The sequence below is a fragment of the Sphaerodactylus townsendi genome, linkage group LG06, assembly GCF_021028975.2.
Source record: "Sphaerodactylus townsendi isolate TG3544 linkage group LG06, MPM_Stown_v2.3, whole genome shotgun sequence".
In the NCBI taxonomy this organism is placed as follows: domain Eukaryota; kingdom Metazoa; phylum Chordata; class Lepidosauria; order Squamata; family Sphaerodactylidae; genus Sphaerodactylus; species Sphaerodactylus townsendi.
In genome coordinates, this window is record NC_059430.1 from 112,697,128 (window position 1) to 112,756,985 (window position 59,858).

At 46.3% G+C, this 59,858-nt stretch overlaps 1 protein-coding gene across 1 annotated transcript; it reads left to right on the forward strand.

Annotated features, from left to right (window-relative positions):
* Positions 1-445: 445 nt before the first annotated feature.
* Positions 446-38,951, forward strand: SERINC2 (serine incorporator 2). The gene is made up of 10 exons (XM_048502301.1): positions 446-703; positions 10,738-10,899; positions 11,552-11,739; positions 14,182-14,261; positions 18,719-18,856; positions 20,543-20,712; positions 25,124-25,214; positions 27,117-27,261; positions 30,963-31,175; positions 38,300-38,951. The coding sequence occupies exons 1-10, from the start codon at positions 665-667 to the stop codon at positions 38,436-38,438; spliced, it is 1,365 nt and encodes a 454-aa protein (XP_048358258.1). The 5' UTR covers positions 446-664; the 3' UTR covers positions 38,439-38,951.
* Positions 38,952-59,858: the final 20,907 nt, after the last annotated feature.

Here is a 59,858-nt window from a genome sequence, read left to right on the forward strand (position 1 = left end):
GCTTTGTTTCTGAGATCGGGTTAGCCTGGGCTATCCAAATCAGGGCACAATACCCCATACTAACAAGGCAACCCCTAAGCTTGCTTATTTACAAAATGTGCACTGTCTTTCACCCCATCAGAAACTCATGACCGATGACTAAAAGGAACAGGTGCTCTCCCAGTCGCAGCAGAAGCTACGCTCCCGCATTGCAACACGATTTCCTGCAAAAAGAAACAGAGAGTGGGGAAAATTGCGCCAGAGATGCGCCTCTCCTGTCGCCATGTGAGCCAAGTCCCCATGATGTCACCAAACCCATCAAGGTGGCGCCCACCCCCTGTTGCACCGCCTATTGCACCGCCCAGCCCATCCGACGCGGGTGGCCTTGGAGGAGGAGCCTCGCACTTCCCCACCCCTTTTGCACCTGCGCGCTTCGCCGCAGCCTCCACTCCTCCCGACCGACCAGGTGCGCCGCGCCCAGTCCGGGCTGGGTGGGCGGGGCTAGGCTTTCCCGAACAGTGGCGGACAGAACCGAAGCGGGGAAGGGGGAGAAGGCGGAAAGTGCCGAGCAAGCCCGAGCGACCTCGGCACGTCGCCAGTCCCGGGAGTGGAGGAAACGAGGCAACTTTTCCAGTGATCTTTTCTGCGGAGTTGGAAAGGCAGCGCCGGAGGTCTCGACGACAACATGGGAGCGTGCCTGGGAGTGTGCTCGTTGCTGAGCTGCGTGAGTAGCCGCTCGTGAAGTGCCGGAGGGGTGGGAGTGGGTGACCAGTCTTTTCTGGGTTTCTGGGGTTGGGGTTGGGGTCTCTCCTCTTTCCCCGTCCGTTTTTGTCATTGTTTCGGGAAACTGAACAGTGACGTTGAATAAAGTGTTTATGATCTGATGCTGGAATTTGTATTTGGTACGAAAAATCTCAAGAGAATATAGCAATTGCATATGATTGCTGCTTGCTTGTTATTTCCTTTTTTAGTTCACTCTACCTTGTATCTTCATCCCCCCCTTCCCATAAAATATCTTGATTATTTTATGACGTCATACAACATTATGGAATAGAGAGCGTAGAGGACTTTATCTTGGTAAAATATCTTGGTTTTTAAATGATGTCACAGAGCAGTACCACTCTCCGTCTCTGCTCTTCCAACCCAGTTTGGATGTTCTTTTTCGTTCTGGGTTTTCTTTTTAGTTCTGGGAAAGACCAGCACCTTGCATTTAAAAAAAACAAACCCGAACAAAATTGGTGCTTTTTACAAAGTTTCTTTGGAAAGCGCTTATTCAAAAGATCTAGCCAGTCTGTAACTGAGGGATTGGGACCCACATCTGCATTGCTTTTTGTGGGAGGTAGGATGACCACGCGCAGTTTCTACAGGTTATTTAAAATGTTTTTAATCTGACATTTTCCTAAGGAGAGTAAGATGCAGAAGAAGAAATACTGCTTCTGTATATTGTTATAAATTTGGGCTAAAGTTGGTATTGGGGAAGAAAGCTATTACAGGCTAGCGAACGTGTGTGTGTGTGTGTGTTATCCTCTACAAAGTAGGAAAGTCACTGGAAGAATGTGATCCTTTCTCTTAAAAAATGGAAAGAAGAATTGGTTGCATATGGTTGTAGGTACTTCTCTGAGTAATGTGACCATTCCTTATGTCCGCCCATTTCCTGAAAGGTAAAACTGGGGATGGGAGAGTTCAACCCAGGGGCCGACTGTTTGTTATGTAATATAATATGTAAGTAGGGTTGGCCGTATGTGCTGGGCCTCAGTATGTTGACCATGTTGAACTGGTTCAGGTAAAGGTCTGGAAATGTTTGGAGAACTTTGACTTTGTCTCTGAAAGCAACCAGTTGCAGGGAATCAGATTGGGTAGAAGCCAGAATGACCTAAAAATGTAATCGTGTGAGACTGATCTTTGTTGTTGAGAGTCATTTTACTTTGGAGCGTTCTGCTCTCTAGGCAAATGTTTGCATACAAGCTGCAAGTTACTCTTCGAGGAGTTGTGGCTTCAGATATAAAATGGTGCACGTGACCTATACCTAGCGGGGTCACAAAGGTTCCTTGAAGGGGGCCAAAGGATCCTGGGTTAACCTCAGGTGGATAAAATTTCTACAGGTCACTGTTCCCTTTTGCAATTTGTTTTCTTTCTGCCCACAATATTTCTGAAGTTAAAGGTACAACATTTCCCCATCTTCCTCTTGACAACTAAAACTGCAGGCTACAGTTAGAGAAGAAGGAAGTGAAAGTGAACCAACGTGTGTCTGATGTATGCCTTTCCTAGGGGGGGTCTCACTCCTCTGAACAAATGCTAGTAAATCTGGATAATGACTGACTTCTGAATGTTGCTTTTTCTTGGACAGCCATGCCTGTGAGGTCTTCTAGCCAAGTATCTAGGGGTGGTGATTTTCCAGTTCCAGGAAGATCTCATGTGAAGAAAATATTATTTCTCTTTAATACCCATCATTGTTATTTTTGGGTGTGTGTGTGTTCCAAATGTTATAGCTTTCCAGCAAAATGTTGTTGTTTAACTTCACATCTTGGTAGCCCTGAAAAGTGCTAGTGGACTGGAATTTAGAACATTTGGTCTGTTGATTAGATGGATTTGCAGAATGAAAAAAAAAATCCACCTGTCAGTGATTCTGATTCTGAATTGGGGGGTGGGGGTGGGGATCTAGTCCAGATTTGATTTTCCGATCCCAGGAAACAGTCAGTGCCTTTGCGTGTGGGCATCTGGTTGGCCATTCGTGGTTTGATTCTGCAGGGCAACTTTTAAATGTCCCTGTTTTCATTCTTACTTACAGTTGGGGAAAAAGTTCCATTGACCTGAATGGAAGTGGTGCTTAACTCATGCTGGCTTCATTCAGAAGTCTCCGTGGAAGCGTGTCATGGGTTGCGGCCGTGTAGTGGAATCCTAGGCGTATCTGCTAATAAATAATATCCTATTGAGTGCTCTTGAGAACCTTACAGAACAGCCTGATGTGTGTTTAACTGAAAACAAGTCCCACCGAGGTGCATTCCCTGATCAGTAAATATGTCCACAATCTAAGCCTTAGTCGTATGACCTAGGAAAAAGGAGTCATCTTGAAATGCAGAGGAACTTGTATAGCCTCTGTAACAATCCACTGCATTGCAACACTGGGAACTAGGCAACATAGAAGGGTGTGTGCCATATTTTCCTAGACCAGGCAACATGCATTTCAGCAAGGAGGCCCATTAGCTAATGGAAATTACTCTTCCAAACAAGACAATGCCAATAACACTATCATGTGGTATGTGTTTTTTTATTCAATAAACTGAAGAGGCAAATTATAATTTTGGAGAAGTGTAGTAGACCAGAAGCAGAGCTTTAATGTAATTATAGACACTTAATATTTGACCCTAAGCAATAAATCATGAATTGAAGACTTTGCAACTAGAAAAGCACAGTAATCAATATGTGACATGAAATTATGATGGGGAATATCTTATTTTCCCCTTTCACCCTTCCTCTATGGGCATTCTCCTCTTAAAGTTATAGAGATTGTGTTATAATTTTGGGAGGTTAAACCCCCCCCCCCGTATTTATTTAAGGTTTTAGATTTTTTTTCCTGCAAGTCTTGAGGTCCCCTAAGTTTGTAGGTGCTCTAAGTCTTCCATGCCTTTGTCTGGCCCCATAGGGTAAAATTAACACCCTAGGCCTAGGCCTTGATTCTGAACCAGATATAATGATAAAACCTGGTGGGTTTCTGGCAGTCAAAGTAAACAATAGTCAGGTAGGGGTCTTACTCGATAGAAGGTAGCTTCCTGTGCATGTGTGGGGGTTGTGGAAAGTGCTATCAAGTTGCAACTGACTTGCAGTGGCCCTGTAGGGTTTTCAAGGTAAGAGACATTCAGAGGTGGTTTGTCATTGCCTGCCTCTGCATAGCAACCCTGGACTCCATTGGTGGTTTCCCATTTAGGTACTAACCAGGACCACCCTGCGTAGCTTCTCATATCTGATCAGATTGGGCTAGCCTGGGCTATCCAAATGATGTGTGCCAGCCTTCCTGGATTGTTGACAGAAGGCCATTTTGCACATGCAGCAGGATCAAGTAGTAGTGCTTTAGTGCCAGTGTGGTGTAATGGTTACGAGCAGGTGGATTTTAATCTGGAGAACCGGGTTTGTTTCCCCACTTGTCCACCTGAGTGGCAGAGGCTTATCTGGTCAACTAGATATGTTTCTGCATTCCTACATTTCTGCTGGGTGACCTTGGGCTAGTCACTGTTCTCTTGGAACGCTCTCATCCCTACTTACCTCACAAGGTGTCTGTTGTGGGGAGAAGAAGGGAAAGGAGTTTGTAAGCCACCTTGAGTCTCCTTACAGGAGATAAAAGTGGAGTATAAATCCAAACCACTCCTCCTCCTCTTCTTCTTCAACCATTTTGGGCAGCAGGGAGCCGTATATGCGTAAGTTTCACTTCTGCTCCTTGGGATGTTGTCTCTTTATACACAAGAAAGATGTTAAGAGTGTAGGTGGGCATAACACTGCAATTCTGTAGACTGAAGCCTGGCCAAAGCCTTCTGTTCCATCTGGTGCAGGCAGACGTTAAATCTGAGATAATGGATAGAGACTGCTTTGATGCACTACAGGAAAGTGCTTTGAAAAATGAATGTTTACTTTTTCTCTTGGGAATCAGCACTGGTGTGATGCTCCAAGGCCTCTTGAAATTAACTATTTTATTTTTGGGCAAGAACTACGTATGTTTGTGTGCAACATTTCAGTCCTTCTTCACTTTTGTAGATTTAAGCGGGTCATTTTGCTCGCTCGTTACAATTCCTTTTGATGTCTGCATTTGGTGGGGGCAAATCTCTTCAGCATATGTTTTGATAAGTAGTTGTCTGTGATCATGAAATGCAGTAGCTTTTCAAAGAATGAAAACTTAAAATCTGAGGGCCTCCTTCCCTGGTTTCCTGTGTGTGTTAAGTGCCATCAAGACACACCCATCTTGTGGCGACGCTATGAATTAGTGACCTCCAAAATGTTGTTGTTGTTGTTGTTGTTGTTGTTGTTGTTGTTATTATTCATTGGGTTTATAGACCACCCTCCCCCGGAGGGCTCAGGGCAGTGAACAACATATAGAAAGAGCACAGTCAGATTAAAATACAATATAAATATAGTTAAATATGGCTCTAATAAAAATAAACCCAACCCCATTAAAATGCAGCATTAAATTAATTAACTAACTCAAGATGGTGCCTACTATCAATTCCCACAGAAAGCCCCCAAAAGGGAGGGGTGGTAGGATCCTCAAGATGTCAAAAGAACAAGAAGGGAGGGAGGGGCCCCCTATCAACGGCTAGTCTCCTCAAAAGCCCGGTGGAACAGCTCAGTCTTACAGGCCCTGTGGAACTCAACGAGATCCCGCAGGGCCCGAACAGCTGGAGACAGAGCGTTCCACCAGGCTGGGGCCAGAGCTGTAAAAGTTCTGGCCCGGGTGGAGGCCAGCCGTATCATGGAGGGGCCAGGGATCACCAGTAAATTGGCCTCTGCCGAGCGCAGAGACCGATTTGGGACATATGGGGTAAGACGGTCCCGCAGGTACGGAGGTCCCAGGCCGCGCAAGGCCTTAAAGGTTAACACCAACACCTTGAAAATGATTCGGTATTCAGTTGGTAACCAGTGCAAGCGGCGAAGCACAGGTGTAATATGTTCTCTCATGGCACCCCCTGTTCTATCATTATGTTCTATCATTAACTGCCTGATTCAGGTTTTGCCAAATGAGGACTGTGTCTTCCTTTATAGAGTCAATCCATCTCCTGTTGGGTCTTCCTCTTTTCCTGAGACATTCAACTTTTCCTAGCATTAGGACTTTGGTTTTCTTGTCTTTTTGGTTTTCTTGTAATGTTCCTGATGCCAAGCTGAATGAAAATCCATGAATGGTCACTTCATGTGCTCTTTGGTCATTCTCTAGATCAGTGGTTCTCAACCTTCCTAATGCTCCGACCCTTTAATACAGTTCCTCATGTTGTGGTGACCCCCAACCCTAACATTTATCCATTTTACAGATGGAGAACACTGATGCAGAGAGTCTTAGGCGACCCCCGTGAAAGGGTCGTTCAACCCCCAAAGGGGTCCCGACCCCCAGGTTGAGAACCACTGCTCTAGATTCTTTAGCATGAAAGCTGGGCATGGAATTTTGGTATGGGGTGGAATTTTAGCAATTGAGCAAACTAGAGAGGATGACAAAACAGATACACAGTATAGAGTGATTTGAGTAGCTGAGTATCTTGTCTTTTCCACGTATCTGTAAAACTGTCCTTCAATACCTTCGATTTCACATGAATCAACTTCCTTCCTATCAGTGTATTGTCAAAGGCTTTCACGACCGGATTCAACTGGTTGTTGTGGGTTTTCCAGGCTGTGTGGTTGTGGTCTGGTAGATCTTGTTCCTAACATTTTGCCTGCATCTGTGGCTGGACTCTTCAGAGGTGTATCACAGAGGGAAGTCTGTTACACACTGTGTCCAGTGTATTCCTTCCTATCAGCTTTCTTCTCTGTTCACCTTAGTAATGGGGAATTAGCTGGATCTTTGTCACCAGTGACACATCCTTACACTTAAGAATAGCTTCTAGCTCCATCATGGCTGCCCTTCCCAGTATCAGTCTCCTTCTGATTTCTTCATTATGGTCTCCCTTTTGGTTCATGATGGAGCCAAGCAATACAAAATCTTGAACAATTTCGATTTCCTCGTCAGTCTTAAAACTGAGTAATTCTCCTGTAGTCATTACTTTTGTCTTCTTGATGTTCAGCTGTAGTCCTGCTTTGACACTTTGTGCTTTAATCTTCACCAGTATTCACTATTTTCTGCCAGTAATGTGGTGCTACCTTCGTATCTCAGATTGTTAATGTTCCTTCTACCAATTTTCACTCCTCTTTCATCTAAATCTAATCCAGTTTTAGGGTATGTTCTGCACATAGATTGAAGATGTAGGAAGATTAAAATACATCCTTGTCTGACATGTTTTCCAATGGGAAACCGTTCTGTCCTAACTATAGCCTCTTGTCCAGAGTCCAGACTGCTCATCAGAACAATCAGATGCTATGGCTGTGGTGGCGAACCTTTGGCACGCCAGATGTTATGGACTACAATTCCCATCAGCCCCTGCCAGCATTGTCAATTGGCCATGCTGGCAGGGGGGGAGTAACAATCCATAACTTCTGGAGTAAGGTCCTCCCTGCTAATGCTATCAGCAAACCATTTCTTTTAATGACCTGGATGCTTCCTGCCTGGGTGGATTGTTACCAGGACCTTTTCTATGGGAGGCTTTCCATTTGAGAAAACTTGCTCACCAGAGACACCCTTTTGGCACCTTTTTTCCCTTTTCTAGGACTGATTCCCCATGGGCCAAAAACAGCGGTGTGAAAACGACGTGAAAATAGTATAGACCCTTTTACACCGTTTTAAACCCTTTTACACCATTTTCACACCGTTTTCACACTGCTGTTTTTGGCCCATGCGGAATCAGCCTATGTTTTTGGAAAACATTGGGGGAGGGGGATTGTTAGAGTTCAGTTGCCCTTATGGCCTGCTGCTTGTGCTATTTTTGGTTGCTGCAGATACTGTGTGTCATTACTCTAATGTGTCATTACTCAGATACTCTGATTGGTCAGTTTGTTACCGCTGTTTGCCAGGTAACAATAAGTGATTTCAGCTCAGCAACCTAATGTGAAGCGGAAGCCCGATGTTCTTCAAAGCAAAGAAGTTTTTATTGCAGATGGTGAGTCACAGCGCTTCGGTCAGGAGAATTGAGCCTCTAGCGCGAGTGCCAGAACTTTTATTTACCAACTTCAAAAGGGTCAGAAGGGGCAGGGGTCTAGGCGGGGTCTAGGCGGGGAGGGGGCAAGTCCCTTACCCAAACACCAATCAAAACAAACAACACACAAACAAGATACATTTACAACTTCTGAAAGAGTTTACAAGACCTCGCTGTCAGGCATCTTCCTTGAATCTCACAGTGGTGCCTGAAGAGCCGATAACGAAGTCATTCACAAAATCCAGGTGGGCTTGCTACGCACCTTGCTAATCCCTCTCTATCAGATGGCTGTTATTTAAGGCTCCCATACCCGCGTTGTTGCAACAAAGGAAAGTTCAAACTGTCCAATGGTAGTCCCTGCACTGGCGTTCCTGCCTAGGAAGGGACATGGGGTGCATGCTTGTCCCGAGCATCGATTGGTCGCGTGTGGGGAAGCCAAAACATCCTCCTACACAGCGAGGGATTGAGCAAGCCCTAGAAAGCAGGCACTGAAGCAGCCGACTGCTTCCAGTGCCTGTCGTAGCCCACCCGGCTCTGTCGGTGGCCTGGAGTGTCCAGGAGATCCCACTGGGCTCCCAGGAGGCAGGACTGGGAGCTCCGCCTCCTCCCTCTAACCCAGCATGCCTTATTAGCCTTTAATTAAGTGTGGCATTACTCAGAAGCCTTCACCGGCAGGCACAGGGAAAAGGCAAGCTGAGCAGGGAGCCAGAAGCAGCAGCAGAACTGAAGATGATGCTGATGTTTGTTTAGTAAACCTTCAGATGGGGGGGGGTGACTTGTGAGATTTGCATGCTTAAAGTTAATTCCCACTTGCACTGGCTTGGAGCTGTTTCTCAGGCTAGCAGCCTACCTCCTGGGAGTTGGTGTGAGGGACACAATTAGGAAAGTGGTGGGGAGGGAGCCATGCCTGTTTGCTGGGGTAGGAGGTGATTTGTGAGAGATGATGCTGGCCGTTTGCTTGGTAAACACTGAGATGGGGAGGGTGACTTGTGAGAGATTTTACATGCTTAAAAGTTAATTCCCACTTGCACTGGCTTGGGCTGTTTCTCAGGCTAGCAGCAGCCACCTCACAGGGTTGGTGTGAGGACACAATTAGGAAAGTGGTGGGGAGAGAGCCATGTATGTTTTGCTGGAGGTGGTGGAGGTGATTTGTGAGAGATGATGCTGATGTTTGCTTGGTAAACCTTCAGATGAGGGGTGACTTGTGAGATTTACATGCTTAAAAGTTAATTCCCACTTGCACTGGCTTAGGCTGTTGTCAGGCTAGCAGCCTACCTCCCAGGAGTTGGTGTGAGGACACAATTAGGAAAGTGGTGGGGAGGAGCCATGCCCTGTTTGCTGAAATTAGGAGGTGATTTGTGAGAGATGATGGCGTTTTGCTTAGTAAACCTTCAGATGGGGTGACTTGTAGAGATTTGCATGCTTAGTTAATTCCCACTTGCACTGGCTTGGAGCTCTTTCTGGGGCTAACAATACCTCATAGAGTTGGTGTGGCGAGGACACAATTAGGAAGAGTTGGTGGGAGAAGCCATGTATGTTTTGCTGGTGGGGGGAGGTGTTTGGTGAGCTGGTGCAAAAAATCATTAATTTTAGTGGATTGTGAAGGGGAGGGTGATGCGTCCATACCAAGTGTGGTGGGGGCACCAAACTCAGATTTTGTCCCCGGGCTCCAGTTCCCTGGGTGCCCTGAGTCCCTGTATGTCTCCCAACGGCTGGAGGACCTTTGGGTGCACAGCCTGGGTCGATTTATGGAAATCCAAAGAGATCATTGTCCTTATCACAGAGTTGGCTGGGCGTTGGTCTAAGCCAGGGGTAGGGAACCTGCGGCTCTCCAGATGTTCAGGAACTACAGTTCCCATCAGCCTCTGTCAGCATGGCCAATTGGCCATGCTGGTAGGGGCTGATGGGAATTGTAGTTCCTGGTATCTGAGCTGGGGTGTCTAAACACATTCAGAGCCAAGCTTAGCCATCCCTTAATATCAACCTTTCTGGCCACTGCTTTGGCCATCAGACACAAATTTCAAAAATAACATTTCTAAACTTTTCTAAGCATTTCTAGACTTAAACATTAGGGAACCCTTAAAGGAATAAACACATACACTTATACTTATAAGCAAAACTCACTTAAACCTAACAAGAATGAAGCCTTAGCTGGAGAACTTATTTGAACTAAAATCCTAAGCAGTAAGAAAATCCTAAATTCAACTCTAAAAGGGGCTCTTATTACATCCTAGAAAGGCAGAAACAGAAGGGAAAACATATATCATTGGCACAAACATACATATGCATTCTTTGTGAACCTTATGGAGGTTTCGGAACCACACAAGTCTCCGCATCCGGGCATGGAGCCAGTGTAGCCAGGCAACCTGACTTCAGGAGAATATTTTGTTTATTTTCCAGGCGGTAACAAGTTCGTATTCAAATTGTTATACAAATATTGTTGTTTTTTATTACCTGTTATAACTTGTATATCACCTTGAACATCTCTGCTCTGAAGCAGGATATAAACCTCTTAAACTGTTTAATATAAAACTCAATTGCTGGAATCTTGTATGGTTTGTACTTTGGAATAATTTTGGCTTGGATAGGTCTAAATTTGTTCTTGTTACCAAGATTGAATGAAAATCCATGAATGATCACTTAATGTGCTCTTTGGTCATTCTCTAGATTTTTTTAGCATGAAAGCTAGGCACTGAATTTGGGTGTGGGGTGAAATGTTAGCAATTGAGCAAACTAGAGAGGAGGACAGAACAGTTACTCAGCTACTCAAATCACTCTATATTGTGCCACAGAGAGACATGCATCTTACCATGACATTCCTCTGAAGATGCCAGCCACAGATGCAGGTGAAACGTTAGGAGCTGAAACCACCAGATCATGGCCACACATAGCCCAGAAAACGCACAGCACCCAACTGAGCAAAACATTTGCTGGCTATTCATGTTGTATGCTCCTATGAGCTTCCAATGCATGTTCACCTTTGTTCTTTCCACGCCAGGTGTCTTGTCTCTGTGGCTCGGCCCCTTGTCTCTTGTGCGGCTGCTGCCCTTCTACAAGGAACTCAACGATAACCCGCCTGTGTTTCACCTTGTTCCTGTTCCTGGGCACCTTGGTCTCGATTATCATGATTATTCCAGGAGTAGAGGCTGAACTCCACAAGGTAACCTATGTTTTACTCATTTTCCCACATCTCTTAGAAACTAGAAATTCCAGAAGAAATATCTCTTAGAAACAAGACATTTCAGAAGAAACAGGGTGAAATAGGCTGTAGCTATTTATAGAAAACCTGCCTCATTCAGCATCAATTTTGGTAATGTAGGTTTTGGAGAAGGACGTGCTCTGATGAAGCTTTGAGTATCCGCTGTCTTTTTCAATTGACTCTTCAGTCACTATACGTACAATTCTGGCCTTCCAGAAATCCTTAACCCAGTGAGCATTCCATTGGTGTGCTAATGTTGCGCGTATTTCTAGAACATCCCTGTAGTGGCTGAGTAGAGGCATCTTCAGGGAAGGCCTTGACCTTTTATGTCCTGTTTGTTGGTCCTCCAGAGCAGCTGGATGGGCTGTAGGTAAGACAGTTTTGGATAGCAACTGGTCTGATCCAGTGTGGCTGTTTTTATGCCTCTAAACAAAACACTGGGAGCTTGCAAGGTTGCATGGGGAAATTCTTCTACCCTGCCAACACCCAGTATAAGTCACACCATTGTTATTTTCTACGGTCAGGTGACTTGTTTATCAGTAGTCTTTAGCACCTAAGTAGGAAACAAACAATATCTAAGGGGCTGTCTTGATGTGGTCTGTCTTTTTACCAGCTTCCTGGCTTCTGTGAAGGGGGTGCATCGATTATTGGCACCGAAGGGAAAGTCAACTGCAAATCCTTCCTAGGCCATAAATCTGTGTACCGCATGTGCTTTGCGACGGCAGCTTTCTTCTTCCTGTTTGCCTTGATGATGATGTGTGTGCGGAGCAGCAAAGATCCACGAGCCTCGATACAGAATGGGTGAGGCTGCTGGTACTGGGCACATCCTATCACAGGTACTCTGTATGAACCCAAAAAGGGTTCATGTCCCTTTATAAGGAAGGGGCAGGGCATAAAGGAAGACTCAGGTGTCTTTAAAATGTATAGGGTGGGGGCAGAGCCAGTCAGGACCGTCAAGAACCCGCATGGTCCTACCAGAATGGTCTCTGGTGGTCCCTCAGAGCCAAATCCAACTGAAGCATCATCCAAAAATACATTTTGACTTGCCCAACTCTATGCACCCACCATGGGCCACCGTAGAATTTTGTCCCTGTACCTTCTTCAGTGCTTACAGTCATAGGCTCATTCCGCACATGCAGAATAATGCACTTTCAAACTGCTTTCAGTGCTCTTTGAAGCTGGCAGAATAGCAAAACCCACTTGCAAACAGTTGTGAAAGTGGTTTGAAAACGCATTATTTTGCGTGTGCGGAAGGGGCCATAGTGTCTTCTGGATCCTCCTCCTTGCATTCTTTTCTACAGACCAATTATGTGAATATGAGTACTGAAAGTCAGCTTGGACTGATCCTGATGCAGGTACCCCAGTGACTGCTTTCATCCTAGGCAGCATTAGCAGAGCTGTGCTCCATAAATGGCAACTTTTCTCTGAAGAAGAAAAGTTTAGATTTATACCCAACCTTTCTCTCCTGTAAGGAGACTCAAGGTGGCTTACAAGCTCCTTTCCTTTCCTCTCCCCACAGCAAACACCTGGTGAGGTAGCTGGGGCTGAGTGAGTTCCCAAGAACTGTGACTAGCCCAGGTTCACCCAGCAGGAATGTAGGAGTGTGGAAACACATCTGGTTCACCAGATAAGCCTCTGCCACTCAGATGGAGGAGTGGGGAATCAAATCTGGAACTCCAGATTAGAATCCACCTGCTCTTAACCACTACACCCCGCTGGCTCTCTGCTTGTGCTTTTGAGAGTCACCGGTCATCAGAACATCAGGGCCCTGCTGGATCAGACCAACAATCCATCCAGTTTGACCCCTTGGCCTGTCATGAGTCATGGCAAAGGCTCGAACTGTTCCTGTTGGCCAAACCTGGGTAGCGTTTGAGTTTCAGGAGCTTACTGAAGAACTGTCGTGTAACTTTCTGCTCTGTCCTGGCTGTAGAGCCAGACCGTTAATGTATTACTTCAGCTGCAAAACCTGAAGGCTGATCTTTGCAACCTGCCAGCGGCGAGTGTTCGATGTCCTCATTCCTTTCCGGAAATAGATGCAAATGAGGCATGGATAAATCAGCTCTCAAAATAAAATATGTTCTAACTTTTGGCGGCTACAGTTCTTCCTATCTGGCTGAGCTTTCCTGTTCTCTGAGCGCGCTGGAGAAAAACCGGGGGGCTCTTGACATTCTTGGGTGTTAGAAATGCAAAGATGCTTGGGGCTGCCGTGGGTAGGACTCGACTGTGCTGCCAGATGCTGTTTGAAGGATTCGTTTTGATCTTGACGGAAGGGAGCAGCGGTTCCCTGTTCCTATGTATTTCATCTTAAGGTGAAATTATGTTTAGCATTTGTATCACACACAGAGTGGAGGGAGAGAGAGAATATCTGTACTCTGTTCTTCCTACAAGGAGCTCAGAGCAGACGCGGAACAGTCGCGGGGACATGTGAGGTCACATGTTCTTGGGCGCATGCCAGCTGGTCACGTGGGGGGCGGAGAATCACCCCCACCCCCGCCCCCACCCCACCGGGCTGCTTCTTCAGCCAGCAGAGGCAGTGGGAGGGGGGCACTCGGAGCAGGTTTTGCTCCGGGTGGCATTTGTGCCCCTAGGCCTCTGGCTCAGAGCATCACATAAAATTTCCTCCCTTCATTTTTCTTTATGACAACCATGTGAGGTAGATTAGACTAAGAGTGTGATAGACTGACCTAAGGTCACTCTGTGAGCTTTAGAGTAGGGGTTTGGTCCCGAACCTTTCTTATCCTAGTCTGTTACTCTAACTACTACACCAGTCTGCTTCTCACTGACTAACCTTTACATCAGTCCTGTAAGATGGGTAAGTAGTACAGTCTCCATTTTGTTGTTGAGAGGCTGAGAAGAAGAAGAAGAAGAAGAAGAAGAGTTTGGATTTATATCCCCCCTTTCTCTCCTGCAGGAGACTCAAAGGGGCTTACAATCTCCTTGCCCTTCCCCCCTCACAACAAACACCCTGTGAGGCAGGTGGGAGCTGAGGCTCTGAGAAGCTGTGACTAGCCCAAGGTCACCCAGCTGGCGTGTGTGGGAGTGTACAGGCTAATCTGAATTCCCCAGATAAGCCTCCACAGCTCAGGCGGCAGAGCTGGGAATCAAACCCGGTTCCTCCAGATTAGATACAGGAGCTCTTAACCTCTTACGCCACTGCTGAGAGAAGCTTTCAAAGGCCCCCTTATGTGTTCAGAGGCAAACTCTGAGCTGGAGAATGACCTTTCTTCTTTCTGTCAACTCCAGGTTCTGGTTCTTCAAGTTCCTGATACTGATTGGAATAACGGTGGGGGCCTTCTACATCCCTGATGGATCGTTCACCTCTGGTAAACGAAGCAAAATTAAAACGTGCATTTGAGCATTGTTGTCTGCAGCACCACGGTGATGCTAAGCCATTGTGTTTACTCTTTTGTGTAAGAGAGGATTAGATTCTTTCTACCACGGAGGAGGGTGAATTATTGCCAGACGTGGAAGCCTTTCATTCTGGCAATTAATAGCTCTTATCCAAGATCCTCTTTTGGTTTCCAGGCGTGCAACGTGCCTGCTTGCAAACTCTTCCCCAGTCGTTTAATACCGGTGGTTGCAGGAAGGAATTTTGTTCTGGTCTTTGCCCAGTGCCTTCTCATGGGTGGTAGCAAAAGACCTATACAAAAATAGACAGCACGTAACAAAGACTACAAAATATAGGAAAAAACCAACATGCTGAGGCTGAGTATGACATTCACAGATGTTTGCTAAGATTGCTATAGCCGAGGCTTATTGTTTTTATTACAGTTACCAAAGCATAATGTTGTTAGCCAGTTCAGCAAAAATTCTCAGCTAACTTATAAGACAGAAATAGCAGCACTGCTATGCAGCTACCTAAAAGTAACAGTCTCCAGTGTTCATCATCACCATCAGCATTTACTGGCACTGGGCATAATAAACTACAAGGAACCAAGAATCGCGTCACACGCTGATGATCTTAAGACCCATTTCTTTGGTTGAAGAAAAATTGATACGTTATTTTCCTGGACGTTACTTGGATTTAATATCTGTTGATTTAATTATACTACTAGTTTGTTTTTGTACTGTTATATACTGAATGAATTATATTATACAAAATGTATATATTTCTCTCCGTCTGAGTGTGTGACGCGATTCTTGGTTCCTTGCTACTTACGTTACACACATAATAAACTACAGAAAATTGCACTTTGAATCACGTATCCTCATAGCAGGAGAGAGAAACTTGACTACCTCCACTGTTGTGTGAGATTGCTGGTCACCATTCGCGTAGTGCCAACGGGGTGGGGGTTTACCACCTAGCCACGCACCGTTAGAGCCGCGATGGGGGGTGGAAAATCACCCCCCTTTCCCCTCCCATGCCCCCCTTACGTTAGTAAACAGCCCCTTAGTTCTTCTCTCCTGCAACCTGGTGGGAACTACACTTCCCAGGAGACCTCTGCAGGAGTCGGGGCTCGCAAGATCTCTGGGAAGTGTAGTTCCTACCAGGCTGCAGGGGAAGAACCCAATGAGAGGAGGAAGGAACTAAAAGTAAAGTGGAGTGGGGAGAAGCAATGTGTTTGCCCCCCCACACCACTGCTGATCACCTAAAACCGTGGTGGCGAACCTTTGGCACTCCAGATGTTATGGACTACAATTCCCATCAGCCCCTGCCAGCATGGCCAATTGGCCATGCTGGAAGGACTAATTGGAGATGTAGTCCATAACATCTGGAGTCTCCTGCAAACCTAAAACATATTGTACTGTTTCCTTGTAGTAAACAAGGTATCCCCTTTTGGCAGTGGTCCAATATGTGTTCCCTGCTGTGGTTCGTATAACTCACAGTGGAGCAACTTGTGTGCAACAGTTTTGGATTGTCTCTGAGAACAGGGGCAAAGTCTTTCACTATGCGGTCTGTGCAAATACCTACCTTGACAGGTGGCTGTGGGGGAGAATATTAAGGCAAGCCGGTATAAAAGATCATCAGAGCTGAAGGGATGTAAGGTGGGAAAAATAAATAGGGAAGGTTCCATGCGCAGGGTTTATGCCAATCTCCAATGTTGCCAGTACTATATAAATTTTTCAGCTGGCTTACAAAACAGGAAAGGCATTCATGTTGACAGCTATCTCAAAGTAACAATATAAAAGCTATGTTAGTATACAATGTGACTTACTGTGATTACAGACAACATAATGTAGCTCTTGGCTCTTAAATGTGGTTCCAAAGAACCTACCAAGTGTCTTAAAGGCACAGTATATCATGAATCCCCATACAATAGAGGATATAATTGCAAATAGAGTCAGCACTCTATAATACTTGTCGGAGTACGAAGATCTTGTTGAGATATAATTGCAGACGGAGGTCCCATTATCCTCCCTGTTTCGACAAAGATCTTCCTCAGTGATCCATTTTAGCACTCCCTGTGCATCTTGCGTTCTAGGAGGAGGGAAGCAAGAAAGAAGGAATTACTTAAGCGTGTATGCCCAACTGAATGGATCACTGGCCATATTTTTAAAAACATTGTTTTGGCAGCAGCTGCCACCGCAGCACAAGGATCTTCGCTGTGTGAATGAGGTAAACTGCAGCAGCAATTTTGCGTCTGGCTGTACCTCCTGTGTAAGTCATTTTGTGACTGTGCCCCCTCCCCCCACTCTGTTTTAGAATCCAAATGGATCGGGGACTTCTGATACAAGGGATATTGCATCATAATCCGTGTGGACATCCAGCAGTGCCTCTGTTGAGATATTTTGTTCTTAACTGCTTTGTATTGTACGTTGGCATTAGACTAGACTGACCAGACGTCCCGCTTTTGGCGGGACAGTCCCACCTTAAAACAATTTGTCCTGCGGGTTTTGTCAAGTGTCCCAATTTTTGGAAGGCTGCCGCACTGCCTTCTGGGGAAACAAGGCAGTCTCTGGCAGCCTCCCATACCTTGGCTGCAGGGCGCATAGCCTTCTAGAGCTCCGTTTCCCTTCCTGTGACAGAGGAAGCGGAAAGCGCCCCAAACTGTCTTATCCCTGCTATGTCAACGCGGCGGCGCCGCCCATCCCGGTTCACAAAGGTGACCATCTGGTCACCTTACATTAGACCAGTGTTTCTCAAAATGTGGCCTTTTCCACATGGGTTCAATAATGTTGAGAAAAGGTGGTATTTTCCCCTGCTTCCCAACAGTATTGTAGTGTGATCCTGTGCCTCCCAAGATCTCCCCAGCTTTTCTCCAGGGTAAACTTTCATTGTTCTCCAAAGTCCATACTAGGATGGATTATAAGGAACCTTGAAGATGCTGCTTGACTTAAGTTGGCTCTGAGTTCTGATTGGATAAGTCAGACATCAGCTGCTGGGAATTAATTTCCCAACTGTGCAGGGGCCCAATTTCGATCAGAATCATGGGGGGTGGGCAAGAAGGGTCTTTCGCTTTCCCCAGCCCTAGATTAACCATTAAGCAAAATAAGCATGTGCTTAGGACCTCAAGTAAAGAGAGCCCCATAGAGCAGTGGTGGCGAACCTATGGCACGGGTGCCAGAGGTGGCACTCAGAGCCCTTTCTGTGGGCACACGTGCACAGAGTTCATCATTGGGGGTGGGGGTGGAAAATCACCCCCCCCACACACACACACACATCTAGGCTGGTCTGGGCATGATCCTTTATCTGGGAGTAAGCTCGGTTGCTGGCTTCTGAGTAAACCCTCCTAGGGTCGTGATTCACCCATTCGAAGCATTGCACGGTTGCTTCACCAAGCTTACTCCTGAGTAATACGTGCCTTGGAGCCAACCGTTTTTTCTAAACTAAAACCTCAGTATTCAGGTTAAATTGTTGTGTTGGCACTTTGTGATAAATAAGTGGGTTTTGGGTTGCAATTTGGGCACTGTGTCTTGAAAAGGTTCGCCAGCACTGCCATAGAGTTTTCTCCAGGGCCAGATTTACAGTGGACCATGGCACAATGTTGCAGCTTAACCCATGAAAATATTGAGTGTGCTTTTCCAAATATAGATGTTTGCTTCCATAGATTTTTAATGTTAGGGTCACAAATTGCGCAGCTGAGCGTTCATTTTCTCGCTTGAAGTATATTAAAAATCCCAGCAGAACAACCACCCCACAAAACAAGCTGTGTGCCCTTATCTCTGCTAAATAACGAAGCAGATTTGTTACATCAGACTAATTTTGAGGATATGATCAAAAGACTTTGCAATTTAAAAATGCAGGAGAAAACTTTTTGTAGTATAAATAAAGTTATCAGTGAGCAACACTAAACATCATTTTGCATCTTAGATTCATGTAAGTTAAAATGCTATATGCCTTGCAATGGATTATCAGGTGTTTTGTTTCATATGAATAATGATTTTTTATTCATTAGAATATATATATATTATGGATTACTATTGTTTTTATTTTGAATTCCACGTACAGTATATGGGGGTCGCATAATCTTTTCAGTGCTTAGTGTCTCTAAAGGTCTTAATCTGGCCCTGGCTTCCCCCCATGTGCCATTTTCTCAACCTGAATTGAGCCTGGGAGTATTTTACCTCGTTGGGGGGCTGCTCACCCAGCCCACACTACATGTGAAGCTCTCCACCATGTTGGTTAAAATGGGAGGAAGGCTGAATCCTCCCCACTCCACAGCGCATCATGATTCTCCTCCAAACTGGATTCCTACAGTGCTTGGAAATTAATTCACAAACCCAATTTGGGTATGAGGAAAATTTCTCTTCTCGTTTAGCTTTAACGCTGCTACCCAAGTGGATCTAGAACTGCCTGTAATAATACATTCCCTCCTCTTTCTCTTTTTTAAATCTTCAGTTTGGTTCTACTTCGGCGTGGTCGGCTCCTTCCACTTCATCCTCATCCAGCTCATCCTGCTGATAGACTTTGCCCACTCCTGGAGTCAGATCTGGCTGCACAACGCAGACGAAGGCAGTGCCAAATCCTGGTACGCAGGTCTGTATCGAGCGCAGATCAGCCGTGTTTTGAAACAGCTGCCGACAGTTTGGGCTGTGTGGGCGAGCTAAGTTTGGACTGTCGACCTTTTATTCTCAGCTTGGTTTTCTGTTCTGTTTTATGTAAGCTGCCCTGGGTAGTCTATTGTTGCAGACAAGTGGGATATAAATGGTCTAACGACATAAATGCAAAAACACTTGGTCCAGACAAGCAGGCTTCTCTGAGTCCCCTCCAGAGGTGGGATCCAGCAGGTTCTCACAGGTTCCCGAAGTAGGTTACTAATTATTTGTGTGTGCCAAGAGCGGGTTACTAATTGGTGATTTTGCCACGTGATTTTTGCCTTATTTACTCCCCTCCTCTCAGCAGTAGCGCGCAGAACTTGAAGCAGTCTAGCAGGAGGTGCACCGGCGTGCGTGGCAGCCTGCGCCTTTGTGCATTCGTTTCCCGCCCAAGGACCGGCGCAGCGGCTGCGTCCTTGCCACAGCCCCGCCCAGGAATGCCTAGCCCCTGGAATGCCCGGCCATGCCCCCGTCGTGCCCCACCCAGCCCCATTGGCGCTATGCCACAGTTTGAATCCCACCACCATGGGAACCTGTTACTAAAATGTTTGTATCCCACCACTGGTCCCCTCCCTCCTTTCTAATTTATGTAGGTATGCACTTCTATTTTTTTCTTTCTCTTGGTCTTTCTGACTCTAGGGCACTCTTTTGCACACCCCACCCTCACTTCTTTCTGCCTTCCAGTTTAAGTGACTGGGCTATTTTATATAAATAAGGGTAATCTGCTTTTATTGATTGACTTCATTTGTACCCCACCTTTCTCCTCAACGGAGGAGCCACAATGGCTTACATCATTCTCCTCTCCTCCATTTTGTCTTCGTTACAACCCCGTGAGGTAAATTATTTATTTAAAACATTTTTTTTGCTGCCTTTCCACCTGATTAGGGTTCTTGAGGTGGTACACATGAAAACATTAGAACAATTTTAAAAACATTTAAAATGATAAAATAATTCACTAAAAATACACAAACAAGCCCAGGGAAGAAGGCACTGTTATTGGGAGTATGCCAAATGAAACAAAGATGTCTTCACCCACTGGTGGATACTGATAGAGGGACCGACAAGTTTCCCCAGAGAGGGAGTTACAAAGTTCCAACCCCACAACCGAGAAGGCTCGCTCTTGGTTCGCCACCCATATAGCCTCAAACAGCAGGGGCAACCGAAGCAGGGCCTCAGAAAATGTCTGAGAGAATGTGATTGGTCACCTGATTGGTCACCTGATTAGATTTCACGGCAGCGGTGTGATTCAAACCTGGCATTCTAGTCTGTCACTCTAAACCACTACACCACAATGGGCCTACTGCGCAGTAGATCCACTGCCTCTTCTACTTAGTACGTATCAAACAGCTCAGATGATCACAAGATGGCCACATAGTGTAGAAGCTGAAATAGGATTGGGGAAACCTGGGTTCAAATGGCCTCTGCCCCAGAAAGCTTACTGGGTGACCCTTGGCCGGTTGCTGTCACTCTCATCTTAGCCTAACTCACAGGATGGTTATGAGAATAAAATGGCGGCAGGGGCAATCACGCAAGCTGCCCACAGCTGTTCAACCTGATTCTGTAGATACTCCAGGAAGACTTTTCTTTAACTGCCAAGATCTCTCGCTCTTTCTCTCTCCCCTTGCAGCCCTCTTCTTCTTCACCTTCCTCTTCTACGCCGTCTCCATTGCAGCTGTCGTGCTCCTCTATGTATATTACACAAAACCAGATGACTGTACAGAAAACAAGGTGCTCATCAGCCTCAACCTCATCTTCTGCATTATGGTCTCTGTGTTGTCCGTCCTGCCCAAGATCCAGGTAAGAGATTGTTGGGATACTGTTCTGTCCTTGAGCAAGGAAGGGTGACTAGTTCCTCTGCCTGTTGACATTCAGCCGTCTTCGGTGGCCTTGTGGGTGTTTTAAGCACTTGAGCGTCTGAATTTTAAGTGGGCTCTTTGTTCTGTAATGAAAGCAAAGTTGCAGGAATCTCTCCTGTCTTGACCTGGAACCATCTATTTGGTGGTCTAGCCAGATATGAGAAATGCTACCATTGGTCGATTACCCATGGGGTTGCTGCTGAATGCTGGCAGCTGTGGGGTGTCAGGGCAAGAAATTCTGTCCCAATGCGCGTCCTCCCTGGCGTGTACCGGAATACGAAGCATGTTGGGGCAAAAAATCTTATCCCAACGCGCTTCCTCCCTGTGGCGCACCAAGGGCGATTCTGCACACGAGTAAAATAGGTTCGATCCAGTTCCCTGAGAAGGGTACTAACCTAGGTCGAAGCCATTGTTGTTCCCCACTGCAACCAGCTTGATCCCAGCTCAGAGGGCAGAATCATCCTGTGCCTCTTCACTGCTCCGTTCCGATTGGCTACTGTTCTACGGCCATGTTCCGTCTATCCCCACACACATTATTAAAAAAACTGCCACAGGAATGGAGGGACGAAGGTGGTGTTTTTTGATTGGCCAGCTGTATGTATGTCCGAAACACTCAGCTGTGATTGGCTGAATAGGGGACTCCTAGCACCAGAGATTCCGCACTTTACTGGAATCGAGCTGAGTTCGAGCGTGGTTCCCTGAAAAAGTAGTAGTTCCCAACTGGAGTCAGAAATTTGACTGTTACACGGGGCGAAGCTGGTACAAAACTAACATCGATCCCAGTGGTTGTGCGGAGCACTTAGGTCGAACGCAGCTCAAACGTAGGTTGATAACGCAAGTGCGGAATCGACCCAAGAGAGGAAGCACATTGGAGCACGATTTCTTGTCCCAATGTGCTTCCTCTTGCCCCACCTGGGCTTCTCACTTTCTCTGCAGAAAGCAAGAGCACTTCTGGCATGCCTTTTGTGCCAGAGCAGGGCAGGGCAGGGCAGAGCCAGCCATGGGTAATCAGCCATTTTGTACTATGGGACTATTGACCTATGCAGATGTGCTTAACTCCTAATGGTCGGAGCCTTTTGATATGAATGATGGTGTTGTCTGGCGGCATAGTTGCTCAGCAGTGGAAAGTGCTTTCAAGCTGCAACCGGCTTACAAACAGAAGTGGTTTGTCATTGCCTGCTAGTGGAGTGGATTTTGGACTTCCTTGGTGGTCTACCATCCAAGTACTAACTAGGGTCAACCCTTTTTAGCTTCTGAGATCTAATGAAGAAGCTGATCTGGGCCACCCAGGTCAGGGCAAGGCAGATTTAGAAGAAGAGGAGTTTGGATTTATACCCCATTTTTCTCAACGGTTAGGCTTGCAGTCACATTCCTTTCCCCTCTGCACAACAGACCCCTTGTGAACTGTAACTAGCCCAAGGCCACCCAACTGGCTTCATCTGTAGGAGTGGGGAAACAAATCCAGTTCACCAGATTAGAGTCCACTGTTCATATGGATGAGTGGGGAATCAAACCCGGTTCTCCAGATTAGAGTCTTAGATTTGCTCTTAGCCACTACACCATGCTGAAGTTTAGATTTGCTCTTAGCCACTACGCCATGCTGAAGTTGCATTCCTTTAATAGCCTGAGGGACTTGCCCATTTCAATGTGGTCTCTTGCACCTGTCAAATATTCCCTGCTCATAAAAAAGAAACTGGTGCACCAGGCAGAGAATTAGTATGTATCTTCCTCATAAAAAACTAGTGCATCAGGCAGAGAACTAGTGTGTCCTTGACATGCTAGCCGCCCACACACATGGAGTTGTTTGAGATATGGGAGCCTACCGTCACTTGTGTAGCTGTGTGGGGGCGATGATGTAGTAACTTGCATGGGAGAAGTGCTATTTAAATGAAGAGTAAAAGGCTCTCATGAGGATTCTAATGCTTTTTCACAGAGGCATACTGTAGCTCTTAGCCAACTCTTAGTATTAAACTCACAATAACAGCACTGGCTGATCTTCACTGAGGGTCTTAAGCAGTGGTGGGATTCAGCAGGTTCGCACCACTTTGGCAGAACTGGTGGTTAGAATGGTCCTTGTAAACAACCAGTTGTTAAATTATTTGAATCCCACCACTGGTCTTAAGACCTTGCCCTGGAAACTCTGCTTTTCGTTTGTAACTTCTAACCTGATGAAGAACTCTGATGAGCTTGAAAGCCCACACGGTGTTTTATGTCATTTTGGTTGACCCCCCAAAAAAGACTGTACCACCAAGTTGCAATTCACTCAAGGTGACCCCATCCACGAGTGTTCCAGGCCAGAGGTGGTTTGCCATCACGTGCATCTGTGTAGCAACTGAAATTGTCCTTGGATGTAATAAAAGGGATTCAGGGCTTTTTAGTGCAATCCTAACTAGTGTTACTCCAGCCTAAGCCCATTGAAATAAACAGACTCAGGCTGGGGTGACTCTGTATGGGATTGCATTGTGTCTTTTTCTTGTCTTTGCAAGCCACTACGTGAGCAAGAGATGTAATACATTTCCATCATGGTTGAATGACAAAAATAGACCAGTGGTGTTCTTAATGGTTTGACATTTTAATTAAGGGGTTGATCTTTTCAACATGTTTGTGGTTTGTTTTTGTTTTTTGATAGGGTGTTTCTAGTTTCAGAAATGTTTCTCGTGAGTCACATTTTAAGGCACCCTGGTTCTTATCCAGTTCTTATGCTGTGTCTGCGAGTTTTAATGCTGGTTTTAAAAACAGTGTTAACTATTTCAAATGGGTAGCCATGTTGGCAGTGACATATTTAGTGTGGGGCAAGCCAGGGGGTGAGCGCTGGGTGCTACTTGCCTTGGGTTGCCCAGGCTGTCCCTTTGCAAAGCAGGAAGCCACTGCCACTTGGAGGGCTGGTCTACCCTCCATTAAGCAGCAATGGGTAGATTACTTCCGGGAGAAGCCTGTGGCAGTCTCAAAAAGGAGAACAAGCTGGTTGGTCAAGTGGCAGGCCAGAGGAGAGTTTGTTTTAAAGGCACTGCTGAGCTCTCTCAGCCACACGGCCGGAGAAGATGGGAGTAATCCTGCTGGCCCTGGACTCTGCAATCAGGGGGAGACTTGCCTTGCTGCAGGAGGGGCTTCCTCAGCCAAATAATGGCATCATCCACGACACATGGAAGTTGCTGGTGATGCATTGGTGTTGCCTAAAAGTGATGTCAGCGTGTGGCCAGGGATGCTGTTGCATTTGGGCAGAACCAGTGGTTTAATCACAAGCGGGTTCTTGGTCAGCCTTGGTCACTCCTACATTCCTGCTGGGTGAGCTAGGGCTAGTCACAGTTCTTCATAACTCTCTCAGCTTCACCCACCACTCAGGGTGTCTGTTGTGGGGAGAGGAAGGGAAAGGAGCTTGTAAGCCACCTTGAGTCTCTTTACAGGAGAGAAAGGTGGGGTATAAATCCAAACTCCTCCTCCTCCTCCTCCTCTGGCAGGGTTGATGTCTCTATACCATTTTAAATAATGAATTAATGTTCATGGGTGTAATGGAAGACCGAAGGGTGGATAAAGAATATAGTTATATGTATAAAATAATGATTAAAGCAGCACATGCAACAATAGCCTTGGGCTGGAAAGAAAAGAAAAAAGGGACACTTCAGAAATGGTTAGAATATATCTGGGAACAAGTGACACTGGATATTTTCGATATATTATCCAAAAATAAGACGTGGCAAGATAAACAGAATGAAATTTTGAAGATATGGATAATATACGTGGACTGGATGAAAGAAGCTCGAGTCAATGAAGACATATGGGAGAAGAGGCTACAGAGAATGAACTTACTGCTGTTTGTGTGACAAAACTATGAAGAAGAAGTAATGGGGGGAGGGAGAAAAGGGGAAAAAAGTATCGTTTGAAAATATATGAAGAAGGAAAATACTATAAACTGTAAAATTCAAATGATACAATATTTTTTTTTTAAAAAAGATTCTCTATACCATTCACAGCCAGCATTCCTGGAGGCTGCAGGCAAAGAGGTAGCAGGGTGGAGTTTTCCCTGAAATCAACCTTTGTCATTAGTCAATCTTCATGTTCCAGCATGGTGCAGTCATTAAGAGCAGCGGGCTCTAATCTGAAGTACCAGGTTCGATTCCCCACTCCTCCACAGGCAGCCTGCTGGGTGACCTTGAACTAGTCACAGTTCTCTCTGAACTCTCAGCCCCACCTACCTCACAAAGTGTCTGTTATGAGGAGGGGGAGTTTGTAAGCTGCTTTGATGCTCCTTACTGTTAAGCAGGGTATCAATCCCAATTCTTCTTCTATGAAGAGAAAGTCTGGCTCCGCTGGGGCTGCTCCAGGGTTTTAATTGGACCTCCTCTTTCCCTCAGGATGCTCAGCCCCACTCGGGCCTGCTCCAGGCTTCTATCATCACCCTGTACACCATGTTCGTCACCTGGTCAGCTCTCGCCAATGTGCCAAGTAAGTCCCTGTCAACCTTCCCTGATATTTGTCTTTCTTTGTAATTGCTGAGACCATGTTTATAGGCCTTAGTGAGCAGGGCTTTTTCAGCACTGGCACCTTGCTTGTGGGATGCCCTTCTCCTTGAGACTTAAGAACATAAGAACAAGCCAGCTGGATCAGACCAGAGTCCATCTAGTCCAGCGCTCTGCTACTCGCAGTGGCCCACCAGGTGCCTTTGGGAGCTCACATGCAGGATGTGAAAGCAATGGCCTTACCTCACTTACCTCATACCTATCCTCTTTCAGGCACGCAGCCAAAGTGTTTATTTCTTTTTTTTCCCCAAGTTTTTAACGATGGGGTTGATCTTTAATGTTGCTTTTCTAGCCTGGCCAGTTTTTTAAAACGTTTTAACGTGTATTAAATGAAATGTTATCATCAAAATTTAAAAGAGTTACAAAGACAAATGTATTTTTGTAGGTGTTTTTTTTTTAGCCTGACCAGTTCTGATCGGCATTTAATGGCAAGTTTATGCTCTTGCTGGATGTTTTAAAGATGGGGTTTTCATAGTTAACTTTTGTGCTTGTATGTTCTTATTATGTAGGCCTGACTAGCTCAGTTTCATTAGATCTCAGAAGTTAAGCTGGGTCAGCCTTGGTTAGCACTTGTATGGGAGACTACCAAGGAAGTTCAAGTTTGCTACACAAAGGTATAATTTTGAGTTTTGGATTTATACACACACACCCCTTCCTCTCCTGTAAGGAGACGCAAGGGGGTTTACAATCTCCTCCCCACCCCCAACAAGCAACCTGTGAGGTGGGTGGGGCTGAGAGAGCTCCAAAAAGCTGTGACTAGCCCAAGGTCACCCAGCTGGTGTGTGCTAGAGTGCACAGGCTAATCTAGTTCCCCATATAAGCCTCCACAGCTCAAGTGGCAGAGCGGGGAATCAAACCCGTTCTCCAGATTAGAGTGTACCTGCTTATAACCCTACGCCCTGGCTGCTCCTAATTGGTAGGCAATGGCAAACCACTCTACTCTTCACTTGCCTTGAAACGCCTATGGTTCTAAGATCACTGCGAGTCAGCTGCTGTTTGACAGCCCTTTATTAACAGCGTCAGCCTCAGCAGCTTCTGCCGCCATGTTCTCTGGAGAACTGGCATAGAAATTTTCTAAAATCTGCTAAAGCCACCTCTAGGACCTGTTTGATCTTGGAGTCTAAGGGCCAGATGAGAAGAGATCCTGGAAGATCCCTGATCATCTTTCTACTTTTTTTAAAAATTGTGCAACTCAAGGGCCAGGGAAGTTGTAGGGAATGTAATCAGAGTACAGGGTTTTTTTTATGTTGAATTACACTAGATTACACTACTTGTTGGACAACCCTGATCCTTCTCTCTGTATGATAGTGGCAGACTTTCTCCTGGAAATTACCAAACGCCAGTAGATTTCCTTCGACTTTATAAGTAAAGAAGAATTTAAAAAATGTTGAATGATGATAATTGTGTACTGTCAAGTTGCAGTTAACTTACAGCAACCCCAGATCCATGGGGTCCTCAAGGCAAGAGATGAACAGAGGCATAGTGACCGTGGTCTTCCTTAGTGGTCTCACATTCCAGTACTAACCAGGGCCAAGCCTGCTTCCCTCTGTGTAGCAACCCTGGGCTTCATTGGCGTCCAGTGCTTACCATCCGAGTGCTAACCAGAACGGACCCTGTTTAGCTTCCAAGACCTGAGCAGACCAGACTAGTCAGTGCTATTCATTAGCGTTTATGGACAGGATAGAATAGATCTTTATGCCTGGTAGCAGAAAATTAGGCATTTTTCCAAAAATTCTCTTTATTCAGCAGGGAACCTGTAGCAGTGTGTAGCTTGTTATTTTTTTCTTGCCTTTCCTCAATTTTTATTTCTCGGTCTTGGTTCTCATAGGGAAAGACTGTAACCCCACCCTTCTGGTACGAGTGGAGAACAACAGCACAGCAGGTGTGACAGCTGGTGAACCACTAACACAATGGTGGGATGCGCCGAGCATTGTGGGACTGGTGATATTTGTCCTGTGCACGCTCTTCATCAGGTGAGAATCTTCTGGACGGCTTCCATGTCTGGAATGGCAAACCGAAGCTATGGATGGGGAGGGGCCATGGTTCGGTGCCAGAGCACCTGCTTTTTATGTTGAACATCCCAGCTTTGATCCATGGAATGTCCACAGGACAAGGATCTCTGGTTGCAAGTGATGGGAAGGACCCTATATGGCTACTTTAAGTTGAGCAAGTGTTATTGAGCGAGCCAAGTTTGGATCAGTCCAGTGGTCCATCTAGTCCAGCATCCTGTCTCGCATGGTGGCCAACAGTTCCTCTGGAGGTCCAACAACATGCCATAAGCACAGGTGTCAAACTCATGGCTCTCCAGATGTTCATGAACTCCAGGTGTTCATGAACATGGCCCTCCAGATGTTCATGAATTCCCATCAGTCCTTGCCAGTATAGTTAGTGCTCTTGTTGGGAGGGACTTATTATTGTTATTAATTTGTTGCATTTATATACCGCCCACCCCCGATGGGAATTGTAGTTCATGAACATCTGGAGGCCCATGAGCTTGACACCCCTGCAAGAGGCTGAGGCCTTTTCTTAATGTAACCAGAGGTTTAATGCCTCTGAATGTGGAGATTCCCTTTAGTCTCTAGGGCCAGGCAGCCGCTGATAGACTTCTCCATCAGTCTGTCTAACCCAGGGGTCTGCAACCTGCGGCTCTCCAGATGTTCATGGACTAAAATTCCCATCAGCCCCTGGCCATGCTGGCAGGGACTGATGGGAATTGTGGTCCATGAACATCTGGAGAGCCACAGGTTGCAGATCCCTGGTCTAACCCCTTTCCAAGCCACCTATTCCTGTGGGACTAGTGTTGTGTTTTCGGCAGAGCATGCATTTTATAGGCAGTGGGTCCCAGGCACAGTCTGGCATTCCCACAAATGACCCTCAGGTTGACAGTATTGGGAAGAACAGAGGCGGTGTGGGTGGCAGCCCTTCCCCACCACGAGCAAACAGCGTTTTTGTCTTGAAGTCAGTGTATGGACCCAGGGAGAAGGAGGAGGGGTGTGGTGGGCAATTCCCCCCACGTGGCTAAATGGCTGCAGCCCGGGGACATTTGACCCCATATGTCCCCCTGGTTGGTACGCCCCGGGGAATGACCTTTCTCTGCCTGAGAGCCTAGAAGCCCATTGCCAGTCAGAATAGTCAAGATATGCTGGGCCAGTGGCCTAATTCTCCAAGGCAGCCTAACCATGATTAAGCTCAGTTTCAGCCTTGTGGGAATCATTTCTCAGAAGCTGCTCCCACAAAGGCCGAGAAGCTTTTTATTCCAGAACACAGCCATGTTGAGAACCTTGTTGTAGACGCCGGTCAGAATCCGAGCTGTATCTCTGTTCTGCTTATTGCTGATAATAGTTTCGCAGCAGGGGCCCCTGACCTGGCTCGACCCTCTCCTTTTGAAGGCTGCAGTGAATTCTGGGAGAAAATAGGAGGCAAGGTTGAAAGTGGTTTTTGTGCTAGAGGACAGGGTAACCTCACAAGCTGTCTCCACAGGATGTACCGAGTTGTCTCCGCATTGCTTCCAACCTCCCTCTGGTGGTAATGAGAAGTAAATTCCTCCCTAAGATTTTTTTTCCCCCTTTCATTTTTAAAAAATAGATCACGTATTTTCAAAAGGACTATTACAACTTTGCTTAAGTGGGGAGTATAATTTACAAAAATCGGGAAGTTGGTTGGGTTTAAGATGACCACGCAGCTTTGCTGATTTCAGAAAGACTTCAGCTCTAGCACTGTACTTCAGTATCATTTATAGTTGCTAACTCTAGATCAGGGGTAGGGAACCTGCGGCTCTCCAGATGTTCAGGAACTACAATTCCCATCAGCCTCTGTCAGCATGGCCAATTGGCCATGCTGGTAGGGGCTGATGGGAATTGTAGTTCCTGAACATCTGGAGAGCCGCAGGTTCCCTACCCCTGCTCTAGATATTAAAATTCCTAGAAATTTGGGGGAAGGTACGGTTTGGGCAGATGACCGACCTCAGTGGGGTATAATGTCTTGGAGTCCACCCTCCAAAGTGGGAATTCTCTCCTGGGAATTGACCTCTGCAGTCTAGAGATCGGTTGTAATTCCAGGAGATCTTTAGGCTCCACCTGGATTCCACCGCCTTATTAATCCAATTGGGGTAGGTGCACCTGAATTCAGTAATCACCAAAAAATCTGCACCGAATGGCTTAACCGGCTGAATGGCAGCCTGTATTTCACAAATTCTTTCACTAAAGGTCACTAAACTCAATATACCATGAACGTACGTCGATATTTTCTTGTATCCAACATGTTGAAATGTAACCACCACTTGTGCTTAATCGTAAACACTCAGTTAGAAATACAAGATTTGACTAAATGTGATGCCAGTATAGAAAATGGTCACACAAGACTCAGGCTGTTTCCGCACGGCCACGCTGGGGGTTGGGTCGACGTACATGACACCGACCCAACCCCCCTGGGACCGTTCGCACGAACGGTCCCGGTAACGAAAGGGAAGATCGGCTCGCGGAGCTGCCGTGCAGCCCGAGTCGATACCTACCTTCTTCTGGGCGCACCGTCCAGTGAGTCGCTGAGGCCAGGGAACAACGCCCCCTGCTCACAATGCGCGCAGCCAGCTCCGGAGTCGCGGGGCAGGGTTAAGCGTGTCCCTGATATCTCAGTGATGCGCTGGACAGTCGCAGAGAAGGTAGGTCGATCGAGCAAGGGGGGAGGGATGGCGCCTCCGATCGGGCAAGGGGGGGAGGGATGGTGGGAAAATGGCGGCTTCGCGGTTGCTGGGGAGGAGTGAGGGCAGCGCGGCTGCGAAGCAGCTGCGCCCCCCATGCGAACAGCTCCCTGGGGACGGCGTTTTTGCTGTCCCCAGGGCGCTGTATTTGGCCCGTGCGGAAAGGGCCCCAAACACGTGTAATCTTGTATTCCACAATAAGGTACCCGGTTAGTCAACCCCCAGGTGGTTTTGACTTCATGATTCTCACTTCAGCTTGACCAAAGCACCTCTGTAAAGTACAAATTATACAAGTATTATGATGCACATCATATCCCTGTATAAGTGTGTGTTTTCTCAAGATTCAATTGATTTATGGCAGTGGTGGCGAACCTTTGGCACTCCAGATGTTATGGACTACAATTCCCATCAGTCCCTTCCAGCATGGCCATGCTGGCAGGGGCTGATGGGAAATGTAGTCCATAACATCTGGAGTGCCAAAGGTTCGCCACCACGGATTTATGCTAACCACAGCAAGGGGCTTTCAAGGCATGTGATAAGCAGAAATGGTTTGCCATTGTCTTCCTCTGCAGTCTTCTTTGGCAGTCCCTTATCCAAGTATTGACCCTGCTTATCTTCCAAGATCTGATGAGATTGGACTACACCTTTCCACATCCCTAGTCTCTTTTAGCATTTAAGAAATAAATCCATGCCCCATGAAGATCAATATCCGTCCAGCAGCACATTAAAGATCAACACAATTTTTCCAGGGTCGAAGCTGTTGTGAGTTAAATACGCTGCGGAATTTTGTTGGTTTTTAAGCTGCTGCTGGACTCAAATTTTGTTTGACTAATATAGCCATCCTCCTGAAAGATACCTGCCCCAAGCATCGCTCAGGAATCCTGATGGATAAAATACAGTGCTTTTGATGTTACAGGACAAACAATGGGAGCTATACAAGATGCGATGTGCGGGTAATTTCTCTTTGTTTGCCACCAGCATCCGATCCTCTGACCATGCCCAGGTGAATAAGATGATGCTGACAGAGGAGAGCCCAGGAATGCTGAGTGGGGACAGCCCGACCTTAGAAGATGGGGTGCACCGGGCTTACGACAATGAGCAAGACGGAGTGTCTTACAACTACACCTTCTTCCATATCTGCCTTTTCTTGGCCTCCCTCTACATCATGATGACCCTCACCAACTGGTACAGGTATGTTTGGTTGCTGTGAGCATGTCCCTTAGTGTGAGGAAGCTGGAACTGAACAATCCGGGGGGAGAGGGGAATCTTGGCATAGGAGTAGTGGATAGGGAAGAGGCTTCATGCTCCAGTCCTGCTTTTAGGTGTTATCTTAAGTCTATAACATCAGCCTCGTGTTGCGAAATTCCTGGAGATTTGAAGGGGGAGAGGTGGAGCCTTGGGGAGGTGGGGTATTTGGGGGGGGGGCAGTGTTAGATCTCAAACCTTGAAACAACAAATGGACCCTGTATCGATGATCAGTAACATTTATTGATAGGCAACAAAGCACCCAGCTTGTAAAAGCTGGTTCTGCCGAACCTGGCTTTTGCTATCCCCTTTATTCATAAGTAAATCCCCCCTCCCATTTTCCCAGAGAATGTGAGAAAGAATTATTCCGGAGCCTAGGCACCCCAAGGTCGGCGATAGATAGAGGTAGAGCCGCCTTGCCTCCTGCCCCCACAGGACAACGGAAACATCCCGTTTCCCATGAGACCAAAAATGTCAGGGGTAAACCTAGTTATCTACTCAGCGTGTGAAGCCATAAAATAAGATCAAGGAAAGACTGCCCCACTACAGCAGTGGTCACATATAGCAGGCTGGCTGCATATATCTCGTAGTGATTACACTGAGTCAGGACTGCATCTCAATCAGCCAGATAACAATCCCTGGCAATATATCTTGTAATAACGTCAGCACGCTGGGAATGCATCTCAGTCACTAGGCGCATCCCTGGCACGCAGTTGTAATCCCAGGGGGTCTCCAGGTCCTTCATGAAGGTTGGAAACCATCCTTGCGCCAAAAATAACTGGGGTGCGAGGAGGGGCATTTAATTCTTCCCCCCACAAACACTGGTTCCTATATTAGTTATAATTTGAATCATAGATTGCTCCATTATGGGAGGCATGCAGGCCGTCTGGGCCAAGAAGCAACTACTGTGTGTGGGTGGGAGGGAGAGGGGCTAGCACGATCTGACTTCTGTTTAGAGGTGGCGTGCTCACGGGGACATGTGGGGTCACATGTCTCCGGGCACACGCCCCCCACACCCCTCCTCTCAGCTGAGCCCTGCCCCGCCAGGCAGCTCCTTCAGCTGTTGGAGGCTCTGCTGGCTGAAGGAGCAGCCTGGTGTGGCCGGGTCAAGGGGCTGCCCATGGCAGGCTCCTGCCAGCTAAGGTAAGTGGGGTGCAGAAGGGGGTGCATGGGGGAGGGCTTGCCTGGAACAGGTGTTGCCCCAGGTGCCATCCCCCCCCCCCCCCCCCATGCCTCTGCTTCTGTCTATCAAGGAAAAAAACTCTGGAAGATTTGACTTCTCTGCTTTTACAGTGTTTGTTGTGGCGGGAGGTGAAGGGACTGATCCATTAGGGATATTCTTGAAATCTGTTCTGGGTTAGAAAGTAATAACTAAAAGCAGCAATTGGCAATTCAGTATGAGGAAGGAGAGGAGAGGTTTTTCTGTAGATTCTGTGAGCTTTGTCTTACTAGTTTATCATGGCTGACCCTAATCTGGGTTTGCATTCCTTACTGCTTGTGTCTGGCATGGGAGAACTCCTTTTGTTGTTGTTGTTGTAAGTTTTATTTATTTTGTATATATGGACAACAGAAAAAGAAAAAGTCCAAATCCGGGGGCCCTTCCCTCCCTACAGTAGTAATAATGAAACAAGAAAAACAAACATCCCTACACATATATATGGTGACTTCCAGCTACCTCGCTATGGATTCGAATGCGAATCTAGTCCCATGCTTATGGTTAATATCTGCATTTTTAAACTTTCAGTCCTTGTAAAATTACTTTAGTCCAGTATGCTGGTTTCATTTAAGTCTCATATCCTGCCATTATTTCTCTATTTGTATATGTTTTCAATAAGTAGTCTGCAAGGGATTTCCAATCTTTAAGAAAATTGTCCATATTCTTGCCTCTTATAAATGCTTTCAGCCTTGCCACCTCTGCATATTCTGTGACTTTCAAAATGCAGTCTTGTTTTGTTGGAATTTTGTTGTCCCTCCGTTTGTATGTATATAAAATTCTTGCTGTAGTTGTCATATACATAAAATGTGTTCTGTATTGATCAGGAATGCCTTCCCCCATCAATCCCAACAAAAATGCCTCAGCTTTTTTTCAATTGTTATTTTCATAATCTTTTGCATTTCTTTTAAAGTCATATCCCAAAACAATTTTGCCGATTTACATGTCCACCACGTGTGAAAAAAGAACTCTCCTGCTGTTGACATTTCCAGCATTTCTTTGATAATCCCTTATATATTTTAGACAGTTTTTTCTTTGTTAAATACCATCTATACATCATCTTAGAATAATGTTCTTTCAAGTTACAACAAGCTGTAAATTTCAGATCTTTTTTCTGTAATCTTTCCCATTGTTCCATTTGTATGCTTCTCCCCACATTATTGGCCCATTTTACCATCACCGATTTTACCACCTCTTCCTCGGTTTCCCACTTCAATAACATCTTATACATTGTAGTAATTAGTTTATCATCATTTGTACATAGGTTACTTTCAAACTCTGTCATCTGTGTAACAAAACCTGTATTTTTGTCATCTGCTTTAAATGTTTCTAGGAATTGATAGTAATGGAACCCGTTTTTAGCTATATCTTTTCATTCATCCAGTGGTTTGAACTCTGGCTTGGGAGAACTTAAATCCCTGCTGAATAGTCTTCTAAAACTCTGCATTCTTGAGTATATTGATGCATTTGCATACTGTCTCCATGTGTTACAGGAGTAGTGTCAAACTCCAAGTTCAAACAATAACTCACTTGATGGATTCAAGGGTTTTATTGATGACATGAGAGTAACAGCGAAAGACAGTTCTGGCAAGAAGGCACCAAAACTGTTGATAATATGTTGCAGCAATCCCCACCCCTCATCTGAACCAAAGCAACATTGAGAGTCCAGCCTGAGAGCCACAGGCTCAACCACAGAGCTACAAGGGCAAGAATTAGATAAACACCTGCAAAGCAAAAAAGCAAAGCTCATCCCCACAGCTCCCCCCCCCCTTTGTAGGAATGACATCCTGACAAGTAGTAAGTGAACTCAACCCTTTTTCAAATAATATAAAACAATGATGTAGGGGCATAAGATTCAGACTGCAGCAAAAACTAGTTAAAAAGTAAAAATGTCATAAGCAGGCAACAGAGAGCCAGTGTGGTGTTATGGTTAGAGTGTCAGACTAGGATATCTGGGAAACCCTCCGTGGGATCTCCATGGAAGCTTGCTGGGGACCTAGGGGCAATCACACGGTCTTTCTCAGCAAAACCTACATCACAGTGTAGTTGTGTAGATAAAATGGAGAAGAGGATGGTGTAAGCCCCTTTGGGTCCCTGCTTCTTGGAACAGTAGGGTATAATTGAAGTAAATAAATAGAAAGCAAAAGCAGCACACATATATACCCACACGAATGCGAGCACTTTTAACTTGACGCTGGAAAATGATCCTGTTTGGTGCCAGGCAGGTGATTGTGCAGACAGTGTTTTGTAAGCAAGGTGCCACCATGGAAAAGAGAAGAAGAGTTTGGATTTATATCCCACCTTTCTCTCCTGTCAGGAGACTCAAGGTGGCTTACAAGCTCCTTTCCCTTCCTCTCCCCACAACAGACCCTTTGTGAGGTAGATGAGGCTGAGAGAGTTCTGAAGAACTGTGACTGGCCCAAGGTCACCCAGCAGGAATGTAGGAGTGCGGAAACACATCTGGTTCCCCAGATAAGCCTCTGCCACTCAGGTGGAGAAGTGGGGAATCAAACCCTGTTCTCCAGATTAGAATCCACCTGCTCTTAGCCCCTTAAGAAGGGCAAAACATTGTTTTTGTGACTATTTTGGTGAGGGTTTGTGGATTGGGTTCTTTAAAAAAATAATTTGAGGAGTTTGGTTTAGATTGTTTCGCTACAGTTGTTTGATTTCGAAAAGCTGTCTGGAGCCCTTCTGAGCAGGTGGGATACAAATGTTTGAAAATAAAAATTCGCATACCTGTTGAGAGCATCCCATCCCACTTGGCTGCTGCAGACATGCCTAGCTAGGTGTCCTCAGGAGTCACCAGCATAGTGTAGTGGGTGGGAGTGGTGAACTGTAATCTGGTTCACCAGATTTGATTCCCCACTCCTCCAAGTGAGCAGCGGACTCTGATCTGGTGAACCAGGTTTGTTTCCCCACTCCTACACATGAAGCCTGCTGGGTGACCTTGGGTCAGTCACAGTTCGCTCATAACTTTCTCAGCCCCACCTACCTCGCAAGGTGATTGATGTGGGGAGAGGAAGGGAAAGGAGTCTTTAAGCTGCTTTGAGACTCCTTGCAGGGAGAAAGGGGGTATAAATGCAAACTCTTCTTCTTCACAAATGTGTGGCTGTCTCATGTCCCTATTGAAGTGGCAGGTTCTATTATGCTTTAAAATTCGCTGTCTCTTCACTTTGTAACTTCTCTTCTGATGTAATGAACTGAGAAAGCTTCTTGTGGGGTTGAAGTTTTTTCCGAACTAAGCCATGTTTTGTCATAAGAGATAACTGAGGAGAAAATGTCTGCCTGGGTAAAAATTGCCTCATCATTTTGATCCCAACAGGAGGGGCTGAGGTAAGAATTTTCTACCAATCATCACATTTTTGTCCCATCCTTCCTCCTAGGAGCTCAGAACACCCAGGCACAGACTCTTCGCTCCATTTTGTCCTCACGACAAAATGGGGGTGGGCTTGGCAGAGAGGGGGTGGCTGGTCCAAAGTCAACCAGTGAACTTCCATGCCAGAGTGGGGTCTGAACCCATGCTCTTCCCCTGTCCTAGTCAAACCCTTGTAAAAGCCACGCTGAGATTCGAATCCATGCTCTTCCCCATCCTAGTCAGTCACTTCTAATAATCCTGGTGAGATCCTGCACAACGTGCCCCCTAAACTTCCCAGATGCAAGATGCGTACGAATTGCTCCTTTTTTTTTTTTAAAGGCTTGTGGTGTTTGGCTTTACCCTCTGCTGTTGCCTAGGTAACGAGCACAGAGCAGCAGTGTTTCAAGGCCGTGTTTTGAGGAGGAGAGAGAAAGGCCGTCTCAGATGAACTCGGTTTAGGGGAGCAGAGGGCTCACGGTGCTCAGGGGCGTTTCCGTTAGAGCAGCTCCAGGGGGCGCCATTTTTCAAAACCAGAACTCCCGCCTGGGTCCCAAGATCTTTGCACCGTTGGCTGTAGCTAGACCTTTCCCATTGCTGTGAAAGCCCGTCTATTTATAGCGCATGACTTTACTGTTGCATCCCTACCTGCAGACATGCCAGATCTGCAAAGCATTTGCTCTTGTCTCTTAGCAGGCTTGACAGCACGTGGGAAACTGGCAGCTAGCTGCAGCGTTTTTTTGGTTTGGAGCCATAAGCTCAAACTTCTTTTCTCTCTCTCCTCCTCCTCCTCCTCCTCCTCCTCCTCTCCTGTGTCAGGCTTTGAGCATGGCTGGAGTAGAGGCAGCCAGCATAGGGAAAGATTGTGGATAGAGTCCCACAGAGCAGCCGGCTGCCAAAAGGACAGGAATGGGAAGTGAGAGAATGCATCTTGCTCGAGCTGATGAAACCTCTTCGCTTTCTCTTCATAATCCCGTTCATAAAAGTGAAGAAGAAGCAAGCCTTTATTGGCATAGACAGCAGTACAACAATAATAAAAACAGATTAAAAAGCATATACAATACAGGATATACATGTTGGGATGAAGGAAATCTACTGGCATTTAGTAATTTCTAGGAGAAAGTCTGCCACTATCATACATAGAGAAGGATCAGGGTTGTCCAACAAGTAGTGTAATCTAAATAAATCGGGGAGATCGGGTAAATGTAAAGGAGTGAGATTCACATACTTGGATCTGATTTCCTTGAATCTGAGACAGTGAAGTAATTGGTGGGCCAGAGATTCAACTGAGCCATCGTTACATGGGCACAATCTTTTAGCCTTTTCTTGCTTATTAAATCTGCCATGTAACAAGGCAGAAGGCATAACATTAAACCTGGTGAGCATTATGGCTCTCCTTTGAACAGGGTTTATTAAGCAATACAGGTAGTGTGCCAAATGGCTCCGTTCAAATGGGAGAGCGTTCATAAAAGTGAAAACTTGAATTACCAGGAGGACTTGGAAGAAGCCACCAAGCGGGTGCTTCACTGCCTCTGTATGTTGAGTCTCTTGTGAGGAAGCACCAGGAAATCGGCCTGTAAATAATTGCATGGATGAAAATATCTGAGCAGCAAAGGGAACTTCTGTGCAGCTAAGGTGGATATAGACAGTTGAGTTTCCTTTCTGTCCATCCTGGATGTCGACATCTCTTACCTACATTTACAGACCCCGCATGAGGTAGTCACTAGAGTGTTGGATTTGGATTCCATTCCCCCCTCTGCTTTGGAAGCTCGCTGGACAACTTCAGGTCCAGTCGTTCTCTCTCAGCCTAACCTATCTCACAAGGTTCTGGTTAGGATGACATGGAAGAAGGAAAAATAACGTTGTAAGCTGCTAGTGACCTCAAGTCCAGTCACTTTCTCTCAGCCTAATCTACCTCACAAGGTTGTTAAGATAAAGTGTAGAAGGGAAGAACAATGTTGTAGGCCTCTTTAGGTTCCCACTGAGGTCTAAAGGGAAGGGGGGGGGGGTTTAAATTTATCTCCTTCATTTATATCCTTTCTCTCCAGTGGGGATCCAAAGCAGCTTATGTCATTCTGTCTTCCATTTTATCCTCCCAACACCCCTGTCAGAGAGGTTAAACTGAGAGGTTGTGTCCAGCCCAAGGTTACATAGTGAGTTCCCATAGCACAAGTCAGCACTGTTAACTGATACACCAAGCTTGTTTTCTGCTGCTCCAGAGGTTAGGACCAGGAGTAATGAGTTCAAGGTGAAGGAAAAGAGATTCCATCTAAACATAAGGAAAAACTTCCTGACAGTAAGGGCTGTTCGGCAGTGGAATGCACCACCTCGGAGTGCGGTAGAGTCTCCTTTGGAGGTTTTTAAAGAGAAGCTGGATGGCCATCTGTCAGGAGTGCTTTGATTGTGTGTTCTTGCATTGCAGGGGGTTGGACTTGATTGCCTTTGGAGTCTCTTCCAACTCTGTGATTCTATATCTTCTTTATTACTCTTTTCTTCCCTCCCCAGACCTGATGAACATCACCAAAAGCTCACTAGTCCATGGACTGCAGTCTGGGTGAAGATCTCTTCTAGCTGGACCGGCCTTCTCCTCTACGTGTGGACCCTGATTGCACCTATCGTGCTTCCAGATCGAGACTTTAGCTGAAAAAAAACGTTCCTCAACACCTCAGAAGCTAAACAGAATGTGTTTCTCGGCAGAAAGAAATAAGAATATCCTGGTTCCTTGACTTGAATTTAGAACTCGGCTCCAGTCCCTCTAGGCATTGGAGCTGTCTGCCATTCTCTTGCTCTTCTGCATTGATTTGTGCCTTTCCCCCTGCTTTGGTTTTTATTTCAAAGGAAAAGGATGCCAAAAAGGGAACCTCTGTTGCTTGTGTGAAATGCTGGATGAGTAAGGAAATAGAATAGGAAGGTGTTTATTGCTGTTGGCCGTGACCTTGGAACATGTTCTGGAATAACTAAAGAAGTCCATGACATCCTACACTGTCTTTGTTTCTAAAGAATGTTCAGATGAATGTAGCTGTTTTAAAGTAAGTCTCTACCAATATGCCTTATCCTTGGAAGCCTTTTTTTAAAATAAATAAACCTATGTTCCTTTTGATATGCAACTTTGATGGGAAAAAAGGTTGCAATAAATGGGCAGCTTTTGAGAATCAAACTTCACTGTCAATGGGATCTGTTTCTGGTTGTGGGGAATGAACTTTGGCTTACTATAGCCAAAAGCAGAGGTCACGTGTGAAAATGACGCCAAACAAGACTCTAGTGGTCCTTAAAAGACATTCCCACACACGCTAAATCGTGCACTGTCAATCAGACAGAAGTCTTTATTGGCATTATAAATTACCATGTTACAGTATTAAAAACAAAAAAGGAAACGTTTATCTATTAATTGAACCCATCAAATACATTAATATATGCATTAAATATCTACATACAGACCCTGTATGCAGAACACAAAGAGATCTAAATTAACCATGACTATTTTGTGGAGAATAATTACGCTTACCTAGGTAATGCTTCGGAAAGCTTGCAACATTTTCGCAGATAAGATCGCAAGAACCATTGAGTAGGAAGTTCATAGCAGATGATGACATGCCAATATTTAACCTCTCTATCATCCCTTGTCAATCCACTTATGAAGCACTGTGCAACTGGATTTTATTGTGTGAACTCCAGTTGCAAGTGATCACAAAAGTGCATTGGAAGTGTACCGAAAATGAGTTGTCCTGTGTGTGTGAAAGTGTTGTGTGCACTTTCAATGCACTTTAGCAATCATTTTCAAGGGGGGTTGGCCATTTCACACGAGAAAATCCAATTGTAAAGTGCACCAAAAGCAGCTTGAAAGGAAAGGGCATTTTTTAAAATTTGCTTGTCTTTAACGGGCCACCAGACTCCTAGGGTTTGCTACAGGTACTCATCCGGAATTATTTGGAAATGGAGAAAGTTACACTCTGATGTACACAACGTGCGAGGTATTGGGAAATTGTGTTCAAGGTTTGTTTTTTAAATAAGCCTCTGGGTGTAGAACCAAGAGAACTTCCTACTGTTGTCTCTTTCTCCTGAACGCCCAAATCTGGCTGTCTTTCATCCTCAGTTGTGGCTATATTGGAGAAAATCATGCATCATTATCTTGCATTCCTTTTAGCCCTCATGGTCCTGGATGACTGAAAAAAGAATGTAGATGATGAAGAAGAAGTGTTTGGATTTATACCCCCACCTTTCTCTCCTGTAAGGAGACTCAAGATGGCTTACAAGCTCCTTTCCCTTCCTCTCCCTACAACAGACACCTTATGAGGTAGATGAGGCTGAGAGAGCCCTGAGGTCACCCAACAGGCCCAAGGTCACCCAACAGGAATGTAGGAGTGTGGAAACACATCTGGTTCACCAGGTAAGCCTCCGCCACTCAGGTGGAGGAGGGGAGAATCAAACCCCATTCTCCAGATTAGAATCCACCTGCTCTTAACCACTACACCACACTGGTTCTCATGAAAAAGGGACTTGGAAGAGCACTGCGCTTCTGACTGCTTTTTCCCTCAGCACATGGCGGTGCTATCCGATCTGCCGTCAACGAATGAACTTGAGCACCTTGGGAAACTCACGGACTTTATTTTTTGCTCTCTTCAGTGAACAGTAGAGGGCAGCACCTGTCCATCCAGAACAAAGAATTGGTCTCTTGTTTTCCTGGTTTGCTAAGAGTTCTTTTCTCTTAAATAAATGCTATTGAACCAGTGGGGTACAGATACAGGTTCTTGGGTAGCACCACAGTTCATAGTATCTTCTATTTACTAGAAGGAGCAGTATGAAAGGAACCAACTTGGTATGAAAAGTCTTTCTGCATCATTAGCACAAGAACAGCCAGCCCAATGCTTGTGGAAGCTCTAAGGCATGAAGCGTGATACGTCTCCTGTTGTTGATTTCCAGTACACTGCCTTGGGACCAAGAGGCTCCATTTAGCGTCCATGGCTAAGAGCCACACGTTTGTAGCAAGCTTTTTAAAAAGCTGCTTGTCAGCCATCACCACAGAAGCCAGTCTTTATAGGTTGGATGCAGGAACATTCCTTTACCTCCTTTGGTCTGTCCTGGACTTCTTGCCCATCTCTTTCATTGGGTGCTCCCAAGGTTTAATATTATGGAGGAGAAAGAGAATTAGGCCTCCTTATCTACTCTCTGCTTTTAGTTATATATATGCATGAAGTCTTCTATTGAATCAGACCAGTGGTCCAATGAGGTCAGCATTATCTGTGGAGACTGGCAGTAGCTCTCTAGGGCTACTTTCAGGGGCATATGGGGAGACATATTGGGTCAGGGAGACATATGGGGCCAAATGTCCCCAGGCTGCGGCCATTTAGTCACATGGAGGGTGGAAAATCCCACACTCTTCTTCCTTCCCCACAGGGTCATATGCTGATTTCAAGACCTGGTGCAAGAAAAGTTGTTTTGGCCATGGTGGGGGAGGGTGGCTGCCCGTGGGGGTGGGGGGGTGGGGCAAAAAATCAGATTTTGCATTAGGCTACATTTCCCCTAGATATGCCTCTGGCTACTTTGCATTTCCATTTTCTACTCTCACTCCAGCTCCGTTTCCTTTATGAGAATGTGCTGCCCTTGTGTTCCAAATGAGGGGACAATATTTGCAGTGTTCTAGTTCCCGTTCCTTGATCATTCATAACGCTGAATTTGCTTTTTTCCTTGCTGCCAAAATGCAGGGATGATCTGTTTCTAGGCAGTTGCAAGCCATTTGAATTCCACCGTCACATATGTAACGAGGATTTTTTTCCCCATCCAGTTTCTCCCGAGAGAAAAGAATTGTTGTGAAGAAACAAAACATTGTGAAAAATGAGATCATATGGGTTTGATTGGCTGTTGCGGGGCCGTTGCCTGATAGTTTTTGCTCCTAATGTTTCGCCCACATCTATGGCTGGCATCTTCGTAGTAGCCAGTAGTGTAGCGAGAGAGGCGTGGGGGGTTAGAGCCCCAGGCACCAGGTGGAGCTTGGGGGTGGAGCCAATAACAGCAAGCTAGAACCGGTCAGCCCCGCTGCTCAGTTTGATCCTGGCCTCAGCAAAGCTTAGATTGAGCTTTAAACTGCAGGCTCAAAGTCTTGACAGGGCATGCTCAGTCACTTCTGGGTGAGCTGAGGCCAGCATCAAATGGGCCCGTACCACTCCTAAACTCCACATGACCCCTGAGCAGAGGCGGAGCTACAATGGGGACATCTGGGGCAGCTTGCCCTAGGCACCGCCATTGCAGTCCCGTGTTGGGGGCGGGGCAAGAGGGGGCTCGTGGGCCGTTCATGTCCTGGACGCAGTTTCCCCTCCCTCCATCACTGACCTTGAGTGCCATTTTACACAGCTACACTCCTGATAGGAGCAAAACTTACGAGACCATGGTCACGCAGCCCGGAAAACCCACTGCAGCCTGTTGTTTCTGGCCGTGAAAGCCTTTGACAGAACACTGAATGTTTGTGGATCTGTTACTTGCAGTGGGAGGGAGCAGTTTGAATGGAAGCAGGGCATGGACAAAGATGAGTCTTGCCTGCCCTACACATGACCCTCAGAGCTCGAAAGAGGGCCGTATAGTGTCCCAGTCAAGGTGCCAACGCAAGCTCTGAGGCCCCTTCCCTCCACCTCTTTGATTCGATAAGACATCAATTCGGGTGGCTTCCAGTTTGAGATTGATCCTCCATCTGCCCACTCAGGAAACCACTTGCTCAGAGCAATTTGTTCTTCTGCTTGAGGTTCCACACGGCAATTATTTATCGAGCACCGTATAATGATGTGTACCTTGTGACCTGATTGCTGTAAAAGGTAATAAGTGGATTACTGCCTTTCTGCTGCTCTCGGGCAGGCAGATGCGGTGACATCATCCCCTTCGCCCACTAATTAGGCTTCATCTGCTGTTTTATAGCCTCTCGTTGGCTTTTCTTTTCCTTAAGAGAAAGAAGCAGCGAAGGGACACTTTCGGAGAAGAGTGGTTAGAAACAAAGAAGAGGAGGAGGAGGAGTTTGGATTTATACACCATCTTTCTCTCCTGTAAGTAGACTCAAGTTGGCTTACAAGCTCCTTTCCCTTCCTCTCCCCACAACAGACACCTTGTGAGGTTAGATGGGGCTGAGAAAGTCCTAAGAGTACTGTGACTAGCCCAAGGTCACCCAGCAGGAATGTAGGACTGCGGAAACACACCTGGTTCCCCAGATAAGCCTCTGCCACTCAGGTGGAGGAGTGGGGAATCAAACCTGGTTCTCCAGATTAAAATCCACCTGCCTCTTAACCACTACACCCCGCTGGCTTTCAAGAGCATCATGGGCCAAGCTTCAGTTTGCAAGGTCTTCACGTTTGCTGGTGGGCAGCACAGGGGTTTCAGCTGGGATATTCCAGGTGAGTGTTGTGCCTCCCAAACTCACCTGAGACTTTTTCTTGTTGGGAGGCAGAAGGGCTGCAGTTTCCCCTGTGCCGTTTCTCCTCTTTAAACGGAGCCACAGAGCTGTGATAGACTGTGATAGCAGTGGTGCAGGAGGTTAAGAGCTCATGTATCTATTCTGGAGGAACCGGATTTGATTCCCAGCTCTGCCACCTGAGCTGTGGAGGCTTATCTGGGAAATTCAGATTAGCCTGTACACTCCCACACACGCCAGCTGGGTGACCTTGGGCTAGTCACAGCTTCTCGGAGCTCTCTCAGCCCCACCTACCTCACAGGGTGTTTGTTGTGAGGGGGGAAGGGCAAGGAGATTGTAAGCCCCTTTGAGTCTCCTGCAGGAGAGAAAGGGGGGATATAAATCCAAACTCTTCTTCTTCTTCATTTTCAAAATAACATGTTTCAGTTGGCTGCATTTTTGCCTTATTGGGCCGTTTGGGTATATTGGATTAATGAAAACGCACACAGAACTTGAAATTAATTTTTCTAAGCCATTCTATTACTTTCCGATAACCTGACACAAATCAATAGTTAAATGAGACCCTAAAATATGAAGAAGGAATAGGCTGGGTGGGTCCAGCCTGTCAAATAAATAGCTTTCACGCATGCTCAATCATGCAGCGTCAATGCACTTCCGGTACCCTTTGCAACTGGATTTTACTGTGTGAAATGGCAAAATCCACTTGCATGCTTGTGCGGATTGGAAGGACATAATTCAGTGTGTGAGAAAGCATCAAAGGCTTAGGTAGGCTGCACTGGCGTGGACACGTCACAAATTATGTTCCTGGGGAGAGCATTTCGTTTTTTCCTCTGTAGTTATACATCAACCAGTTATTAATTATTATTATTATTTATTATATTTATAAGCCACCCTCCCCCGAAGGGCTCAGGGCAGCGAACAACAGACAATAGAGCACAGTAAAATCAATAATATCAACTATAAAATCAATTAGGAACAGCTCTATATATTAAAACCCAACCCCATTAAAAGCAGCGTTCTAACATCAAATATATCGATGGCGTCTCTCTAATCAGTCCCCTGAAAAGGAAATGGGAAAGAAAGAAAGCTGGTAAGGTTCACAGTGATGTTATGAAGAGAAAGCGAGCCTTCAGCGGCCGGACCCCTCAAAGGCCCGGTGGAACAGCTCTGTCTTGCAGGCCCTGCGGAAATCATTTAGATCCCACAGGGCCCGCGTAGCTGGGGACAGAGCGTTCCACCAGGCAGGGGCCAGAGCTGTAAAAGCTCTGGCCCGGGTGGAGGCCAGCCGCATCATTGGTTCTTTAACTGCCTTGAGAGCTAAGTGCGTGCAAATGGAGGGGTGTCAGGAGGAAGGAAAATGAAATGTTAAATGGAAGGGACTGTGGAAGAAGCATGGAAACCAGCCAGGAGAAAGGGCCAAGGACAGGTTTGGAAAGATCTCAGAGGGAATCAAGGGGATGCCTCTGCCCCACAGCATCTCCCTTCGTTGGGAAGGCTTGCTCTGGGGTGGGGCAATTGAAGGTTCTTTTTGCTTCCACCCCTCCCTATGTGATCTAGTGCTGGGTGGCAAAGGTCCTTTTGAGAAGAAAACAATTGGGCATACTGGGAGAACGTCCGGCCCATGATCCTCCTTATTTGCACCGCTGCCATGTTGCTTGATGAGGGGCAACACACACATTTAGGAGGAGTAGAAGAATTTGGATTTGTATTCCCCTTTTCTCTCCTGTAAGGAGACTCAAAGGGGCTTACAATTTCCTCCCCCCCCCCCCAACAAACACCTCGTGAGGTGGGTGAGACTGAGAGAACTCAGAAGAACTGTGACTAACCTGGATAGCTTTAAAAGGGGCTTGGACAGATTTATGGAGGAGAAGTCCATCTATGGCTACCAATCTTGATCCTCCTTGATCTGAGTTTGCAAATGCCTTAGCAGACCAGGTGCTCGGGAGCAGCAGCAGCAGAAGGCCATTGCAAATCTCTACATCTGATGACAATTAACTCCTTGCAGAATCCCAGCCCCTTGAACAAGGCTCTCTAGATAAGCCTTGCTGTGAGCTTGCTTCTGCCTGGGTTCAACAAGTGAGTTTCCTGTTGCCTCTGTGTGCCTGGTCTACTGCTGATTCCCAGCCTATTTATCTGATTTCCTGTGCCATGACCTGTTGAACTGACCGTGACTATGCCTCGCCTGGCTTGACCCATTGGACTGTCTTCTGACTATGCTCTTGTCGGCCACCTGTTCTGTCCTGCGAGACTGGACCGGACCACTCCTTCACAGCATTCCACGCCCTGCCTGTCTGCAGCACAGAATGTCGATGAGAGGCATTTGGATGTTGGGCAGGGCTGCAAGGAACCATCTTGATGACTAACACAAATCCTTTCACAGTTAATAACAAAACCAGAATGTAAGTAGCAGTACCTTCCACCCTACTGTTAGCACAGAGCAGGATGCAGTCCAAGGTAAGGGGGTTTAAAAGATATCTGAACTAATGTTGACAGGAAAGTTACATTCTGTTGTTGGGACATTTTAATCTGGATTCAGATCAAGGGCTTATTAGATATAACTGGTTTGATCATTACATCGTTGGTTAGCTATTCCTGCAACTTGCCCAGGAAAGATGGCCTAGCTAGCTGGTCTTGGTCTCAGACCATCCTGACAAATACCTAGCCCAAAGCTTTCAAAGTGTTGTGCAAAAACATCTTCTGAGCAATCTCGTTCAGTTTATTTGACCGTCTCCTCTGGTATTTGTTGCTGACACGTGACAGTGTGTAAAGACATGAAGGGTGATTTAAAATAGACCCGATGATTGTTCCTATATGAATAAGACAAAAAGGGAAGCTATCGCCCTATCACTACTGGATTATTTTAAAAGATCCGGTGATATTAATAAAAATGCAAGCATCGAATGACGTTTGCTCGCTTCCGTGTTACTCAAATAGCATGCGGTAGAATATTCTGTCAAGGTTTGGTTGATAAGAACTTTGATTAAAAAAAACAACCACTTGCTTTATTTGGAAAATAAAATAAAACCTGGACTGTGTGAATTAGTCATTCTACCTGAAATCAGAGGTGGGGTGGAGATTAATTTAAAAAGAAGCCGGTTTCTGACTCAGATTTCAGCTGTCTTGTGATGTTAAAAAAAGTGGAAGGTCAGTGAAATCCTCAAATAGCACTGGTGATTCTAGTTACCTTCGGCTGAGAAAGATGCACTAGATGGAGTGCTATGATGTTTTTAGTTGGCCAGTTGGCCAGTGTGGGGTAATGTTAAATACATAGACTGTAATGTGTTTCCTGGTATCTACTTCCCAGAACATCAGTCCCAGATTTTTTCCTTCTCATTGGAGCAGAAAGTACTTCAGAAGACCCCAGAAGTTATTGCCTTTGGGTTCACAGGGAGCACCTGTAACCTCAGCTTGTGGGTTCTGTGGGGCAGTACTTGGAATGAGTTGCAACAACAATTTTTAAACAACAAAATGGTTTACTTTTCTTTACAATTAACACTTTTAAAACATCAACATTTAACGTTACAATTCAAGGTCCTGTTCAGGTTGCATTTCAAGTCCTTCTATTTACAGTCTACTGATATTGCCAAGTCCAAATTCTTCTTTGCAAGTTGGCTGGCTCCTGAAGACTCCAAGGGCTTGATGAACAGGTTGCAACATGATGAAGGTTTCCAGGAGAACTCTCACCCATTACAACCACAAAAGAAACCCTGAAACAATAAACTCCAACATTTACAACATAGCAAAAACAACAACTACCTTCCCAGTAGTTCCCAATAATATTGCAATTACCTTAACAAGGTGTTAAGGGCTTATAGAAATCAAGGTCCGAGTCTGGTACCCTTGTCTTCTGCAAAGAGCTCTTTCAGCCTTTCTGCTGCTCTGAGTCTCCACCCCCTTACTGGGTCAACCCATTCTGGGCCAACCCATTCTGGGCATGGGGGTTACACACCCATTCAGAAATAGCTGTCCCTGCCCTATAAAACTTCACCAGATTTTATAATAGCTTTCTCTCTCACAGTAGCTATTTGTGACTGATCCTACTTCCTGTAGCACTCCGTAGATTGTCAACTAGGATTTTCACTCCAGTGGAAACAAATTGAGAAGGGGTGGGGGGATGATGACATCATGATGCCATTTTCACGAGTGAAATTGCAGTGCTCTGAGGATTCACTGGTCTTTATGGTAAAAACCATAACCAATAGGGGAATTCCTACTGTATCTTCATAGCAGGCAATCCACAGCACGCAATCTAATAAACATATGTTAGCAGTCATTTTGTGACAATACCCCTTTTCCTTGCTCAAAATTCTGAAAGTGTCCACAGACTTAACCATGTTGGGTAATCACAGGCTATCAGTGTTGAACTAGTGACATGGATTTGGATCCCCACTGTGCTGCGAAAGTCACTGCGTAAATTTGGGCCAGCTTCTCCATCTAACTTACCCCACATGGTGATAGTATTGCTAAAATGAGGAAGGGTGAACCATGCTTGCCCCCTTGAGCTCCTTGGGAAAAAGGCACGATAAATCTGTACACATGCAAAGGCTGTGGATGTCTTGTGCAACTCATTCACCTATCCAGTTGCAGCACCTGTGGGTGTAGTTACTACCTGGGCAACTGAAGAGCCTCACCTATAAAAGATATTTTACAGCTTGCTAATGACAGCAAAAGATTTCGCCCTTGGCTATAGCGCAGCAAAAACGGGAGCTGCCACCATCCACATGTATCTTTGCTATGGGGGTCAATATGAGTCTATGGCCTGTTCTGCACATGCAGAATAATGCACTTTCAATCCACTTTCACAATTGGTTGCAAGTGGATTTTGCTATTCCGCACAGTAAAATCCAGCTGCAAAGTGGATTGAAAGTGCATCATTCCGCATGTGTGGAAGTGGATTGAAAGTGCATTATTCTGCATGCGTGGAAGTGGATTGAAAGTGCATTATTCTGCATGCGTGGAAGTGGATTGAAAGTGCATTATTCCGCAAGCGTGGAAGTGGATTGAAAGTGCATTATTCCGCATGCGTGGAAGTGGATTGAAAGTGCATTATTCTGCATGCGTGGAAGTGGATTGAAAGTGCATTATTCCGCAAGCGTGGAAGTGGATTGAAAGTGCATTATTCCGCATGCGTGGAAGTGGATTGAAAGTGCATTATTCTGCATGCGTGGAAGTGGATTGAAAGTGCATTATTCTGCATGCATGGAAGTGGATTGAAAGTGCATCATTCTGCATGCGTGGAAGTGGATTGAAAGTGCATTATTCCGCATGCGTGGAAGGGGCCATTGTGAATATATGAAGCTGGGTTATACCTTTGGTCCCTCACGGTCCGTATTGTCTGCTCAGACTGACAGTGGCTCCCTTGTCCTGTCCTTGGTGCATATTACATTTGATGTCTCTGGCTCTTAATTGTATTTTAAAGATGCTTATTGTTTGGTAATTATGTTATGGCCTATGGCTGAATAGTACCGCTAATACGATGATGACTTGCGTATAAAGCAGGGAGCTGGCATTTTTTGCAGGGATGCTGTTGGAGCTTGGGTGATTATAAGTCTGCAGCCCTTATTTTGCTGGAAGCATCCAATTTGTTAATTAATTAAGCCGGAGTCATGGCCCTAATGCAATTGGTAGCATAAGCGCGGAACAATCTATTGCGGCTCCCCCGTTCTCTCCCCCCACCACTACGATGCCCAAGCAGTTCTTTATTAACTTACCAACGTCAGCAAAAATTGGTTTTGAAATGATTGGTAACAAGCAGCCGTCTTTGACTAATGGGAAGAGGCACTAAATAAGTGATGGGCCAGAAGTCAGAATCAGCTGCAACCCCAGCAAACTACATCCGCATTGCTCCGTAATATGCCTCTTCATAAACCTTTTAAAATCCCCATTTGGGGGAAACTGTTCTGCCAGTGTCTGACCTGGATGGCCCAGGCCAGCCTCATCTTGTCAGATCTCAGAAGCGAAGCATGGTAAGCCCTGGTTAGTACTTGGATGGGACATCACCAAAGAAGATTTGGTCTTTATACTTGTCGGGGGCCCCTGACAATCCACTTCCACGCATGGAGAATGCCTGCGTACTCTGAGATTTCGTTCATTTTCCCGCTGTTTCTGAGCTTGCATGAAGTAGTGGTTTAGATGGCTCTTTATCTGTCTCTCTGACCTTGAAGGGCAACGGCTGGTACATTCCCACCTTGTAGAATTCAGCTTTGGTGCCTGGGAGGAGGGGCAGAACCGGGGGGGGGGGTTTATATGGCTATGCTGTTGTCTGTCAATAGACGGTTCTGATTGAAATCACTGAGCTCATTATTGGTAACAGATCCAGGGTCTGACAATACCCCACTTTTCTCTATGGTCGATTCCCCACCCACCATTAGATGCGCGCTCCTCACGGCAAATACCCCAGGGTCCTGCAGCACTCCCCACTACATCAGAAGTGACAACGCAGTCACCCCAATTCTGCCGCTCCCCCCACCCCTCAGCGCGCGTCATTTCGGATCCTGGTCTGAAGTACACCTTTTTGAAACCACGCGCTGAACAAGGAGCAGGGGTACCCTCCACTTTCACTTTTGAAGTGGGGAAAAGTGCCTATCTTTAAGGAGTCTCAAAGGGACTTAGAATTACCTTTCTTTCCCCCTGCCCCACAACAGACATCTTGTGAAGTAGGTGGGGCTGACAGTGTGCCAAAGAACTGTGACTGGCCCAAGGTCATGTAGCAGGCTTCACGAGGAGAAATGGGGTGTCGAACTGGGTTCTTCAGATTAGAGCCCACCACTGTTAACCACTATACCACACTGTCTCTCACATTGGAAGTCTAGGAAAGCTACCTAGGGGCAAGCTCAGTGTGTAAGGCTGCTTGGAGAATTTCCTGAAGATAGGGAGAGCGGCATTTAGGAAGGGGACTTGATAAGAATATGATGACACTCTAGGACTTCTGTTTCTCCTAAACTCTATGGAAGACTGAAGAGTCTACACCTCAAAACTGTGATTTCCTCCAGGGGAACTGATCCCTAACATGGGGATATCAGTTTGTAATTCTGGAGGAACTCCAAAACCCACCTTCACATTGGTAAGCCTAGCAGAGCTGCAAATATGGTGACTTCTCTACCATCCTGCTGCAGTTTTCTATTGCCCCCCTGAAACTGATCATCATCAGTCAGTGGGACCCAGCAACACCGTTGGGGATCAAAGTCAGTGTGTGGGGTAATACATCGAGAGAAGCCACCACACTCCAAGGTAGTGCATTCCACTGTCAAACAGCCCTTACTGTCAGGAAGTTTTTCCTGATGTTTAGGTGGAACCTCTTTTCCTTCACCTTGAACCCATTACTCCTGGTCCTAGTCTCTGGAGCCGCAGAAAACAAGCTTGCTCCCACACCAACATGACATCCCTTCAGATATCTAAACATGGCTACCGTATCATGTCACCTCTTAACCTTCTCTTCACCAAACTGGACATACCCACAGTGGTGGGATCTAAACATTTTAGTAACAGGTTCCCATGGTGATGGGATTCAAACTGTGGCGTAGCGCCAATGGGGCTGGGCAGGGCACGACGGGGGCGTGGCCGGGCATTCTGGGAACGGGGCATTCCTGGGTGGGGCTGTGGCAAGGACGCAGCCGCTGCACTGGTCCTTGGGCAGGAAACGAATGCACGCAGGTGCAGGCTGCCACGCACGCCAGTGCACCTCCTGCTAGACTGCTTCAAGTTCTGCGCGCTACTGCTGAGAGGAGGGGTGTAACTAAGGCAAAAATCAGGTGGCAAAATCACCAATTAGTAACCCCCTCTCGGCACACACAAATAATTAGTAACCTACTCTTGGGAACCTGTGAGAACCTGCTGGATCCCACCTCTGCATACCCAGCTCCCTAAGTCTCTCCTCGTAGGGCATTTGATTTTTCTTTATCCATGTGCTGAATAATTCTCATGTAACAATCAATGCAAGAATAGCTGAATGTGTGACTTAAACCTCTTATGCCCGGTTTCATATGTAGAGTGAATATGAGTTGGCCCTCTCATGTAAACGCAAGTACACGTGCGTACGCAGACTGTGCATACACTCAGTGTAAGTGGTGAACAGGATTTCTGTCTTTGTTTCTCCTATGAAATATTTTTGTCAGGGGTGGGGGTGCAGGAGGGATAAAAATGTGGCCATTTCCAAGAATGAAGTTTGAAAGGAAGTATGATAGAGAAGTGTAGTTTGACAAATAATGTACTGAATAGCGATGTGGTGAATGAGGTTAATCATTTTGAAAAAAAAAAAAACATTTGAGATTCACTCAAGTCCATAGATTTTTCAAGCCATTATGGTGTTCTAAAAAGCTTGACTTACTGTGCGAAACATGGATTTTCTTTTGGCCGCCACGGCATTCAGTGTTTAGGACCAAAGAATTTAGTTGACCCTGGCCAATTACCCACAATCAGCTCTGCCCCGCCTTTGCTCTGCTCTGGCGCAAATATCGATCCAGAAATGCTCTCACTTTCCAGTGGGAGAGCAAGAAACATAGGCGGGGCAAGAGGTAGGACACGAAATCTTGCCCAGTGCACTTCCTCTCAATGCGCCACAGGGAGAAAGCAGATCAGGACAAAGACTTTTTGCCCCAATGTGCTTCTGCTCCAAGTACACTCGTGGGAGAAAGTGCATTGGGACAAGATTCCTTCCTGTGATGCGCTGCAGCTGCCAGCGCATGGCAGCTGCCCTGTGGGTGATCGACCAAAGTGTACAGAACCGCATGTTTAAAGCTGCTTTTCCAGGGTGTGGCAGAATGTCTGGGTTATGCCACAAATCAATGTGGATTGCAGTGGGGAAGGAAAGGACAACCAGGGCCGGAGCGAGGTGGAACTGCACCTGGGGCATGCGTACGCCCTGCGCTTCCACCCGCCCCCACCACACCCCTTGATGCTACGCTACTGAGAACAACCCTTATTGCCGCGTGAAGTGTGATGTTGTCATACAAAATGAACAGGCAGCTATAGATTATTTTATTTTATTTATTTTATTATTGTATTTATTAAATAAATTGTTTTATTTATTATTTTATTTATTAAAATAGTCAGTTCCGTGGTTGCTCTCTGTAGCATCACTTGCATTAGTTCCATATCAGACTGGTGTCTGCAATACCCCCCTTCCTAGGGTTGCCAGCTCCAGGTTGGGAAATACCTAGTTTTGGGAGTGGAGCCTGAGAAGGGCAAGGTTTAGGGAGGGGAGGGGTGGCATGGAAGGGAGGGAAGGGGCCCCGGCATCTGAACATGGCCCACCCACCCTAGCGGAGGAAGGGGGAGGGGAGAGAGGGTGCCATGCAAGGGAAGGGGAGTGAGGGGAGGGGACCCGGCATCTGGACATGGCCCACCCACCCTAGCAGAGGGAGGGTTTGGGGAGGGAGTGAGGGGTGGCATCAAGGGAGGAGAGGGAGGGGGAGAGGAAGGGGATTATTTTATTTATTAAAATAGTCATATCCTGCCTTTCCTTGTGGCTCAAAGCTCCATGCTGGACTGGAGATTATGCCCTTTTTTTGCCATGATTATGTTGGCGCATACAGGAGGTCCCAGGTTCAATCTCGTATATCTCCAGTTAAATGGATCAGGGGTATGATGGGAAAGACTTCTGCCTGAGACCTTGGAGAGCTGCTGTTAGCCAGAACAGAGAATGGTCTGACTGAAGCGGAAACCTGAGGGCCAAGCCAGATCCTTGCATTGGATGTTCAGCAGTTTTTGAAACATCGGTTTGCAGTAGTTATTGCTTGACCACCCACTAGATCAACTCATTTCCTGCCTCACAGAGAAGGTTGGTCATTTGCCAAAGTGTTCAGGTGCATCTGATCAAGTTTGGGTGCATCTCTTTGCACAGTTTGCATAGTTACCCTCTTTTTTCACAGCTGCTATCCATCTGCTTCTGCCTCCAGTTTTTAAAAGGTGAATAATTTAAGGGGGTCAAATCTGCCTAAGATTATTTTTAGTCAAGACTTGCTACTTACGTGTCTTAGCATAATTTTGGTTGCTGCCCACGGACCTAGCTAATCTTGTAATCTATTGATTTGGTTGCTTCATGATAGATAACCACTGACCACAAATCTGCAAAAACAATATCCAGCACTGGCGATGTTGCATCCAAATGTGCAGGAGCAAAGAAGGAACAAACTGCAAGCAATTTTGTGCTTTTACAAGAAGGCCATTTTAGCGACCCAACCACGAGCCTAGGACTATATGCCTCTTTTCTGGCCAATGAGACTACTTAATCTGTGGACTGAGCAAAAGCAGCAACAGTTGCAAATTATTTGTTCCTTAGTTATTAAGACATGCTGGAGCCTAATTAGTCCCATACAGGTGCAAAACTGTTCGGCATAGCGCTATGCTCAAGATGAACCTACCTCATCTTGCAAGTAAGTGAGGGAGTTCAAACGAGGTAAGGTTGCTACGCTGGTTAACGTTCTTCAGATTTTAACTCAAAAGCTGCATGCATCTTCCAAATTTGAGGATAAAAAAAAAATAATTAAAGCATTTGTGTATTTTCCATGGAAACAAAATATTTGTGGATTATTATAGTGGATGAAATAAAACCAATTTATCTTAATGTTACTGTTCTTCTGCCTAAGAGGGGGTTGCACAGTAGTTTAATAAGAAGGCAAATGATACATTCTTTCAAACTGTTCATTTGCCAGCAAAAAAAGCATTCATTATTTAAATTTACCCGATAATGGGCGAGTTTTAGCCAGTTATAAGGGGAAAGAAGCAGTTGTTATAGCTACTCCTAATCTGAACTGTGGTTTAAACAAAGTGTTGATAAATAATAATGGTTGGCATATTTTTGATTTAAGGGTGCTTGGATGGCAGAAGGATCGCAGTGGGAAGCATATATGGCCCAATTAACACACTAGGGATGTTCTTGGAGCTTCTTATTCTGGAAACAGATAAATTTAGAGACAGAATACTGATCTTTGGAGAAAATGGTAATGTGATTTTGATTCTGTGTTGATAAGAACAAAAAGACAGTGAAGGCGTTTGTAAGAGTAGCTACCTAATTATAAGGTAGGGGTTTTAGCACACGGGCAAAAGGTTGGTACCTAGTGGACTTAGGCAAAGGTAGCTACTGGCCCATGGGGTGATGTCACATTATGACATTTGCTAGGCAGACTTTGTTTACTGGATGGTTTGCCATTGTCTTCCCCAGTCATCTACACTTTATCCCCAGGAAACTGGATACTCATTTTACAAACCTAAAAGATGGAAGGCTGAGTCAATCTTGAGCCAACCACCTCAAACCTGAAGGGCAACAGGTACATTTACAATATATGATCCTGTCAAGCACAGTAACGAGCAGAAATATGGATTGTGTGGCACATTAAATTAGAATAGTTATCTCTCAAAAGACCAGCCATTTTACCTCAGAAGTTCACAAACATGAAGAGAACTTTAATTGAGAGAGAAAAATAAACAGTATATACATATCAATAAAGTATCACATATATATCGTTACTTTCACAGCTCATTGTTTGTTATAATTTGGTTGTGATAGTAAGTTTATACAATATCTTTAGTTAAAGGTAATTTTAGTCAAACGCACTTTTTTCATAGCATTGGTTAGCAGTACACAGAGAAACCTCTTTTCTCTCAGTCAGTCAGGGAACAACAGAATTACCAACGTTTTTTAACTGTCACCTTTAGAATGCTCATGCAGCTTCCCAGAATTTCCTGCTGCTTGTGCTGCTGCTGCATGCAAACAAGACTGAAAATTCCAACAAAACCAAAGTATGTCAGGCTCCAAACCAGGTTGTGAGCAGAGCTTGGACTGCACTACTGATGCTAACCACTCTGCTCCATGGGGCTCCTTAATGAATGCAGGCTATTTTTTTAAAAATCAATTGGAAAAGATTAGACATCATTTTCAGATGCATCATTTTTATAGACGAAACTGTTTCCAGTTGATGTTCATGTTGATGAAGTACAAAACTCAAAACAATCTAACAATACATAATTGGCTAAGGGTTCGAATGAAATGACAATGAGCCCTTAGCCAATTACCGATCAGGACGCACAGGGACCCAAGCCCTGTGAGCCCTGCACTCCCATTGGCCATTGCCAGACTGTGTAGCACCTGTGGAGCAGCCTGGCAAAATCCTTCCCCACCTTCCTTTCCCCCCTCCTCCAGAACTCCCCAGCTGGGCCCTCCGTGGCCGGCAAGACCCTTCCCCCCATCCTCCCCAGCAACACAATCCCCCCCACCTTCCCCCATGCCCTCCCCAGCAATGCCAGGCCTCCAAAAGGCCTGGCACTCCCCCCCCCCCGCCCTTGTTTTTAACACAGTGACAGTCAGGCTTGAAGAGTAATGCAAAAGTGCATATCCTTTAAAAATACTTTAGACCCAAACAAGCAAAAATGAAAAACAAATGGTAAATATAGTTTTAAAACAGTGGTGTTCTCCTTTTAAAAGGCTTTTTGCTATCCATTCCATTACCCCCCCTAGTATTCCAAACCATTTGGGAATTAAAACAAGCAGATGAACACAAAACATCATAAGAACTTCACCATTAACAGTTTTCCATAATGCAACAAAGATACAATACATGAAAGGGAAAAAAATGTTTGAGTTAGGTCCCCCCCCCCTTGTTTCCAAAGAGGTGCAGCTAGCAAACTAGACCATTTTTCTTCTTGCTACAGTTGGCGAAAAAAGGATTAATCCTCCTAACTGGAGTTCAGAACTCTGCACATGCTCAGAGGCTATACTTTCATTTTGTCTTTGCATTGAGGAAATTGAGTAGCTCAGCTTCATCATCTGTGTTACTGCTTCTTAACTAGCTCCAAGTATAATTCTGTCATCCCAAGAACATATTTGCCTTATCGCCTACTGAAGTAGGATCTTTCAGCATGGGAGATGCAGCCAGTGGGGCCACATATGGGGGAGGTAGGTGATTTAGAGCAGGGGTGTCAAACTCGCGGCCCTCCAGATGTACATGAACAACAATTCCCATCAGTCCCTCCCAACATGAGCATTGGCTATACTGGCAAGGGCTGATGGGAATTGTAGTCCATGAACATCTGGAGGGCTGTGAGTTTGACACCTGTGATTTAGAGGATCCCAATCGGTTTTTAGAGGAAGCCACCTGGTGTTTTTAGTTCCTTTATGAATATATTGGTGCCACACAACAGTCTAATAATTCAAGTTGTGACACTTTCTTGGTACCACACTCCGAGGCTCTCAACTACCTAAAACAAGATGGCGTCCGCACCGGAGCTCAGCAGCGGAGCTCCGCCACAACGAAATTTTTAACTTCAAATTCCACTTCAACTTCAAATTCCACCCGTTTTTAGCCTGGAGTAAGACTTTTATTCATCCTCTATCCACTTCTATAAATTTTTTATACCCTTTGGGAGCTGGGCGAATTGAGGTGTATGAAATTCGGTCGGCCGCTAGAGAAGTCTGGCAATAAGAGCCGGGGAGAGTGTTATACTACGGCCGGGAGAGTGCTATATGCCGTTGGGAGAGTGCAATAAGAGCGCCGGAGCCGCTGATAATACTTTAACATAGAGCCTGGGAGCCTGGGACATAACGAAGTAAGCTGAATTTGCTGAGCTATTTAGAACTAAGCCGTAATATACCAAGCTGCTGGAATGCTGGTACCTGGCTCTTTCGCGCTTTTCTTCATCCTGCCGTGTCTGTACCCCTCACAGCGAGGAGCTTTCCTCTCTCCCTTTGCTGGGACCTTTGCAAGCGCCCTCCCTCTGCCAGAAGTCAGCGGGCCGGTGTTTGGGGCGGGAGCTGGCGAAACAGTCGGATAGAGAGAGGGCTCCCCACTCCTGTTCCATTCTGCTTTCGGACTTGGCTGAGCAAAGGAACCCAGCGGCCGAGGAGAGAGTTGGGGCGTGGCTGAAAGCTGGAGTCGGAGTCTCAAAGGCGGCGCAGGGAGATGCGGTTGCAGAGATTCCCCGATTACCGTTAGAGCCGGGCGTCGCCGGTTAAGATCGCCCAGCCAGCATGGCGCCAGCCCATAGCATGGTGTGGCAGCTCCCAAGAAGACCAGCGTAGCGCGTTCGAGAAGAGACTCGGAGAGTCCTGGTGGCTCTTGCGGCATCGGGGAGTCAGTGGCAGTTCAACTTCCTCTTACGCTTTCCATCACATGGCCGCTGCATAACCAGAGACTCCCATGGGGAAACATCATTAGAGCACGGTGGGGGGCAGTACCACGCTCCGCCACAGGCGGCAGTAGGAGCAACCGGCCGGTGGCCAATCTTGAGTATTGCAGGTGCTGCATTTTTACATCAATCCTAATATTACAGCAGAGGCAGTCTCACGATCCTGCTTATCCATCAGGATAGAACTTTGGCTTAGCGAGCCAGGAAATTAGAGCAGCTCTCAGTGGCATAGTTGGTGGAACCTACTGGAAGGGCCAGCTACCGCGGTGGAGATTTATGAAGGTTTACACGCATTTGATGACTTACCACTGCTCTCCCTAGGGCCAGCGAACCAGCAGTGAGAGAGCTGGGCAGAGAGACGCGTCCTGGGAGACTTTTTCATGATTTCATATTTGTCATCTTAGAGCTACCGGATCAGCCGGTTGGCAGAGGCTTTTCGATTACCACCTGGATCGCCAACCCTTGATCACCGTGTTACAAACCTACCAGCTGGTCCAGAAGTTATACAGTTGGTCCGGGTGGTGTGTGAGCCCCGGACCTACTGTTTGCGTACCAGAACACCCATCGCTGCTACCACCACTCCCACTGGGGAGCCTTAGTGGTTATAGTTATCTTAAGGCCCCCCACTATATTGTTACCTGGCACCCCAGATCTGCAGCAGCCCTCTCCCCAAGCTCCCTGCTTTACTGTTCATTGTTCTGGTTAGGCGGATAAATTGTATTGTTAGTATGAATTGTGGGTAGCTGTTAGAGATTGAATTGTATGAATTGTTGGGTAGTTTATCCAGAATTGAGATTTGTATTTATGTTTGGCTTATCCTGACCCACCTCTTAGACTGAGGAGTCCTTAGAAGCTGGGGTTGATAGGATAAGACTAAGCTTAACTAACTGTGTTAGATATTCTGTAGGGTTGTTTGTCCAGGCTTTTACTTAGGCAAGAGGAGGTTGTGGCAGAAGTCATGGGGGCACCAATTCTGGGGCTGGGGATCCCTGTATTGATGGGACGGAAGGTAGAGTCACTGCGGTGAAGTACGGCGGACCATATGATAGAAGACACCCACGAGGATATAACTATGCTGCGTCTGCCTTCCTGACCCTCCGACCTATCGAGAAATGATGGTGAGTCGAGTGGGATCCAGGGACACTCTGCTTGCATCTTTGTGGTGTTAATTAATGCCAGAGTCCATCAATAATAAGACCATGGTGCTCCGAGATTTTCGAGGAGCCCAACGGAAATGGACCTGGCATGTATCCGCAGCGAACCTGGAGTGCTTGCGAAGGGTGGGGTACCGTCACCTTGAGAAGTTGCGCCCCCAGGTTTTGGCGATGCCTCCACCTGTCCTTGAACGCACAGGGCCGGTGATTGTGGCATTGTTCATCCGTGATTCCTATTCCCTTTAGGGCAGTCCCCGTCCCGGAGGTCACCGGCATAGAATGTGGCCGGCCTGGAGTGGTTGGCGGAGAGGTTGGCCCGTTCTCCTGGTGTACGATTAGCCTAAGCGCATTTGGAAAATTTCGATACCGTTCAGCTGCTGGAGGTGGTGTCAGGACTGGAAGCGTTGCTGGTTCCCACAAGCTGGTATTGTTTTGGTGGGACTTCAGCGTCATGTCGAATTGCCGCCTCGTAATACGACTCTGCGGACCCTGGAATGTCATCCATGGCGGCGCTAGGCCTCTCCTTAATAAACTCTGGCCCCACCATGAGGGCTGGGCATACGCTGGATTTGGTCTTCGAATTGGTCGGGGATAAATTTGAGTGGTATCACTCTACTGAAGAGAGTGCCATGGTCCGACCATTATGCCCTGAAGGTCGAGGTGGACTTGCGCATCACCACCCCGTCCCTAGGCTGACGGGCTGATTTATGCCCAGCCTCACGGCGAGGAGACTTATGGATCCACTTGGTTTCCTGAATGCTCTCGCGGAGGACCCTGAACCCGCCGACGACGCATTTCGATGAGCAAGTGGAGGACTGGAATTCCCGGCTCTCCGATGCCATCGATGCTGTTGCCCCCCGGCGCCCTCGTCCCCATCTCATTAGTAGCTCCATGGTATACCTGAGGGAGTTGCGTCGTATAGAGAAGCTTGAAGACAGAGCGTCTAAAGCGAGCTGATGGAGGAAGACTTCAGCGGCGAAGCTTGCAGCGAACATCTTATAGGACCGCTTATGAGAAAGCCTATGAGGTGGCGTAGCGAAGGAAGTGAAGAGAGAGACTTTCTTCTCCTCCTCCCTCGCATCCGCTTAGCTCCCGCCAAAGCGCAATTGTTTAGCATAATTACGGTCATTTGACCTCCTTATCGGAGAAGATCTTCAAATTCTCAATTGAAGGGCATCAAAACTGTGGGGGGACATTTATGAGCTTTTTGCGGATAAGAATTGCGTCGATAAACTCCGCGCCCACGACCTTCCCGTCCACGGTGGCTACAATTAGTGAACTGGAGACTCCCTTGCCATCTTCAGGCCCTTGTTTGGCCCAGTTTTCCCTGCTCTCTGAAGCCGCTGTCCGACAAGGGAGCCTTAGCTGCTATTAGACCATACTACCTGTCCTCTGGATC

What these genes read in the sequence shown, in the direction of transcription:
- SERINC2 (XM_048502301.1), top strand. Translation starts at nt 665, where the DNA reads ATGGGAGCGTGCCTGGGAGTGTGCTCGTTGCTGAGCTGC. An exon ending in CGAGCCTCGATACAGAATGG is followed by an intron (nt 11,740 to 14,181) that starts GTGAGGCTGCTG and finishes TGTCAACTCCAG; the next exon opens with GTTCTGGTTCTTCAAGTTCC. An exon ending in CTGTGCACGCTCTTCATCAG is followed by an intron (nt 27,262 to 30,962) that starts GTGAGAATCTTC and finishes GTTTGCCACCAG; the next exon opens with CATCCGATCCTCTGACCATG.